The sequence below is a fragment of the Cynocephalus volans genome, chromosome 3 (genome assembly GCF_027409185.1).
Source record: "Cynocephalus volans isolate mCynVol1 chromosome 3, mCynVol1.pri, whole genome shotgun sequence".
Lineage (NCBI taxonomy): Eukaryota > Metazoa > Chordata > Mammalia > Dermoptera > Cynocephalidae > Cynocephalus > Cynocephalus volans.
This window is the reverse complement of record NC_084462.1, coordinates 7,871,860-7,943,948: the sequence shown is the minus strand read 5'-3', so window position 1 is coordinate 7,943,948 and position 72,089 is coordinate 7,871,860. Positions and strand designations below refer to the sequence as shown.

Sequence of the window (72,089 nt, the reverse complement as noted above, 5' to 3'; positions counted from 1 at the left end):
TGAATGTTGGGAAGCCCAGAGACACCAGGGAAGAGATATTTATCAGCCAAGGGATTGGGTTTTGAATCTGGGTTATCCAAAATGATAAACTGCCAGATAGAGCATGAAAGGAGACAAACATGCTCACCAGGATCAAGATAATGCATGTGGCTCTAGTTTCATAATTAGCTCTGGGTGAGAGCCTGCTGCTGTGAATGTGTTGGACCCTCTGCTTGTGTCTGTACAGAAAAAGGACCATGAAGCTGCTAGTCCAGACCACGAGGCCCCAAAACATAACATCAGTGAACAAGTAAACTACTGCAGTTACTGAGAATACCAGTCTCCCTAAAATGGGTGAGGAACAATATCTGTACATTTTTTCCATGCTCATGTTTTTGTTATTTGTTGGGCCAGTTACATCCCTTACAATAGCAATATTTACCACAAAATGCAAGACCCAGCAGAGGAAACAGCAGAAAACAATGCTCTTTGGGGATATAAGTGGGAGTTTCTTCCACCCATAGGTCCTTAGGCAAAGTTTCGTGGCCTGAAAGCCACTGAGGAGGCAGGTGGTGCTGAGAGTCACCCCTCTGGCTACTCTGTGTAAATAGAAGATAACTTTACATCCAGCCTCTTCCAGGAAAGATTTCAATCCAAAAGCTGCCATTGTCTGAGGGATTCCTTTAGAGAGAATAACCAAGTTGTTAGCTAAGACCAGCTGGTTGAGAATCAGGTCTATGGGTCTCAAGTTCTGTGCAGTGAGAAAAATGAAATTCTAAAGGCAAAGGAGTAAAGAATTTCCAAGGATTCCAGCACCAGTCTGAATGAATAAGGTAATACCCCAATTTAAGTTAATATAAACCAATCCATCCATTTAGATGAGATGTCCGAGTTTGATTTTATTCCAATAAGAGATATATGAAGACTAGAAATGAAATATTGGACTAATTTTATTGCACCTAGAATTTTTCTTCACAACACTCATTATTCCAAGTGAACATAAACATTAAAAACAGATCTTTTGTAAGTACAAAGCTATTTCTTGCAGAATTATTATTTGTAACACCACAATGACTGGAGTACACCCAACCTCAGTCAAAGAGAGACTGAATAAATCCTGGTGCATCCCAATAGTGAAGCACCAGACAGTGGTGGTTGTGATGGGGAAGTTCTCTTGATGGCTGGTCTTTCAGTCCATGCAGTTATGTGTGAAGCAGGGAAAAGAGAAAAGAAAGACTCAGAACATCATGTTCAATTAGTTTTACTTTAGTAGAACCAGAGAGAAATGGTATATTGGTACACGCTGATGTGCATGTGTGTGCCTTTATTTTCATACCTATAAAATGAGAGAATAAATCAAAACCTTTAAAAGTGGGTACTCATGAGGGACAGAGGAAAAGTTCAGAGGAGTCAGAATAAAGTTAGGTAATCTGTATCTTTTTTGTTTTTTCAGCTTAGAAATACATACATATTTTCTTGAATATATATATATCAAGAATATATTTACATTAATTCATAAACATAAAGATGAAATTTTAAAAAAAGAAATGAGCCTAACTTTATACCAAATTAGGGGCTTAACCAAGCAAAGAGGAGTTATTTCCACTGAATTTTAAACAAAATTATTTGTCTATAGGTTTTATAAATAATTTATACTATATTATATATTATAAATTTATAAATTATTATAATAAAGTTTTATAACATAAATTATTTATATCATGATAAATAATTTGCCTCTATAGTAAAAATATATGTATAATATATAATCAAATTTGTTGAATATTAATACATACATAAACATAGTCAAAATTATTTAAGTTCTTCCTGAAGAAATAGCTGAATGTACATTAGGGTAGGAAATACAGGAGATTAGCTCAGAACTTTTTATGGTTCAAGAAAACAAAGGAGCCATCAAATACCATCAGATTAATGTGACCAAAACAAAAGAATTATCATGAAGGATTCCAAATGGTGCAAACTTATAGCCTCAAATAATATTTGTAATGGATTCAAACAAATAAATATACACAAATCCTATATGTTCATACTGCTAAAAACAAAATAAAACAACCAAAAAAAACCACACCTGGGGTATGGTTGAAATAAAGGGAAAGGATCGACGTCTCTATTCTATGGGAAACTTTCTCTTCTCTATTGTTTTCTACCTAACAGTGGAAAAGGGCAGACTGACTTAGATAGTCTGAGAGCACAAGTGACAAACATCAATGGCTGACAAAACTCTTAGGTGGTATCTGAAGAACAGAATAACAGAATTGAAAAACTCAATATAGAGCTTCAACAGCAGACTTAATCAAGCAGAAGAAAAATCAGCGAACTCAAAGACAGGTTGTTTGAAATAAACTAGTCAGAAGAGAAAAAGGAAAAAATAATAAAAAGGAATAAAAATATCTTATTGGGTAAAGAATACACAATGGGGAAAGATAGTCCCTTCAATAAATTATGTTGGGGAAACTGGATATCCACATGTAAAATAATGTAATTGGACCTTACTCGTACACAAAAATTGCTCAAAATAAATAAGATTTAAACATAAGACTTCAAACCATGAAACTCCTCAGAGAAAACATATGGGAAAGACTCCTTGATATTGGTCTTGGCAACAATTTTTTTTTTTTTGATATAACACTGAAAGCACAGGCAACAAAAGTTAATAGAAATGAGAGGGACTACATCAACCTTAAAAGATGCACAGCAAGGAAACAATCAACAAGCGGCTTCCATACGGAGCACAGAGACATCCAGCAAGGGAGTTAGAAGCTCCATAGAGTCCACACACCCTGTGGGGGGGCCACCTCTGCAACTCGGCTAAAACCCAAGCCCAGCCTAGTGCGCACAGGGCAAGGAGACATCCTGCAGGGGAAGGGGAAGCTCCGCAGAGATCACATACTCTGCGGTACCTCAGAGCAACCCACCAGCCTGGGCCACAGTGCACGGAACAGGGAGAAGTTCACCATGGGAGGTGGAAGCTCAGCAGAGAACACACACCCTGCGGTACCGCCCTGTGATCCAGAAGCCCGGCAGACTCCAAGCTGACCAGAGAGGTGGCTCCCCGGAGAGGCCCAAGATCGGAGGCACACACACATGCAAGGAACTAGTGGCCAACAGAGGAGACATTGAGGTAGCCATACCAAATTGGCAACCACAGCAACATCTTAGTCAGTGAATAATGTCAAAACTGTGGACTGTGAAACCCGCTGCCACAATGAATAAACATCAAAGAAAAGATACCAGAAATACGAAAAATCAAGAAAGTACACCACTGTAGGATAATAACTCTCAAGCTCAAGGTCCTATAGAACACGAAGCCCTTGAAATGACAGACAAGGAATTTCCAGTGATAAATCTGAGGAAACTGAAGGAGATACAAGAAAACTCAGTTAGACATCATGAGGAAATGAGGAAAAGTATACAGGGCCTGAAAGAAGAAATGTACAAAGAAATCAATGTCCTGAAAAAAAATGTAGCAGAACTTGCCGAACTGAAGAAGTTATTCAGAGAAATAAAAAACACAATGGAGAGATTAACCAGCAGGCTTGTGGAAGTTGAAGAGAGAACCTCTGAACTTGAACATGGGCTGTTTGAAGTAACACAAGCAGACAAAAAAAAAAAAGGAACAAAGAATCAAAGGCATTGAGAAAAATCTGAGACAGATATCAGACAACCTTAAGTGCTCAAAGATCTGAGTCATGGGTATTCCAGAAATGGAGGAAAAAGGAGATTGCATTGAAAATATATTCAACAAAATAGTGGCAGAAAACTTCCCAGGTATAGGAAAAATCATAGATATTCAGATCCAGGAAGCTCAATGATCTCCAAATGTATTCAACCCAAAAAGGTCTTCTCCAAGATATGTTGTAGTCAAATTGGCAAAACTCAAAGACAAAGAGAGAATCTTAAAAGCTGCAAGAGAGAAGCATCAAATCACCTATAAGGGAGCCCCAATCAGGCTAACATCAGACTTTTCATCACAAACCATAAAAGCTAGAAAGGAATGGGATGATACATTCAAAATACTAAAAGAAAGAGATTGCCAGCCAAGAATACTATACACTGCAAGGCTATCCTTCCGAAATGAAGGGCAAATAGTATATTTCTCAGACAAACAAAAACTGTGGGAGTTCACCACCACACAACCACCCTTACAAGAAATTGTCATGGAGTACTGGGTTTGGTTCTTGAAAAATAACTACCACTGCCATAAAAAACCCCAGAAAAATAAATAACCCACTAGTATAACAAAAATGGCATTCATGAAGAGAAAACAAACAAACAAAAATGCTATCTACAACCTGAGGAACTAACAAACACAGATAACAAACAGTAAATCAGAAAGCAAGGAAAAAAAGGCACCTAAGACAACCAAGCAATAATCAATAAAATGCTGGGAATAAATCAACACCTTTCAATAACAACTCTTAATGTAAAAGGCTTAAATTCCCCAATCAAAAGACACAGACTGGCTGACTGGATTAAAAAGGAGGACCCAACTATATGCTGCCTTCCAGAGACCCACCTCACCCATAAAGACTCACATAGACTAAGAGTGAAAGGATGGAAAAAGATTTACCACGCAAACAGAAAAGAAAAACGAGCTGGAGTAGCTAGAAAAATAGACTTTAAACTAAAAACCATAAAAGGAGACAATGAGGGACACTACATAATGATAAAAGGACTGATCCATCAAGAAGACATAACAATCATAAATATGTACACACCCAATATTGGAGTAGACAGATTTGTAAAACAAACTCTATTGGACCTAAAGAACGAAATAAACACTAACACCATAACAGCAGGGGGACTGAACACCCCACTGTCAATATTGGACAGATCATCTAGACAAAGAATCAGTAGAGAAACACAAGATCTAAACAAGACTCTAGACCAATTGGAATTGGCAGATATCTACAGAACATTCCACCCAACAATCTCAGAATATTAATTCTTCTCATCAGCACATGGATCATTCTCCAGGATAGATCACATATTAGGTCACAAATCAAGTCTCAATAAATTCAAAAAAATTGGAATGATCTCATGTATTTTCTCAGACCAAAATGGATTAAAACTAGATATCAATAACAAATGAAATTCTGTAATCTATACAAACACATGGAAATTAAACAGCGTTCAAATTCTGTAATCTATACAAACACATAGAAATTAAACAGCACTCAACTTAATTACATATGGATCCAAGAAGAAATCAAGCAGGAAATCACAAAATTTCTTGAAACTAATGAAAAGAATGATACATCATACCAAAACCTGTGGCATACTGCAAAAGCAGCAGTAAGGGAGAAACTTATTGCATTAAATGCTCACCTCAGAAGAATGGAAAAATGGCAAGTGAATAACCTAACACTTCACCTTAAAGAACTAGAAATACAAGAACAATCCACACCTAAAGTTAGCAGACAGAAAGAAATCATTAAGATCAGAGCAGAACTGAATGAAATTGAAACCCAAAGAAAACAATACAAAAGATCAATGAATCAAAAAGTTGGTTTATTGAAAAGATAAATATAATTGACAAACCATTAGCATGGCTAACAAAAAAAAAGAAGAGAGAAGATTCAGATAACAAAAATTAGAAATGAAAAAGGTGATATTACAACTGATTCATCTGAAATACAATGAAACATTCAAGACTACTCTAAACAACTATACGCCAACAAATTTGAAAATCTGGAGGAAATGGATACATTTCTGTACACACACAAGCTCCCAAAACTGAGCCATGAAGACGTAGAAAATCTGAACAGACCAATAACAATAAAGGAGATTGAAGCTGTTATCAGAAGGCTCCCAACAAACAAAAGTCCAGGACCAGATGGATTCAGAACAGAATTTTACCAAACATTCAAAGAGGAATCGACACCGATTCTTTACAAACTATTCCAAAAGATTGAAATGGACGCAAATCTCCCAAACTTATTCTATGAAGCAAACATCATCCTGATACCAAAACCAGGTAAAGATATAACCAAAAAAGAAAACTACAGGCCGATATCCTTGATGAATATAGATGCAAAAATCCTCACTAAAATACTATCAAACAGTATACTGCGACACATACATAAAATTTTTCATCACGATCAAATGGGATTCATCCCAGGGATGCAAGTTTGGTTCAACATACGCAAATCAACAAATGTGATACATCATATTAATAAAATCAAACACAAGGACCATATGATCATCTCTATAGATGCTGAAAAAGCATTTGATAAAATTCAACATTCATTCATGGTAAAGACTCCCTATAAGTTAGGTATAGATGGAAAGTATCTCAACATAATTAAATCCAGATACGATAAACACACTGCCAATATCATCCTGATGGGGAAAAGCTGAAAGCTTTTCCTTTAAGAATAGGTACTAGACAAGGATGCCCACTCTCACCACTCTTATTCAACATAGTTTTGGAATTACTAGCCAGGGCAATCAGAGAAGTGAAGGAAATAAAGGGCATCCAGATTGGAAAAGATGAAGTCAAACTGTCCCTGTTTGCAGATGACAAGATCCTGTATATCGAATAGCCTAATGCCTCTACAAAAAAACTCTTGCAGTTGATAAAGGATTTCAGCAAAGTGGCAGGATACAAAATCAACAGAAAAAAATTAACAGAATTTCTATTCTCCAATACTGAACATGCAGAAATAGAAATCAAGAAAGCCTGCCCATTTACAATAGCCAAAATAGATAAAATCCTTAGGAATAGAGTTAACCAAGGAGGTGAAAAATCTCTATAATGAGAACTACAATCCACTGCTGAGAGAAATTAGAGAGGATACAAGAAGATGGAAAGATATCCCATGCTCTTGGTTTGGAAGAATCAACATAGTGAAAATGTCCAAAGTGATATACAAATTTAATGCAATCCCCATCAAAATTCCAAAGACATTTTTCTCAGAAATGGAAAGAACTATCCAGACATTTATATGGAATAACAAAAGACCAGGCATAGCCAAAGCAACGCTGAGCAAAAAAATAAAGCTGGAGGCATAACACTACCTGACTTTAACTATACTACAAAGCTATAATAACCAAAACCCTATGGTACTGGCATAAAAACAGACACACTGATCAATGGAATAGAATAGAGAACCCAGACATCAAGCCACACACCTACAGCCATCTGATGTTTGACAAAGGCTCCAAGCCTATACATTGGGGAAGAGACTGCCTCTTTAGCAAATGGTGCTGGGAGAACTGGGTATCTATATGCAGGAGAATGAAACTAGACCCTTACCTTTCACCATACACTAAAGTCAACTCAAAATGGACTAAAGAATTAAATATACACCCTGAAACAATAAAACTTCTTAAAGAAAACATAGGAGAGACACTTCAGGAAGTAGGACTGGAAACAGACTTCATGAATATGACCCCAAAAGCATGGGCAACAAAAGGAAAAATAAAGAAATGGGATTATATCAAACTAAAGAGCTTCTGCACAGCAAAAGAAGCAATTGACAGAGTTAGAAGACAACCAACATAGTAGGAGAAAATATTTGCAAAATATACATCTGACAAAGGATTAATATCCTGAATATATAAGGAACTCAAAGAAATTCACTAGAAAAAAGCAAGCAACCTTACTAAAAAATGGGCAAAGGAGCTAAGGAGGCATTTCTCTAAGGAAGATATACAAATGGCCAACAGACAAATGAAAAAATGCTCCACATCACTCAGCATCCGGGAAATGCAAATCAAAACTACACTGAGATACAATCTCACCCCAGTTAGGATGGCTAATATCCAAAAGACTCTGAATGATAAATGCTGCCGAGGTTGCAGAGAAAAAGGAACTCTCATACATTGTTGGTGGGACTGCAAAATGGTGCAGCCTCTATGGAAAATGGTATGGAGGTTCCTCAAACAATCGCACATAGATCTGCCATATGATCCAGCTATCCCACTGCTGGGAATATACCCAGAGGAATGGAAATTATCAAGTTGTTTTTTTTTTTTTTTAATTTTTTTAAAATTATTTTATTTTTTATTTATTTATTTATTTATTTATTTATTTTTTCAATTTTCTTTTGTCGATATACATTGTAGCTGATTAATGATCCCCATCACCAAAACCTCACTCCCTTCTCCCTCCCCCCTCCCCCCCAACAATGTCCGTTCTGTTTGTTTGTTGTATCAACTTCAAATAATTGTGGTTGTTATATCTTCTCCCCCCACCCCGGTTTGTGTGTGTGTGTGTGTGTATGTGTGTGTGTGAATTTATATATTAATTTTTAGCTCCCTCCAATAAGTGAGAACATGTGGTATTTCTCTTTCTGTGCCTGACTTGTTTCACTTAATATAATTCTCTCAAGGTCCATCCATGTTGTTGCAAATGGCAATATTTCATTCGTTTTTATAGCTGAGTAGTATTCCATTGTGTAGATGTACCACATTTTCCGTATCCACTCATCTGATGATGGACATTTGGGCTGGTTCCAACTCTTGTCTATTGTAAAGAGTGCTGCGATAAACATTGGGGAACAGGTATACCTTAGACTTGATGATTTCCATTCCTCTGGGTATATTCCCAACAGTGGGATAGCTGGGTTGTATGGTAGATCTATCTGCAATTGTTTGAGGAACCTCCATACCATTTTCCATAGAGGCTGCACCATTTTGCAGTCCCACAAACAATGTATGAGAGTTCCTTTTTCTCCGCAGCCTCGCCAGCATTTATCGTTCATAGTCTTTTGGATTTTAGCCATCCTAACTGGGGTTAGATGGTATCTCAATGTGGTTTTGATTTGCATTTCCCGGATGCTGAGTGATGTTGAGCATTTTTTCATATGTCTGTTGGCCATTTCGGTATGTTCCTTAGAGAAATGCCTACTTAGCTATTTTGCCCATTTTTTAATTGGGTTGCTTGTTTTCTTCTTGTAAAGTTGTTTGAGTTCCTTATATATTCTGGATATTAATCCTTTGTCAGATGTATATTTTGCAAATATTTTCTCCCACTCTGTTGGTTGTCTTTTAACTCTTTTAATTGTTTCTTTTGCTGTGCAGAAGCTTTTTAGTTTGATATAATCCCATTTGTTTATTTTTCCTTTGGTTGCCCGTGCTTTTGGGGTCGTATTCATGAAGTCTGTGCCCAGTCCTATTTCCTGAAGTGTTTCCCCTATGTTTTCTTTAAGGAGTTTTATTGTCTCAGGGTGTATATTTAAATCCTTAATCCATTTTGAGTTGATTTTAGTATACGGTGAGAGGTATGGATCTAGTTTCATTCTCCTGCATATCGATATCAAGTTATCCCAGCACCACTTGCTGAAGAGGCAATCCCTTCCCCAGTGAATAGGCTTGGTGCCTTTGTCAAAGATCAGCTGGCAGTAAGTGTGTGGGTTGATTTCTGGATTCTCTATTCTATTCCATTGATCAGTGTGTCTGTTTTTATGCCAGTACCATACTGTTTTGGTTATTATAGCTTTGTAGTATAGCTTAAAGTCAGGTAGTGTTATGCCTCCAGCTTTATTTTTTTTGCTGAGCATTGCTTTGGCTATTCGTGGTCTTTTATTGTTCCATATAAATGTCTGAATAGTTTTTTCCATTTCTGAGAAAAATGTCTTTGGAATTTTGATGGGGATTGCATTGAATTTGTATATCACTTTGGGTAGTATGGACATTTTCACTATGTTGATTCTTCCAATCCAAGAGCGTGGAATATCTTTCCATCTTCTTTTATCCTCTCTAATATCTCTCAGCAGTGGTTTGTAGTTCTCATTATAGAGATTTTTCACCTCCTTGGTTAACTCAATTCCTAAGTATTTTATTTTTTTGGTGGCTATTGTAAATGGGCAGGCTTTCTTGATTTCTCCTTCTGCATGTTCACTATTGGAGAAAAGAAATGCTACTGATTTTTGTGTGTTGATTTTGTATCCTGCTACTGTGCTGAAATCATTTATCAATTCCAACAGTTTTTTTGTAGAGGTTTTAGGCTGTTCGATATATAGGATCATGTCATCTGCAAACAGGGACAGTTTGACTTCATCTTTTCCAATCTGGATGCCCTTTATTTCCTTCTCTTCTCTGATTGCTCTGGCTAGTACTTCCAACACTATGTTGAATAGGAGTGGTGAGAGTGGGCATCCTTGTCTAGTGCCTGTTCTTAAAGGAAAAGCTTTCAGCTTTTCCCCATTCAGAATGATATTGGCAGTGGGTTTGTCATATATGTCTTTAATTATGTTGAGATACTTTCCCTCTATACCTAACTTATAGAGGGTCTTTGTCATGAATGAGTGCTGAAGTTTATCAAATGCTTTTTCAGCATCTATAGAGATGATCATATGGTCCTTGTGTTTGAGTTTATTAATATGGTGAATCACATTTATTGATTTGCGTATGTTGAACCAACCTTGCATCCCTGGGATGAATCCCACTTGATCGTGATGAATAATTTTTCGTATGTGTTGCTGTATTCTGTTTGCTAGTATTTTAGTGAGGATTTTTGCATCTATATTCATCAAGGATATCGGCCTGTAGTTTTCTTTTTTGGTTATATCTTTACCTGGTTTTGGTATCAGGATGATGTTTGCTCCAGAGAATGAGTTTGGGAGATTTGCGTCCGTTTCAATCTTTTGGAATAGTTTGTAAAGAATCGGTGTCAATTCCTCTTTGAATGTTTGGTAAAATTCTGTTGTGAATCCATCTGGTCCTGGGCTTTTCTTTGTTGGGAGCCTTCTGATAACAGCTTCAATCTCCTTTATTGTTATTGGTCTGTTGAAATTTTCTACGTCTTCACGGTTCAGTTTTGGGAGGCTGTGTGTGTCCAGAAATTTATCCATTTCCTCCAGATTTTCAAATTTGTTGGCGTATAGTTGTTTATAGTAGTCTCGAATGATTCCTTGTATTTCAGATGAATCAGTTGTAATATCGCCTTTTTCATTTCTAATTTTTGTTATTTGAGTCTTCTCTCTTCTTTTTTTTGTTAGCCATGCTAATGGTTTGTCAATTTTATTTATCTTTTCAGAAAACCAACTTTTTGATTCGTTGATCTTTTGAATTGTTTTTTGGTGTTCAATTTCATTCAGTTCTGCTCTGATCTTAATGATTTCTTTCCGTCTGCTAACTTTAGGATTGGATTGTTCTTGTTTTTCTAGTTCTTTTAGGTGAAGTGTTAGGTTGTTCACTTGCCATCTTTCCATTCTTCTGAAGTGAGCATTTAATGCAATAAATTTTCCCCTCAATACTGCTTTTGCAGTATCCCACAGGTTTTGGTATGATGTATCATTGTTTTCATTAGTTTCAATAAACTTTTTGATTTCCTGCTTGATTTCTTCTTGGACCCATATGTCATTAAGTAGAATGCTGTTTAATTTCCATGTGTTTGTATAGTTTCCAGAGTTTGGTTTGTTATTAATTTCTAGTTTTAATCCATTGTGGTCTGAGAAGATACATGGGATAATTGCAATTTTTTTGAATTTATTGAGACTTGATTTGTGACCTAATATGTGATCTATCCTGGAGAATGATCCATGTGCTGATGAGAAGAATGAATATTCTGAGGTTATTGGGTGGAATGTTCTGTAGATATCTGCCAATTCCAATTGGTCTAGAGTCTTGTTTAGATCTTGTGTTTCTCTACTGATTCTTTGCCTAGATGATCTGTCTAATATTGACAGTGGAGTGTTCAGGTCCCCTGCTATTATGGTATTAGTGTCTATTTCCTTCTTTAGGTCTAATAGAGTTTGTTTTATAAATCTGGCTGCTCCAACATTGGGTGCGTACATATTTATGATTGTTATGTCTTCTTGATGGATCAGTCCTTTTATCATTAAGTAGTGTCCCTCATTGTCTCTTTTTATGGTTTTTAGTTTAAAGTTTATTTTGTCAGATATAAGAATAGCCACTCCAGCTCGTTTTTCTTTTCTGTTTGCATGGTAAATCTTTTTCCATCCTTTCACTCTTATTCTATGTGAATCTTTATGGGTGAGGTGGGTCTCTTGTAGGCAGCATATAGTTGGGTCCTGCTTTTTAATCCAGTCAGCCAGTCTGTTTCTTTTAATTGGGGAATTTAAGCCTTTAACATTAAGAGTTGTTATTGAAAGGTGTTGATTTATTCCTAGCATTTTATTGGTTGTTTTGTTGTCTTAGGTGTCTTTTGTTCCTTGCTTTCTGATTTACTGTTTGGTTTCTTTGTTTGTTGGTTCCTTACGTTGTAGATAGTGTTTTTGTTAGCTTGTTTTGTCTTCATGAATGCCATTTTTATTGTACTAGTGGGTTGAGATTTTTTTTAGGTTTTTATGGCAGTGTTAGTTATTTTTCATGAACCAAACCCAGTACTCCCTTGAGGATTTCTCGTAAGGGTGGTCTTGTGGTAGTGAACTCCCGCAGTTTTTGTTTGTGTGAGAAATATACTATTTGCCCCTCATTTCGGACGGATAGCCTTGCAGGGTAGAGTATTCTTGGCTGGCAATCTTTGTCTTTTAGTATTTTGAAAATATCATCCCATTCCTTTCTAACTTTTAGGGTTTGTGATGAAAAGTCTGATGTTAACCTGATTGGGGCTCCCTTATAGGTGATTTGACGCTTCTCTCTTGCAGCTTTTAAGATTCTCTCTTTGTCTCTGAGTTTTGCCAATTTGACTATGACATGTCTTGGACAAGGTCTTTTTGGGTTGAATACGTTTGGAGATCGTTGAGCTTCCTGGATCTGAAGATCTGTGATTTTTCCTATACCTGGGAAGTTTTCTGCCACTATTTTGTTGAATATGTTTTCAATGGAATCTCCATTTTCCTCCCCTTCTGGAATACCCATGACCCGGATTTTTGAGCGCTTGAAGTTGTCTGATATCTCTCTCAGATTTTCTTCCATGTCCTTGATTCTTTTTTCTTTCTTTTTGTCTGCTTGTGTTATTTCAAACAGCCCATCTTCAAGTTCAGAGGTTCTCTCTTCAACTTCGACAAGCCTGCTGGTTAAACTCTCCGTTGTGTTTTTTATTTCGCTGAATAACTTCTTCAGTTCAGCAAGTTCTGCTACATTTTTTTTCAGGACATTGATTTCCTTGTATATTTCCTCTTTCAGATCCTGTATACTTTTCCTCATTTCATCATGATGTCTAGCTGAGTTTTCTTGTATCTCATTCAGTTTCCTTAGAATTATCACTCGAAATTCCTTGTCAGTTATTTCAAGGGCTTCTTGTTCTATAGGATCTAGATTATGAGATTTATTAACTTTTGGTGGTGTACTTTCTTGATTTTTTGTATTTCTGGTGTGTTTTTTTTGGTGTTTATTCATTGTGGCAGGGGGTTTCACAGTCCACCGGTTTGAGACTAATGACTAACTAGGATGTTGCTGTGGTTGCCAATTTGGTGTGGCTCCCGCCGTGGCTGCTTAGTTGGCCTCTAGTGTCTTGTGTGTGTGGTTGCCTCGGGTCTTGGGCTTCTCCGAGGATCCACCTTTCTGGTCAGCTTGTACTCTGCTGGGCTGGTGGATCACGTACCACAGGGTGTGTGATCTCTGTTGAGCTTTCACTTTCTGTACAGGACTTCTCCCCGTTCCGTGTGCTCTGGCCCAGGCTGTTAGATCGTGCAGTGGCGACCCCACCGGGTGTGTGGTTTCTTTCGAGTCTCCGCCTCCCTGGCCGCACGTCTCCCCCCTCTGTGCACACTGTGCTGGGCTGGGGCGTGTCTTCTGCACCCCTCGTCTATCAGCTGGTCCTTCAAGACCCTGCTCTGCCCCGCCTTGCCCAGGAAGTCTACCAGGTTTCTGCTAGGCACAGACGACCGGTCTCTCTGGGTGCCTTTGTAGCACTGTGTAGATCTTTCTCGGGTCTTGTTCACCTTTGTATCCCCCCGGTATAAACAGAGTCTAGTGCCCGCCTGCAGCCTGCTCTCCGGCAGGTTCAAGCGGACCTGGGAACTCTCCTACCACACTATTCCCAACCAGAAATTCGTTAGGCTTTTTTCCAAACTGGTGGTCGCAGAGATGGTATCTGCCTCCCAGTAACAGGAAGTTTACCGGGGCGGAGTCCAGGGTGTGGTGGGGTGACAGTCGGCCCGCCGTACTTCCTAGCCCTCCCAACACTAGTCGGGATGCCCCACACCCAAAGCCCCGCCAGAGAACCTCGGAGGGAGTGGGAGAGGAGGCCGGCCCGCAGGGTCCGGAAAGCCCCGCGCCAGGCCAAGCAAATGGGCTCAGTGATGGCCAAGCCGGGCGGAGCTGACCGCACCTGGGAAAATGGAGTCAGCACCGGGGCAGTGAGTAGCCTGGTGGTGCAGGCGGGAGCCGCGTGGGCATCCACCCCCCGAACAGAGCTGTGCCAGGGATCACTCACAGTGCTGTGCCAGGTCGGGCGCTCGCTCTGTCTCTGGTTTGTTGCCTTCCGTGTTCTCGGCGCTGCTGCCTCGGGCTGTTCAGTCGCAGCGCCGCTCGGGCACTCCCAGGAATCTTCTTTAATGCTGGCCTGAAACCTCGAATCCTGAATAGGGCAGCTTGCCGCCTTCAGTGCGGCCCCAGCCTCCGGGATCCTGGCTGCATCCACAGCAGCCCTGGCGCCGTGTTCCCTGTTTCAAGACTCGCTTTTGCAGCTAAGAATCAGTTCTTTTCCTGCTCCACACTTCAAAGCTGTTGCCTGTAAATGAGGCAGCCACTCCTGCCGGGGGCAAAGTGGCGTTGAGCCCCCACGACCGGCCAGCAGCAGCAGTCCTCCCTTAAGAGATGGCCAGAGGAAGGTCCACAAGTTTCCCGGCTGCCTGAGGCCCAGTGGCCACCTTTTCCACCTCAGCTACTCTGTGCCAGCCGCCGCAGCCGCCACCATCTTGAAACTCCCCGAAATCATCAAGTTGAAGGTATACCTGTTCCCCAATGTTCATCGCAGCACTCTTTACAATAGCCAAGAGTTGGAACCAGCCCAAATGTCCATCATCGGATGAGTGGATACGGAAAATGTGGTACATCTACACAATGGAAAACTACTCAGCTATAAAAACGAATGAAATACTGCCATTTGAAACAATATGGATGACCCTGGAGAGAATTATATTAAGTGAAACAAGTCAGGCACAGAAAGAGAAATACCACATGTTCTCACTTATTGGTGTAAGCTAAAAATAAATAAATAAACTCACACACACACACACACACACACACAAACAACAAAAAAAAACCGACGGTAGGGGGAGAAGACATAACAACTACAGTTCCTTGAAGTTGATACGACAAGCAAACAGAAAGGACATTTTTGGGTGGGAGGGAGGAGAGGGAGGAGAGAGGGAGGTTTTGGTACTGGACCACAATAATCAACCACATTATATATCGACAAAATAAAATTATTTGAAAAAAAATTAATTTAAAAACATCAACAAAATTACAAGGCAACCTATGATAGAAGGAAACGTCTGCAGACCTGGTTAATAGTCAAAATATAAAGAACTCCTACAACTCAATAGGAAGGAAGGAAGGAAGGAAGGAAGGAAGGAAGGAAGGAAGGAAGGAAGGAAGAAAGGAGGGAAGGAAGGAAGGAAGGAAGGAAAGAAAGAGAGCAGGGAGGGAGGGAGGGAGGGAGTGAGGGAGGGAGGAAAAAACACCCAATTTAAAAATCGGCAAAGGATCTAAATAGACATTTTTCCAAACAAGACATACAAAATGGCCGCACGTTTATGAAAAGATGTTCAACATCACTAATTAGTAGAGAAATGCATATTAAAACCAGAATGAGAGATCACCTAAATCCTGTTAGAATGGCTATTATTAAAAAAGCAAAAAATGACAAGTGTTGGGGAAGGTGTGAAAGAAAAGATAATCCTGGTACATTGGTGGTGGAACTATAGATCGGTGAAGCCACTATGGAAAACAATATGGAAGTTCCTCAAAAAATTAAAAATAATGTCTGTGATTACTGTTTTGACTCTTCCTCTATTCATTCACTTAAAAACGTGAAACTATTAAAATATGCACGTATCGAGTGCACAAGTGCTGTTATATACACTGAGTATACAAGATATATCCCTGTCCTGAGGAGCAAGTTCCTCCATCTGTATTCTTCTCTGAATCCTTGGATACAACTGTGGGGCATAGATCTCTGTATTTGTAATGCAATACACTTTTATCTTCCTTCCTTCCTCCAGACCGTCCAATATGGTATCTACCAGCTACATGAATCACTTGATATGTTCTTAGTTCAAATTGAGAAGTACGGTAAGTGTAATATACACACCAAATTTTAAAGACTTGAAATGCAAACACAAAATATACAAATTATTAATAATATATATTAAAATGATATAATATAGTGATAGTATTTGGAAATCTGGGATAAATAAAATAAATTATTAAAATTTTTAGAAATGGAAAAATAAATAGAACGATACATAACCTGGCAGTCCTACTTCTGCATACTTACCCAAAAGAATTAAAATTAGAATCTCAAAAAGATATCTGAACTCCTCTATTCATTGCATCATTACTCACAATAGCCAAGATATAGAAACAATATAAATATTCAACAATGGATAAATGAATAAAGAGAATATGGTATATACATACTTTGATATACTTCTCAGTCATTAAAAAGATAGAAATCATGTCATTTGCAATAACATAAATGGTCCCAGAGGATATCATGGTAAGTGAAATGAGCCAGACATGAAAAGATGAAAAACATATGATTTCATACAAAAGTGAAATCTAAAATAGTCTAACTTATTGAAGCAGTGATTAAAATGGTGGTTACCAGGGGCTGAGGGTAGGGGGAATTAGAAAATGTTAATAAAGGAGTACAAGGTTTCAATTTTCCAAGATGAATAAATTCTGGAGCTCCAATGTATAGCAGGGTGACTACAGGCAAAAATAGTGTACTGTGTACTTGAATTGACTAACAGAGTAGATCCTGTGTTCCCACTACACATACAAAAAATGGTAACTATGTGAGGTGGTGAATTGCCTTAATTGTGCTTATTATTTCAGAATGTATGCACATATCAAATTATCAAGGTCTACGTCTACATTTTTAAAAAGTACGCAAAGCAGACACACAAAATGTGTCTATTGTTTAAGTGAGAGTTATAGACCTCCACTCCTGAACTCAGTAATGCATACAACTATGGTGTATTAATGGGATACTAACTCTTGTACTATTTTTATCATTTCCCAGTACTAAAGGGAACCCTTTTTACTATTACAGTGGTTATAATTATTTTTCAATTTATTTTTATTGGTAGAGCGATAACTAGCAGCACATGAAAATTGTTTAGGAATAAGACCACAATGCTGGAATCCACCATTTTATTTAAATTCAATGTATCTCTAGTAAATAGAATCAAGAAGGCAAAAAAGAGTATAACTATAAATTTATATCTTGGCCATCACAAAATAACCTTTTTATTATTTGGAAATAATCCAGTTGCAAGGTTGCTAAATAAATTGCTAAATAGAATAAAGTAAATTTTTATGAATGAGTTTTGAGAAGAAACGAATGCTAGATAAAACAATAATACACTGATTTTTTTAATTTTTAGAAACCGTTATATTTATAATTGTGATAAACATTATTTAAAAATGCATAACTTTATAAATTAATCATACAAGTAAGTGATGTTGAAGGTAATACAAGATATGGATGCAAAATAAGACCTGAAGAAATTCAGAGAAACTGCCCCAATATCTTACATAATTTTACCAAAAAATATGTGTGCACGAGCAACGTATTTTATAACCAGCTAACATTCCCAAATGTCCTGTAGTGCTAAAAAAGAAGATGGAGAAAAGAAATTGAGCATAATAGAAATAATAGTTTTGCCAAATATTTTTAAAAATTATAAATACAAATTGGTTATAGTGAATCGAAGAAATAGAACAGACAATCTAGGAAGTAATGCGAAGCATGTGATAGGTAGATAGGAAAATCAATAGATGCAGAGATAGGACGTTTGTTAGATCTATGAACTTTAATTATAGAGAGCTAGAGACTTATAGATATGAAAAATATTTGAAACTAAGTGTATGAGTAAAAATGAGTTCAAATTTAGCTTGAAAACGTTTATTAATTTAAATGTTGACATTTAGATGGAAAAATAGAGCAAAATTCTACTGAATGTCATTTAGACAAATAAACATATTTATGTACTGGCATATAAACACACAGACTAATATCCAGTAGATTAAGCACATAGGAACATACATTTTTTTTAAAACCTGAGTTGAGAAAAATAGAAAGCGAAAAAAGAAAAAGAAGCCATAAAATAATTTAAGGAAATTATGGTATGTAAAATAGTAAAACTTGTGTAAGACTAAAGACACAAAAAATTATTAAACTCAGAATATTAAAAAATATTTCATACACCAACAACAAAAAAAGGAGGCCGTCAAGATTTTAAGCGCCTGTTATAAAAGTTCAATGAAAGAGCGTGTGTTTTCTAAGCAGGTAAATTATTTAAACAAGCATTCCTTGAGAGGAAACAAAACAGAAATAGAATAGGTTTTTCTCAGGAATTATGTAAATGCAAAATAAATTTTAAAAGAGATTTAAAAATACTTTTCTTTGTCTGATATTTAGGGTTATAGCTTCACGTTGCATAATGATCCTTCTTATTGGAGCTTTGCAGTTTTATGTGTAGTGAAAAATAATATTAATTAACTATAATTCTCAGTTTGACCTTATTTAAACTAGGATGAGAATGGAATCCTTCTACATTTTCTGTCATATTCAAATTGACAAAATTTTATAATCACCTAAACTTTAGATGTTTTTTAAAGAATTCAAATTGCAATTCACCAATACAAAAACTGTATTTTTGTAATAATATTTTATTCATTTACTTTAATAATTAAAAAGTTATTGAATTACAAGTGATTTAACTGGTATTAAAATTTGAGAAATATTAGAATCATGATAAAGTACAGCTTAGTTCAGAGAAATAGATGCTTTAGAAAATCAAAACCATTTCTGGAGGGCTATATAATTATCAGTCACAGTTTGACCACAGTGTTACAGAGGATAGAAAGAATAGTGAGAGAGTGAGAAAAGGGAAAATTATATTTTGCATATGTACACAGTCCTGTTTAAAATTTCCTTGGGAAGAAAATGTTTTATGACAACAAACAGAAAAACATTTAGCAAATTTATAGTAGAGATGGATCAACAAATCCAGATGAAAGAAAGAGGGAAGAGGCCCGAGAAATCATCCTGATAAATTTAACTTATACTAAATTAAGTCCATTGAGCAGGAGTGAGAACAACGAAAGTATGGTAAATAATGGAGACAAGAAAATATCGGTGAATCCTACACCAACTATGGTTATGGGTCTCGTGTGCCCTTTAAGACCTACAATTATTTGTGAGACAATAAAGACCCTTCTTGTTTCTTTTCTCAATAATTTTTACGGAAGCACAATTAGGGACTAAATGAGGGACGTCTTGCTTTCTGGGATAGTGACAGGAAAATCCCCACCTCACAGTTCTTCTGGCTTGGATCTCAGCAATCAGAACCCAGCAAGTTTTCACTGCTTGAAGACTGAATGGAACAACAGCTTTAGCTTTAGATCCCAATGGATTGGAGCAGGTGCAAGTGTTTGGGGACCATCGAAGCAGCTATAAATCTGGTTAAGTGTCAGTGTTGCATTTAGAACTTCAAACGTTGACAGTACCCAATTATTCCTGCTTCCTAAACCTTGAAAACACTTAGTCACTTTTGGTAATAAGGAGATTTCTATTTCTGTAAATGGGAGTTGAAGTTTTACCTTCTTCACACTCATCTCAGAAAGTTTCCAAAGACATTAAATTATTGGTGCAATAAAGTGCATCCTGATCCCCAGCACACATAAGAAAAGAGATGGAGGTGGACAGTTGCACTGATCACAGGAAGTTGTCAGAGACATTCTGTCACAGCCAACCGTATAGGAACGCTACAACTACAGATTGTTTAAAAATAACGTTCTAAGCAGCAGCTGACATAAGTATAAGTGCACATAATGTACAAGTACATAATGTATAAGTGTCAGCCAAGAGCTAAACATGGTCTTAACCCTTTTACAAGCAGGAGAGCAAAGGCTGTGAAATTCAGTGTATTCATCCAGAGAGAATTTCAGACAAGGTACTGACAGAGAAGGTGGACATGAGATGTCAGGGACCCTGGGACAGAAAGTTTGAGATGATTCTATGTCTCTGATACCCTCAGAAATAATCCCTGCCTCACATGTTTTTCTATGTTCAATTTTGACCCTAAAGGGAAAAGAAAAATTGTATGTCATTCTAGGTTCCAATATGTCCACATCATATTTTTTATGAAAAACATACTATTTCTCTAAAAATATGGCTCTGTATCTAATAAGTTCCACTTACCAAACGCCATTTCTTGCTGGGCCAACGGCTGCCATTGTCATAGCCTAAGCTTATGTGCAAAAGGGTGCATTTTATCCTTGAGATAAAGGTTTCAGACACCATGAGGTCATTTCCTTGCTGGAAAGTGATTATCATTTCATCCAGAAGTATAGTGACAGTGTTTGCATGGGGATTTGAGACGATATCAGAAAAACACTTGTGAAATGTTCAAATTACTGAAAGCTATTAGTAGCTATTAGCTGTAAATAATCAATTGAGAGAGATCAAAAAGAGAGCAAGAGAGAGAAAGAGAGACAGAGAGATAGAAACAAAGACAGAAAGAAATATAGAGAGAGTTAGAGAGAGACACAAGCAGGGTAAGAGAGAGCAGATGCTTGAAATAGATCAGGTGGAAATGGCATATGAAATGAGAACCCTGAGGTCTATGCAGTGAGAGAAAGAAGTTGAAAATAAGACCGGGCTGTGTTTCTTGCCAACTTTAGAGTTTTGCTACAAAATATTATTTTTTTAATTCTGAAAATTTTACCCAAAAGACAGATTTAAAGGGAGAAGAGGAGAATCAAGTAGAAACAAATAGCCTTGGTGTTTGAAAAGAATTCAGAGAAAGTGGAGAAACTTTTATTTAGTGCTTTCACAGGCACACACAAGAACCTAATGCATGTCAGACATGAAACTTGGTTTATGACATGTTTCAGGGAAAAAGAAAGAAAGACTGCCTAATAACCTGCCTGCACTGAATCAATATTGTAGCCAAAAAAAGATGTATGTTAGGCAACAAATAATAATAAATAAAATATGCAATGTGTTATAGGACGATAAGTGCTGAGTGGGGAAAAAAATAATAATAAAGAGCTGGTGATCTTTCCTGACCAAGACAGAATCCTGCCAGCAGATTGCCATTGGACTGGAACTGCCACTTTTTCCCAAGTCTCCAGCTTGCTGGTCTACCCCATCAAAGCCCCCACCGTAGTGTAAGCCAGTTCCTTAATGATGATAGATAGACAGACAGACAGACAGACACAGACACATCCACTGGTTCTGTTTTCCTGGAGAAACCTCACTAAACTGATTTTGGTTCTGGTAATGATTCCAGAGGAACAGAATCTTAAGTAAGAGTTTTTAAAATTGGTTCTCGAGTTTCTGAAATTGACTCTGTAATTCAATTATATTTAAAGACACTAGTAACTTTATTTCTCGTAGGAAAGAGTGCACTGATAGGTTATGATGTGATGTGTGATTGGGATAAACAAAATGCTCCCACTGGCTACTTCTAATCAAATGCTTACAAGAAGCAAGGACTGCATGACCATGTATAGACCTCTGAACATTTCTGTCAAACTAACGAGTATGATAACGTTGGCTGGTTATCACCAAACAATGTGCGGAAAGAAAAGCATGAGTGCAGAGATTCAAGTTCCCACTTCAAGCAGGACGTAAATGTCCTAAGGCTTATATGTCTGCCCTGAAGGCGATTCTTACTTTCTGTAGCTGCAGGGCTGAGATTTCTGAAAACTGGACCCCAAATCTCATCTTTAAGTGGCTGAATTACAATGTGAATTGAATTCCCAGCCTTGCAGGGTGTCCACTGTTCAAGTGAGGGCACTGATTAGAAATGAGTGGGATTCTTAAAGTTGGATGGGATTGTGTGGAAAGATCCTGATGAGGCTGAGGACATCAAGGTCCTACATTCTGATTAGTCTTTCTTTGCCAATAGAAGCAGGCGCTCCCAGCCCATCTGAGGAGATCAACCCTGCATTTTCTCAGGAAACTATAACAGCCTCCCATAAGACAATTGCCCTGCAAGATAATGCTGATTATCCTCATGACCCACCCCCACTACACCTCTTTGCTTTTAGATCCATGACTAGCTTCAAATCCCAGCAGGAAACAAAAGATGAGGTGCTAAGTGTGACTCCAGAGGAGGTGTGCCACCCTCCAAAGTAATTACTTAATTAAAAAATAATTCACACCCAGAAAAAGACAGGGAATGTATGTTAAAAATGGATATTAAAGATGTTAGATAATGGTGGAAGAAACTTGTTGAGTTAGGCCCAGCTTATTGACAGGGGCACACCAAGCAGAGATTCTGAATTTAATATTGCAGTTCCAGAAGCTAAAAAATTACTCTATCAGTTTGTCTAGTTGGTTGGCTAAAACACAGAGGAAAAGGAGGTCCATAGTAAGCAAACTCAGAATGCCAGACCTGCCTTGGTTTATTGTAGAGGAAGAGATTCAAAGGCCTTAAAAGAGTTGAATGTGAGAGTGGACTTATCACTTAAGACCTAGTTGCTCACGCTGGAATAGTCCAGAAGATATATTTTTACTAAAATTGTGAGAAATAAATGTGTGAGGCAAGCCCTAGAATTGCTGAAGAGCTCTGTGATTGCTCTTCTCTGTAGTCCAAATCTTATAGTGGGATTTGCTACCACTGAATTGGAAAACCAAATGTAATTGATGTAAATGGATCCCAGAGTTGCAGGGGGCAAGTAGGAACACTCAAGCATGAAAGCAAGGTGGACGTGGTTACCATAATGGACAGAAGAGTCAAAGCAGCAATCAGAATGGTCTAACTCATGAACTCATGCAGGTCTATGGTGTTGGCTAGTTGATTATGGTGTTACAAAAAGTAAAACAGGAGACCTGCTAAATTCTTACCTGATCTGTATAAGCAGAAAATCTTGAAGTAAAGTGAACAGATATCTAAACTGAATCATAAAAACTGAGAGTCACAGTCCCTCAATCTGTACGCTTGAGCCAGTTTATAGACCCAGAATCCTTGAATTACAGAGTTCCTTTGTGGAAGGACCTGGGTAAACTGTGAAAATTTTATACTGTTAATCTTCTTCCCAGCCTTCCTCAAAGGGACCTGTGGCTTTTTAGCAGGGTAAGTATGCATTAAGGAAAAGAAAATAACCAGATATATTAGAGAATTCTGGACACTCTGAATTGACACCAATTTCAGGAGACAATGCCCTGACCCTCTAGTCCGCGTAGGGGCTTATGGAGGTCCACTGATCAATGAAGAGTTGACTCAGGTTTACCTCATACTGAGTCCAGTGGGTTTCCAGCCCTATCCTGCAGTTACGTATCCAGTTCTAGAACAGACATACTCAATGACTAGGAGAATCTCCATGTTGGTTCCCTGACCTGCGGAGTAAGGGCTGTTATGGTGAAAAAGGCTAATTTGAAGCCACTCTAACTGCCTCTAGCTCAAAAAATTGTAAAGATTTGTGCCATCATCAAGCACTTGAAAGATGCAGAGGTGGTGATTCCCACCACTTCCCTATTTAACTCACCTGCTTGGCCTTTATATAAGTGAGATGGATCTTGGAGAACAACAGTAGATCATTGTAAACTTAACCATGTTGTGGCTCCAATTGCACCAGTTGTACCAGATGTGGTTTTATTGCTTAAGGAAATAAATACATCCCATCATACACAGAATGCAGCTACTTATCTGCCAAATATTTTTCTTTAGTGCTCTTAATTAATATCACCTGTATGGATTGAATTATTTCCCCACAAACTCCCTGATGCTTGAATTGTGTTACCCAAGTTTTATGTATTAGAAATTTAGCACCCACTGTGAGTGTTAAGAGGGTGGGAGATCCTATTATGGTAATTGAAAGGTGGAGCATTGAAGAGGTGATTGGACTATAGGATCATGCAATATGGAATGGGCTAAAAATGGTGGTCAAGGGCTTTATTTTTTATTTTTATTTATGTATTTTTTAGAGGGCTGGTCATTTAGCTAACTTGATTAGAGTGTGGTTATTTTATTTTATTTTATTTTATTTTATTTTATTTTATATGTTTTAGTCTATATACAATGTGGTTGATTATTGTGGCCAATTACTGAAACCTCCCTCCCACCTCCCTCTGCCCACTCCCTCTCAACAATGTCCTTTCTGTTTGCTTGTCATATCAACTTCAAGTAATTGTAATTGTTATGTTTTCTTCCCCTACCCCCCGGATTTTGTGTGTGTGTGTGTGTGTGAAATTACTTATTTATTTTTAGCTGCCACCAATAAGTGAGAACATGTGGCATTTCTCTTTCTGTGCCTGACTTGTTTCACTTAATATAATTCTCTCAAGGTCCATCATGTGGTTGCAAATGGCATTATTTCATTCTTTTTATAGCTGAGTAGTATTCCATTGGGTACATATACCACATTTTCCGTATCCACTCATTCGATGATGGACATTTGGGCTGGTTCCAACTCTTAGCTATTGTAAAGAGTGCTGCAATGAACATTGGGGAACAGGTATCCCTTCGACTTGATGATTTCCATTCCTCTGCGTATATTCCCAGCAGTGGGATAGCTGGGTCCTATGGTAGATCTACCTGCAATTGTTTGAGGAACCTCCATACCATTTTCCATAGAGGCTGCACCATTTTGCAGTCTCACCAACAATGTATGAGAGTTCATTTTTCTCTGCAACCTCACCAGCCTTTATCGTTCAGAGTCTTTTGGATATTAGCCATCCTAAATGGCGTGAGATGGTATCACAGTGTGGTTTTGATTTGCATTTCCCGAATGTTGAGTGATGTTGAGCATTTTTTCATATGTCTGTTGGCCATTTGTATATCTTCCTTTGAGAAATGCCTGCTTAGCTCTTTTGCCCATTTTTAAATTGGATTGCTTGTTTTTTTCTTGTAAAGTTGTTTGAGTTCCTTGTATATTCTGGATATCAATCCTTTGTCTGATGTATATTTTGCAATATTTTCTCCCACTCTGTTGGTTGTCTTTTAACTCTGTTAATTGTTTGTTTAGCTGTGCAGAAGCTTTTGAGTTTGATGTGATCCGACTTGTTTATTTTTCATTTGGTTGCCCGTGGTTTGGGGGTCATATTCATGAAGTCTGTGTCCAGTCCTACTTCCTGAAGTGTTTCTCCTATGTTTTCTTTAAGAAGTTTTATTGTTTCAGGGTGTATATTTAATTCTTTAATCCATTTTGAGTTGTACCATGCTGTTTTGGTTATTATAGCTTTGTAGTATAGTTTCAAGTCAGGTAGTGTTATGCCTCCATCTTTATTTATTTATTTTTTTTGCTCAGAATTGCTTTGCCTATGCATGGTCTTTTGTTATTCCATATAAATGTCTGGATACTTCTTTCCATTTCTGAGAAAAATGTCATTGGAATTTTGATGGGGATTGCATTACATTTGTATATAACTTTGGGTAATATGGACATTTTCACAATGTTGGTTCTTCCAATCCAAGGGCATAGGATCTCTTTCCATCTTCTTGTGTCCTCTTTAATTACTCCCAACAGTGGTTTGTGGTTCTCTTCATAGAGATTTTTCACATATTGGTCAGCTTTATTCCTAAATGTTTTATTTTTTTGGTGGCTATTATTAATGGGCAGGCTTTCTTGATTTCTATTTCTGCATGTTCACTGTTGGAGTATGTAAATGCTCCTGATTTTGGTGTGTTGATTTTGTACCCTACAGTTTTGCTGAAACCGTTTATGACGTCTAGGAGGTTTTTTTTATAGCAGCTTCAGGCTGTTCAATATATAGGATCATGTCATCTGCAAAAAGGGACAGCTTGACTTCATCCTTTGCAATCTGGATGCCCTTTATTTCCTTCCCTTTTCTCATTGCTCAGGCTAGTACTTCCAACACTATGTCGAATAGGAGTAATGAGACTGCGTATCCTTGTCTACTTCCTGTTTTTAATATCATCCATTTTGGATGATATTGTCAGTGGGCTTATCGTATATGGCTTTAATTATGTTGAGAAACTTTCCATCTACGCCAATGTTGTACAGGGTCTTTATCATGAAAGCTGTTGAATTTTGTCAAATGATTTTTCAGCTTCAGTAGAGATGATCATGTGGTTTTTGTCTTTGTTTTTTTAACGTGGTGTATCACATTTATTGATTTGCATATGCTGAATCAACCTTGTATCCCTGGGATGAGTCCCCCTTGATCATGGTATATAATTTTCTATACGTGTTGCTGTATTCTGTTAGCTAGTTTATTATTGAAGATTTTTGTATCTGTATTGATCAAGGATATTGGCCTGTAGTTTTCTATTTTTGATGCATCTTTGTCTTTTTTTGGAATCGGGGTGATATTTGCCTCATAGAATAATTTTGGGAAAATGGCCTCTGTTTCAATCTTTTGGAACAGTTTGTAGAGAATTGGATCAGTTCCTCTTTGAGGATCTGGTAGAACTCTGCAGTGAATCTCTCAGTCCTTGGATTTTCTTTGTTGGGAGCCTTCTGATAACAGCTTCAATCTCTTTTATTGTTATTGGTCTCTTCAGATTTTCTATATCTTCTTGCTCAGTTTTGGTAGCTTGTGTGCATCCAGTAATTTATCCATTTCCTCCAGATGTTCAAATTTGTTGGCATATAGTTGTGTATAGTAGTCTGTAATGATTTCTTGTATTTCTGAGGTATCAGTTGTAATTTCACCTTTATTTCTAGTTTTTGTTATTTAGGTCTTCTCTTGTCTTAGACTTGCTAAACGTTTCTCAATTTTATTAATCTTTTTATAGAACCAACTTTTTGTTTCATTGATCTTTTGTATTGTTTTTTGTGTTTCTATTTCATTTAGTTCTGCTCTGATCTTAATTATTTCTTTCCATCTACTAACTTTAGGTTGGGACTATTCTTGTTTTTCTAGATCTTTAAGGTGACATGTTATCCATTCTTCTGAATTAAGCATTTAATGCAATAAATTTCCCCCTTAAAACAGCTTTTACCGTATCCCACAGGTTTCGGTGTAATGTGTCATTATTTTAATCCGTTTCAAGAAATTTTTTAATTTCCTGTTTAATTTCTTTTTGGACCCACATGTCATTACGTGGAATGTTGTTTAATTTCCATGCATTTGTACAGTTTTCAGAGTGCCATTTATTATCGATTTCTAATTTTAATCCATTGTGGTCAGAAAAATTACATGGCATAACTCCAATTTTTTTGAATTTGTTAAGACTTGCTTTGTGACCTAACACGTGGTCTATTCTGGAGAATGTTCCATGTGCTGATGAGAAGAATGAACATTCTTAAGTTGTTGGGTGGAATGTTCTGTAGATATCTGCCGAATCCAATTCGTCTAAAGTGTTGTTTAGATCTTCTGTTTCTCTGTTGATTTTTTGCCTAGATGATCTGTCCAATGATGAGAGAGGGGTGTTCAGGTCCCCCACTCATATTGTGGTAGTGTCTATTTCTTTTTTTAGATCTAAAAGTGTTTGCTTTGTAAATCTGGCTGCTCCAACATTAGGTGCATATATATTTATGATTGTTATGTTGTCTTGGTGGATAGACCCTTTTATCATTATATATCAGACATCTTTATCTCTTTTAATGGTTTTTGCTTTAAAGTCAATTTTATCTGATATAAGAATAGCTACTCCAGCTCATTTTTCATTTCTACTTGCATGATATATCTTATTCCATCCTTTCACTCTTAGTCTATGTGTGTCTTTACAGGTCAAGTAGGTCTCTTGGAGACAGTGTATTGTTGGGTCCATCTTTTTAACCCAGTCAGTCAGTCTGTTTCTTTGGAATGGGGAATTTAGTCCCTTGTTTCTTGGGGTGATAAATAAACTGTTTTTTCTCTCTTTTGTTAACATTTTTTTTTGCTTGTAGGTATTTTTCTCTTGTGGGTATTCATGGTAGTGATGGTTGTTTTTGTGGTATCAAACCCAGTACTTCCTTGAGAATTTCTTGTAGGGCTGGTTGTGTCGTAGCGAACTCCCACAGTTTTTGTTTGTTTGAGAAAGATACTATTTGTCCTTCATTTCGAAAGGATAGCCTTGCTGGGTAAAGTATTCTTGGCTGGCAATTTTTATCCTTTGGTGTTTTGAGTATATCATCCCATTCTTTTCTGGCTTTTACAGTTTCTCATGAAAAGTATGAGGTTATTCTGACTGGGGCTCCCTTATAAATGACTTGCCCCTGCTCTCTTACAGCTTTTAAGATTCTCTCTTTGTCTTTGTTTTTTGTCAGTTTGATTATCACACGTCCTCGAAAGGAACTTTTTGGTTTGAATGGGTTTGTTGGTCTTTGGGCTTCCTGAATCTGGGGATCTGTGACTTTCCCTATACCTTGGAAGTTTTCTGCTATTATCTCAGTTAGCATGTTTTCAATGCCATTTCCTTTTTCCTTCCCATCTGGAATGCCCATGATTCAGATATTTGAGCACTTAACTTTTTCAGTTGTCTCTCAAATTTTCTTAAACTTTTTGATTCTTTTTTCTGGTCTGCTTGTGATAATTCAAACAGCCTGTCTTTGAGGTCAGAAATTCTCTCTTCTGCTTGTTCATATCTGTTGGTTAAACTTTCTGTTGTATTTTTTACTTCATTGAGTGAATCCTTCAGCTCCACAAGTTCAGCTACATTCTTTTTCAAGGCATTGATTTCTTTGTACTTTTCTTCTTTCAGATCCTGTATGTTTTTTCTCATTTCATTGCGTTGTTTCACTGAGTTTTCTTGTATGTCATTTAGTTTTCATAGAATAGTTACTCTAAATTTTTGTCATTTCAAAGACCTCCTGTTCTATAGGATCTATCACTTTTAAGTTATTAATTTCCATTGGTGGCAATGTACTTTCTTGATTTTTCATATTTCTGGTTTCTTTCCTTTGGTGTTTTGTCATTGTGGCTGCGGTCTCATAGTTCGCTCATTTCACTCTGATGTATGGCTTGGATCATGAAGGGTCTGCTGCTTCCAGACAACAAAAAGTAGACTGGATGGGAAGTCAGTTCAAAGAGATTTTGATCTTCTTTTTTATCCATGATATATCACACTGGTACATTATATCAATGACATTATGCTTATTGGACCTACTGAGTAAGAAGTAGAAACCATTCTAGATTTATAGATAAGATATTTGCATGACAGAAGGTGAGAAATAAATTTGACAAAATTTCCAGGGTTTACTACCTCAGTGAAATTCTATGGGTCCAAGGTGTTGGACATTTTGAGACACCCATTACAACATGAAAGATAAGTTGTTGCATTAGCCTATCCTACACCTAAAAGATAAAGAAAATGCCTAGTGAGCCACTTTGGATTTTGGAGGCAAAATATTGTTCATTTGGGTGTGCTGCTTCAGCCAATTTACCAAGTGAACTGAAAAGATAATAGTTTTGAGTAGGGCCCAGAACTGGGGAAGACTCTTCAAGGGGTCCAAGCTGCTATGTAACCTGCTCTGCCACTTGGAAAAAATCTGATGGTCCTTGAAGTTTCTATTGAGGGTAGAAATGCTGTTAGGAGAATGTTGCAGGATTGTATGGGTAATTTGTGGCATATGCTCTTAGGATTTTGGATCAAAACCTTATCATACCACACAGATAACAAGTCTCCTTGTGAAAAATGCTCTTGGTCTTACTGAGCCTTAGTAAAAATTGAACACTTAACCATGGGTCACCAAGTTATCATGTAGCATGAACTGGGTGTTACATGACCCACACTAAGCCATAAAGTTGGGCATGCACAGCAATGCTCCATCAACAAGTGAAATGGTATGTATGAGATCGTTTTCAAGCAGGCCCTAAAAGCAAAAGAAGTGATGTGAAGCAGGTACCTGAATAACCAGGGTGCCTGTTTCTGCTACACTGCCTTCACTTTCCAACCTCACACCAGTGGCCTCCTGGGGTGCTCCTTATATCAGCAAAGAAAGGAAGAGAAGACTCAAGCTTGGTTTATACGTGGTTCTGAATGATACGCAGGCACTAAACAGAGGTAAAGAACTACAGCATTATAGCCCACTTCTGGAATATTCCTGAAAGTCAGTGGTGAAGGGAAATCCACCCTGTGGGCAGATATTTGAGCATTGCCCCTGGTTGTATATTTTGCTTGAAAAAAGAAATGTCTAGACATGTGATTATATACCAATTCATGGGCTGTGGCCAATAGTTTGGCTTGATGGTCAGGTACTTGGAAGAAACATGAATAAAAAATTGGAGACAAGAAAGCCTGAAGAAGAGGTATGAAAATAAACTTCTCTAAATGAACATATAAATGTAAAGATATTTGTGTCCTTTGTAAATGTGTAGCAAGGAATGACATTAGTAGAGAAGCATTTTAATAGTAAAGTGAATAAGGTAACACTGTTACCAATGAGTTTCTTTCCCTAGCTTCCTCCATCATCTCTCAATGGGCTCATAAAGAAAGTGGCCATGGTGTTAGAGATGGAAATTATGCTTGGGCTCAGCAACATAAGCTTTCACTCATGATAGTCAACCTGGTTACAACCACCACTGAGTGCTCAATCTGCTATCAGTAGAGACCAATCCTAAGCCCTCTGTATGCAACTACATTTTCTGGTAATCAGCAAGCTATCTGGTAGCAGGCTAATTACATTGGGCCACTTCCATCATGGAAGGGGTAATGCTTTATTCTTACTGAAATTGATACTTACTCTGAATACAATTTTGCCTTCTCTGCAGGCAACGCTTCTGTGATATCTACCATTCATAGACTTACAGAGAGACTTATCCCCCACCATAGTATTCTACATAACATCGCTTCTGATCAAGGAACTCACTCCACAGCAAATAAATTGTGGTAATAGGTCCATTCTCATGAATTCACTGGTCTTACCATGTTCCCCCACCAGCCAGAAGAACCTTGTATGAGAGAACAGTGAAATGTCCTTTTGAAGAGTCAGTTACAGAGCCAGCTAGAAGGCTATACCTAGCAGGACTTTGGCAAGATTCTCCAGAAGGCTGTATACGGTCTGAATCAACCTCCAATATATGGTACTTTTTCTCCAATAGTAAGATTCACAAGATTTAAGGGTTAGTAATGAGAGTAACAAAACTCACTATTACCCCTAGTGAACCAGCAGCAAAATTTTTACTTCATGTTTTTTACAATTACATGCCCTGCTACCCTAGATGTTCTAGTTCCAAAGGGAGAGAGGCTCCACCAGGAGACAAAGCAGTGATTCCATGGAGCTGGAATTTAAGACTGTCACCCTCTAAATAAACAGGCAAAGAAGGGAGTTTGTGTATTGGCTGCAGTGTTGAATCCTGACTACCAAGGAGAAATTGGACTAGTTGTACACAACACAGTTTTTGTTGTTAGGCAGAAGTATGGCTCTCTTATTGTCTTTATAGAGATTAAGTGTGGCTTAAGGAAACGTGTTTTGAGTAACAAGTTGACAAGGGGTGAATTCATGATGGTTCATTTTATGTGTCAACCTGGCTGGTCCACAATGCCCATATATGTGGTCAAATATTAGTCTTTGTGTTTCTGTGACAATGTCCTTGGACGAAATTAACATTTAAATTAGTGGACTTTGAGTAAAGCAGTTTGCCCTCCATATTGTGGGTGAGCTCCAGTTAGCCAGTTGAGGGCCTAAATGAAACAAAACACTGACCTCTCCTGAGCAAGAAGAAATTCTGTCAGCAGACAGCCTCCAGATTTGAACTGCAACACTGACTTTTCCTTACATCTCCAGCCTGGCTCTTCCTGGAAAATTTGAACTTGCCAGTCTTTATAATCATGTGAGCCAATTACTGAAAAGGAATATTTCTCTACGTGAACACAATACACGTATGCACGTGCACACACACACATCTTATTGGTTCTGTTTCTCTGGAGAATCCTAATAAAATGGAGATGGGATTTTCTCTTACGGTTATAAAAGCCTCAGAAGTACATAGAGATGATGGTTTTATAAGTCTGTGAAGGTACTAAATGACACTGAATATTATTGCACTCCAACGTACATTCATAGAGCACCAAGAAAATACAACATTCTCTATGATCAAGCCAAGTCCCAAGTGCTTCCATTTTTGCTTTTTCTCTGCCTGCCATTTTTTTCTCTCTCAGTAGCAAAACAATTGCTTTATACAGATGGAATACTCCATGGTCCATCTGGACTTCATCTACATCTTGAGCTTCCCCACCTTCTGCCAAATTCTAGCTTCTTTTCTGGATGTCTTCACATGCCTGGCCCTGTATGTAGACACTCTCCCTAATTCCCTTATAAGGACCAAGCCCCCGGAGAGGGGCTTTGTGGTTGCTGTCCACATTACTGATTGGGAAGTTGCCATCTGACTCTAGTTTTAGCACCATGGTCAGAGTCTATGAGTCAGTACTGCTTTCACCATTTTCTTGTATCTCAGTTGATAAGTTTACATAAGCTAAGCCCCCATCTTTGGTCCTCCTAAATAGAGTCTCACTGCAGTAGTTTAATATATAATATTTAGTCAGAGAATTAAGGTAAATTTGAAAAAGTCAAGGGGATGCCAGTAGTTAATTTTAATTCAAACTCCCCTTTATACTCCATGGATTCTGAATAGAAATAGAATTCAGAAGCTCAGGATATTGGTCCCTCACTAAGGAGGACAATCACTAGAATGGCCCAGGTTGTCATCGAAGGACACCTTTTCCCAGGCCAGGTTCAAGAAAGAAGTTTCTGGATATTGACAAACAGACAACAGACTTGGGATCACACCAAACTGGTTTCAAAACATAGAGCTGCCTCCTGCTATTTCTGTGTCCTTGGGAAAGTCACTTCACCCTCTGAGGCTCACTTCACTTTTCTATAAAATGGCAATAATAATGCTGTCTGCTTCATAATGATGTTGAAAGATTGATGACCAGATAATATTACAGTCAGCCTTACATATACATGAGTTCAAAATCTGCTGATTCTTTTATTATAAGTAATCTAGAAATGATTTAAAGTATATAGGAGAGTATGCATTAGTTATACACAAATACTATGCCATTTTATATAAATGACTTGAGCATCCTCAGATTTAGGCATCCGCAAGGGATTCTGAGGGACAACTGTGTATTCTGCCTCTTATAGTAAGCAAGAAGTTTAGCCCAACGGAAAGGCTGTGGAGCCAGTCAGACTGGTATATGATCATAACTCTACTAAGTATGAGACAGAGGATGTTACCCACATGACTGTATTTGTCATCTATAAAATGAAAATAATATTAGTACCTACTTCTTAGGGTTTTGGTGGGAAACTACATGGTTAATACATGTTATGGGCATGTAATGAAATTCTAGCATGTAGGTAGCACTCGCTCAATAATGTGAGCTATTGCCACTATTATTGCCATTATCACTATGTGCCTATATGGAACCTGATAATAATAATAAATGAATAATAATAACTTTGCTGAATAATAATAGCAACCTATATGAATCATTGTTAGCATTTCTTTGAAGGTTCCTTGGATGTGTCCTCTGACACATTCTTTGGCTAACTCTCCAAAGTTCTGGACTTTCTATCTCACGTTTAGAGACTTTCTGTCAGCCTTGAGAGATGCAGGCATTTGTTTATTCATATATCAATTCAGCAAACATCTCCTCAGACACCGTTGTGCCACATCCTGCACAGAAAAACTGGTGATGAAGAAATTAATTAAACTCATCCCTGCCCTTAATAGACACTGACACAGAAAACTACAATGTCATGGTAGAACTATGCTACCAGAAGCTTAGATGCTTTTGGAACACAAGAAAGGCACCAAATTATTTTCTAAGGGGTGAGGGAAGGCTTCTTGGAAATGGAAACTTCTCAAGTGATCCCCGAAGAAGAAATAATTGACTCAGAGAAGGAGGAGGAAGAGGGGGAGGGTAAAGAGCATCCCTAAATGAGGAAAAACTCAGTCTATTCAAGAACATCAGGTAGTTGTGAGTGGCAGTAGCTTCAAACAAGAGGAATAATTGGGGAACACAGCTGGAGTGATCAGCTGAAGTTTATACATTAAATTAAGCATTTTATCATTTACCATGGAAAGGCTTAACACTGGGGCAATATGAGAGACATCTAAGAATGTTCAGAAAATGAATGTAATTCAATGAGGCTCAAAGAACCAGCCTTACACACAATCCATTAAGTGTTGAATACCTGTTGAATAAATAATTAGATCCTGAGGGCACTTGGATTTAAATATGTGTGAATAAGGGAGTTTTGGAAGAGTTCTGAGTAGAAGAGTAGATTGCTTTGTTCTGCTTACAGAAAATAATAAAAAAAACATCTGGAACTAATGATGTGTATGGGGTCTCTGAGAGATGCTGATGGAATGGTACAGGTGAGAGGAAATTAGGCCTCATTATGGTCAGGGGATATTGAGGAAGAGAGGAGGAAATGCATTTGGAGAGGGATCCCAGAGGTAGAAGGGGTGGTGCTTGATGACTGACTGTTTATGGGTGAAAACATGGGGAAAGAGACAAAAGTTACTCAGAAGTAAGCTCTGGATAACTGTGGTTATTGTGGTAAATCTATTTCCAGGTTGGGGTACCCAAGAAGCTGCCGATTTGGAGAGAGGAGAGAACGGATATTGACTTTCATTGTGGACGTTGTGTGTAGAGGGTTCCCATAGAATATTCTTCAAGGGAAGAGTCAAAATCAGTTGGACTGAACTGGAAATGCAGCCAAAAGCATAATCAAGAGGAAGGAAAGTATATGAGGGAAGGGGAAAAGAGAGAAAAAAGTGAGTCTCGGTAAGTCCAAGATAAATCTTACCCAAGCATTTGTGGTGGCCACGTACCTTGTCTGCTTTTTTTGGAGGGAGGGGGCACAAACGTTTTATTTTATTAATTTTTATTGGAACATAGTTCATTCTACATATCTCTTGCATACAGCATTGACTATTCAAACCTGTGTGTGATATGTAATATTCAAATCAGGATAATTAGCATATTCAGCATTGTACAATGCAATTGACTTTCATAGCCCTTTAACAATTCCTCCCTACCTCCTGCCCCTCCACATTTCCCACCTCTGGTTACCTCATTCCTGTTCTTTTCTTTTAAAAGTTCACTGTATTATTCTTGTACCTTTTCTTTTTTTCTCTCTCTCTGTAGAACTAGGGCTGGGTCGGGAGCTCACAGACCCCTCAAGCCCATTGTCCAGACTGGGTCACAAACCCTTCACATGCAAGTCTTTGAGCTACGTAACAGGAAAAAGGTCCTTGGAGCCTTGGTTGGAGTACTAATAGACTTATTCAGCACACACATGTCTAAGAGCTAGGCAGTCCGAAGAGAAACTGAGCAGCTGCGAGCAAAGTAAATGTGCTTTATTTTTATACAAGAGGTCTACCGAGCTGCTGCTTTACACTCTGAAGAACACATAAGAATAGCAGCAACCTAAAAGTATACAGGCAAAGTGGCATTAACTCTACTCCCAAACAACACAGAATGTGCTGCAACACACCCATCCGCACCCAAGGAGAGGGGCCCTGACTAAACTACTCCATTTTCCTCACAGTGTCTCTCTCTCTCTTTCTTTGCTCTCACTTTGAAGTGATGACATGCAGTATTTCTCTTTGTATTTTTGCCTTACTTCACTTAACATAATTTTCTCTAAGTTCATCCATGTTGCTACAAATAGCAATATTTCATTCTTTTTTATGGCAGAGTATTATTCCGTTGTGTAAATATGCCACATTTTTCTTTTCAAGTCGATGGACATTTAGGTTGGTTTCAACTCTTGCCTATTATAAATAGAGCTGTAATAAACATGAGAGTACAGGTATCCCTTTGACATGATGATTTCCATTCCTTTGGGTATGTACCCAGCACTGGGATTGGTGGATCACAGTCATAATAACAGTATGAGGAACCTCCATGCTGTTTTCCACAATGGCTGCCCAAATTTATAGTCCCAGCAAAAGTGTAGGAGCGTTCCCCTTTCTCTGCATTCTTGCCAGCATTTGTTATTCTCAGTCTTTTTAATACTGGCCAGTCTAATCAGGGTGAGATGATATTTCAATGTGATTTGATCTTCATTTCTTTGAAGACCAGTGATGTAGAGCATTTTTCCATATGCGTGTTGACCATTTGTATGTCTTCCTTTGAAAAATGTCTATGGAGCTCCTTTGCATACTTTTAGTCAGGTCATTTGTTTTTTACTGTTAAGTTGTTTGAGTTCTTTGTATATTCTGGATGTTAATCCTTTGTTGGATGTATAGCTTGCAAATATGTTCTCCCACTCTGTAGGTTGTCTTTTCACATTGTTAATTGTTTCTTTTGTTGTGCAGAACCTTTTTAGTTTGATATAATCCCATTTGTTTATTTTTCTTTTGTTGCCTGCTCTTTTGGGGTCATATTCATAAAGTCTTTGACCAGTCCTACTTCCTGAAGTGTTTCCACCATGTTTCCTTTTAGGAGTTTTGTAGTTTCGTTGTTTTATAGTTTTATGTGTAATTCTTTAATCCATTTTGAGTTAATTTTGTTATATGGTGAGAGGTATGGGTCTAGTTTTATTCTTCAACATATGGATGTTCAATTCTCCCAGCACCATTTATCAAAAAGGTAGTCTGTTCCCTAATGTATGTTCTTATTGCCTTTGCCAAAGATCAATTGGCCGTAAATATGGGGGTTTACTACTCAGTTCTCTATTCTTTCCAGTGACTGATGTGTCTGTTTTTATGCCAGAGCCATGCTGTTTTGGTTACTGTAACTTTACAGTATAATTTGAACTCAGGTAGTGTTACCCAGTTTAATTAATTAATTAATTGATTGATTGAATGATTGATTGTTTGACTGGTTGATTAATTTGGCCTAGGATTGCTTTGGTTATTTGGGGTCTTTTACTGTTTCATATGGATCTTAGGATTTTTTTTCTATTTCTCTGAGGAATGCCATTGGTATTTTGGTGGGGATTGCATTGAATGTGTAGATGGCTTTGGGTAGTATGGACATTTTCCCAGTGTTAATTCTTCCAATCCAAGTACATGGAATGGCTTTCCATCTTTTTCTGTCCTCTTTAATGTCTTCTAATAGTGATTTGTAGTTCACATTGTAGCGATCTTTCACATCCTTGTTTAACTTTATTCCCAAGGATTATATATATATTCCTAAGTATTATATATATATATATTCCTAAGTATTTTATATATATTTATATATATTTGGTGACTATTGTGCTAGCTGTCTTGATTTCTTTTTCTGCTTGTTCACTCTTGGAGTATAAAAATGCTACTGATTTTTGTGTGGTGATTTTGTATCCTGCCACTTTACTGAAATTGTTTATCAACTCTGAGAATTTTTTTGTACAGTCTTTAGGTTTTTTGTATATATAGGATCATGTCATCTGCAAATAGGAACAATTTGACTTTGTCTTTTCCAACCTGGTTGCTCTTTATCTCTTTCTCTTCCCTAATTGCTCTGACTCATACTTCCAATACTCTGTTAAATAGGAATGGTGAGAGTGGGCATTCTTGTCTTGTTCCCATTCTTAAGGGAAAAGATTTCAACTTTTCCTCATTCAGGATGATATTAGTGGTGGGTTTGTTGTATCTGCCTTTAATTGTGTTGAGATACTTTCCTTCCATATCTAATATTCTGAGAGTCTTTATCAAGAAGGGATGCCAAATTTTGTCAAATGCTTTTTCTGCATCTATTGAGATAATCACATGATTTTTGTTCTTGATTTTGTTGATGTGGTGTATCACAATTATTGACTTGCATATGTTGAATCATCCTTACATTCCTCGGATGAATCCCACTTGATTGTGTTGTATAATTTTTAATATGTTGCCATAATATATTTGCTAATATTTTACTGAGGATTTTTGCATGTATGTTCATTGGAGGTATTGGCATGTAGTTTTCTTTTTTGTTGTTTCTTTGTCTGTTTTTTTTTTTTAATCAGGGTGATAATCACCTCATAAAATGGGTATCGGAGAATGGAGTCTGTTTCAATTTTCTGAAATAGTATGAAGGGAGTTAGCATAAGTTTCTCTTTAAAGGTTTGGAAGAATTCAGCAGTAAAGCCATCCAGCAATGGGCTTTTCTTTGCTGGGAGACTGCTGATTACTGCTTCAATCTCATTGCTTTTTATTTTTCTGTCCACATTTTCTGTGTCTTCTTGGTTCAGTCTTGGTCATTTGTATATGTCCAGAAATTTGTCCATTACCTCCAGGTTATCAATTTTTTGGCATACTGTTGTTTGTAATAGTATCCAATGATTCTTTGTATTTGTGTGGTATCTTGGGGTCTTTTACTGTTTCATATGGATGTTAGGATTTTTTTTGTCTCCTTTTCCATTTATAATTTGTGTTGAGTCTTCTCTCTTCATTTTTTAGTTAGCCTTGCTAATGGCTTGTCTATTTTGTTTATCTTCTCAAAAAATCAACTTTTTGTTTCATTGATCTTTTGTATAGATTTTTGGGTTTCTATTTCATTTAGTTCTGCACTGGTCTTGATTATTTCTTTCTATCTACTACTTTGAGGGTTGTATCATTCTTGTTCTTCTAGTTCTTTGAAGTGTATCATTAGGTTGTTTATTTGAAATCTTTCTATTCTGTTGATGGAAGCATTTGTTGTGATAAACTTCTCTCTTAGTACTGCTTTTCCAGTATCCCACTGGTTTTAATATGATGTGTCTTTATTTTCATCTGTGTCAAGAAATTTTTTGTTTTCCTGTTTAATTTCTTCTTGGACCCATATGTCATTTAGGAGCATGTTGTTTAATTTCCATGTGTTTGTTTAGTTTCCAGAATTATGCTTGTTATTTATATCTAGTTTTAATCCATTGTGGTCTGAAAAGATATTTGAAATAGTTTCAATTTTTAAATATTTGTTAAGATTTGATTTGTAACCTAACATGTAGTCTGTCCTGGAGAACATTCTATGTGCTGATGAGAAGAATGTATATTCTGTGGTTGTTGGAGGAAACATTCTATAGATATCTGCCAAGTCCAATTGTTCCGAAGTGTGGTTTAAATCCTGTGTTTCTCTGTTGATTTTTTCCTAGATGACCTGTCCAGGATTGAGAGAGGTGTATTCAGATCCCCAATAGTTATGGCATTTGGGTCCATCTCTTCTTTAGGTCTAATAGTTTTTGCTTCATGTGTCTGGGTGCTCCAATGTTGGGTGCATATATATTTGTGACTGGTATGTCTTCTTGCTAAATAAATCAATTTAGCATTACATAGTGGCCTTCTTTCTCCCTTTGTATGGTTTTTCATTTAAAATCTATTTTATTGATATAAGAATAGCTATTCTTGCCTGTTTTTGGTTTCCATATGCATGGTGTATCTTTCTCCAACCTTTCACTCTTAGTCTGTTTGTGTCTTTACAGGTGAGGTGAGTCTCTTAAAGACAGCATAAAGCTGGGTCTAGGTTTTTAATCCAATTGTCATTCTGTGTCTTTTGAGTGGTGGATTTAATCCATTTACACTTAGGGTTATTATTAAAAGGTGTTGATGTACTCCAGGCATTCTATTGATTTTTGTTTGGATGTTTTAAATATCTTTTGTTCCTTCCTTTTCCTTTTATTGTTTTCCATGTTTATTGTATTGTTGAGGTGGATAGGTAAAGTTTCTTTCTCTTTGTCATTTGCATTTTTGTTCTACTAGTGGGTTTTGTTCCCTGTTGTGTACTCGTGATAGTTATTTTTGGTTTTTTGGATTCTCGATGCAGTACTCCCTTAAGGATTTCTTGTAGGGCTAGTCATGTGGTGGTGAACTACAACAGTTTCGGTTTGTCTGGGAAATATAGCATTTCTCCCTCATTTCTAAAGATAGCCTTGCTGGGTATATAATTTTTGGCTGGCAATTTTTTCCTTTTAGTATTTTGAATATATCATTCCTTGGTCTTCTGGTCTTAGGGTTTCTGTTCAGAAGTCAGTTATTAATCTATTGGGGGCTCCCTTATAGTTGACTTGATGCTATTTCCTTGCTGCTTTTAGAATTCTCTCTTTCTCTTTGATGTTTGCCAATTTGACTATAATGTGTGTCAGAGAGGACTTTTTAGGTTAAATGTGTTTGGGGATCTTTGAGCCTCCTGGATATGAAAGTCTGTATCTCTCCCTATACTTGGGAAGTTTTCTGGTATTATTTCATTGAATATGTTGCCAATGTCTTTTTCTTTCTCCTCCCCTTCTGGAACACCCATGATCCAAATATTTGTATGCTTCAGGTTGTCTGCTAGCTCTTTTAGATTTTCTTTGGTTTTTAAATTCTTTTCTCTTTCTTTCTTGTTCTTGTTCTTATTCTGATTTTTTTTTTCTTCTGGTCTTCCTGGGGTATTTCAAACATCTACCTCTTCTTATCTTTACTTTTGGCCATCCAACGCCTATGAAAACTTTAACATTTCTGTGAAAGATTACACCTCTTGAGTCTACACCATTTAAGGTGTATGTGGAAGCTCAGTTTTTTAGCCTCCCTTCTAGAAAAATTGTGGCCAGGTGACCTAGACTTTGCCAATCAAAATACACGCATGTGAGATATCAATCTGCAATTTAGTGTCTGCCAACAAAGGAATGAATAAAGAAAATGTGGTATATATAAACAATGAAATACTATTCAGCTGTAAAATAATAATATCTGATTTGCAACAACACAAGTGAATCTCAAGGTCATTACATTAAGTGAAATAATACAGAAAGACAAATGGCAGATGATCTCACTCATATGAGGAATCTAAAAATGTTTATCATATAGAAGGAGTGAGTGGAATAGTGGTTACTAGAAGCTTGGATGGTGGGAAGGAGTGGGGCTGAGATATTTGTTAAAGGATACATAAAATAAGTTAGGAGGAATAAGCTCAAGAGATCTATTGGGCAGCATGGTTAGTCTGGTTAAGGACAATATATTGTATTCTTGAAAAATGCTAAGAGAGAAAATGTTAAGTGTTCTCACCATAAAAATGAAACCTATGTGAGGTAACACATTTGTTAATTATCTAGATTTAACTATTCCTCAGTGTATATATACTTCAAGAATACAGCCAGGTGGTAGATTCCTCTGGGATAAGTGTGTCCTTTGAGATCTTAGCAGGAAACAGAGAGCCCATTCAGAACTGTAATTAAGCTTTTAACACAAAGTATTTATATGGGTGTGGATGGAACTAAGGTATCAAACAAATGGTGATGAAGCACCCCAGGATGCCATTGCCACCCCTAGAACTGAAAGGTCAAGGGGAGAAGAGAGTTGTAGCTAGGGGGTAGGCGCTGCCTAGAGAAGCTGATACCGTGGGTAGACGGGCACAGTCACTGACAAGCTACAGCCTGGCAGGGCATATGTGTCCAATCAAATTCCCTGGCCTTACTCTCCCCACACCTTCTGATTTCCTGACAGGGACTGCCATGGGCTGAGCTCAACCAGGTGGTAAAGAAAGGAAGACGCTGGTTATGCAATCCACAGAATCAGCCTCCAGGATATAGAAAAGGTGAGAGAGGATGAAGAATAAATGCTGTGTGGCCTTTGGACAAAAGCCCATATAGTAATCCCTTGGTATCCACAGGGGATTGGTTCCAGGAAAGCTGTGGAAACCAAAATTCCCAGATGCTCAGGTTCCTTTTGTAACATGTTATAATATTTGTACATATCCATCGCACATCCTTCCCTATACTTTAAATCATCTCTACAGTGGCTATAATATTTGATACTATGTAAATGCTAGACAAATAGTTGTTATACTGTATTTTAAATTTGTATCATTTATTGTTGTATTGTTTACTTTTTATGTATTGTTAGTTTTTACTGTCTCTTTTTTAAATATTTTGATCCACAGTTGATTGAATTCCAAGGATGCAGAACCCATGGGAACAGAGGGTCGACTTTACTACTTTGTGGAATACAGAGTGTGAAGGGAGAGACTGATGGCTGAAAATTTCATCTGAGGAGGAGGAGGATGCAAATCACATGCAAAGAGAAAAAGAAAAAAAAACCTGGGCCAGGGTCCATGGAAATAGAGAGAAGAGGGCAAACATGAACATTTCTAAGAAGGTAGAATGCATAACAGGAGCTAATTTCTCCTGGAAGTGGGGTAAGAGAGAGAAAAGTGATGTTGATTTCGATGGTTGTGTCTCAGCTAATGGCAGATTTTAGTTCAATCATTTTGTTTTGTGTTTTCAGCACTTTCTTTTTAAATTATATTTAAAAACAAATGACATAGAATTTAATGTCTTAAGTATTTTTATGTGTACAGTTAAGTACTGTTAAATATATTCACATTATTTTACAACCATCACCACCATCCATCTCTGTAATTATTTTTAATCTTTCCGAATTGAAACTCTATCCCCGTTATGTATGAACTCCCCGTTTCCCTTTTCACCAGACCCTGGTAGCTACTGTTTTGCTTTCTGCCTCTATGAGTTTGACTATTCTAGGTATCTCAGATAAGTAGCATCATATATTTGTCCTTTGGTGACTGGCTTATTTCACATAGCATAACATCTTCCTGGTCCATCCATGATGTGGCTTGTATCAGTCACAATGTCCTTCATTCTTAACAGTAGTAATATTCCATTGGATATATACACATGAGTGGAATTGCTGTATTATTTGGTAGTTATGAGATACGAGGTGCTCAGTTTCCATCGGTTCAGGTTTGATGACACACACCTGGGTTTCAAGCCATTCATCAGGGTCTCAGTCACCTTCTCCATGCTCTCTCTTGGAGGATTGTTACTCTTGCTTATTGGACCTATTTTTGGCACCAACAGGGAGAAATTGGGACCTCAAAAGGCAGACCTATGCAAATCCAGTGGCTGGACATGCTCTGTAGAAAGGGGTTGTATAACCCTAGTAGGTAAGCATGCTCAGTAAAGTGGAATCTATCCTTTAAATGACTTTCCACTAGAGATGTTAAAGAGCACAGAATATTCTTGAACATATTCAGTGCATGTGATAGAATTTAACCAATGAACATGCCCTAAAAGGAGACCAATTGAGTGGTGCAAGAATATGTTACATAACTGGGAACTGCCCCTTATTGAATATTCCTTAGATAGCATGAAAATGTAGTAGATGGCAAAACTATGCAAGTGGAGTCCTGGTAGAAGGCAGTGCTGCTGCTCACTATCCTAGAGCCAGCCCACAATTAGCCTGAGGTGTGTATTTCTTTCTTTTTATATCAAACTCACCTTTTTCAGGCTGATGTTCACTCTAGAGCCAGCCTGCACTTTGTCTGTGAATGTGTGTTTCTTACTTTTACATGGAACTTGATTTGGGCCCTGTTCAGTCCCTGGAGCTATATCCCAATCTCTGTGAAATCTTTCTCTTATTTGTTAAGTTAAATTTGTTCTCACTTTCTACTGAGACTCTGCTCTTGAATTCTTTCTTTTGGTGGAGTGAAGAATGTGGAAAGATTGAGAAATAAAATAAAATTAAAAAAAATAAATAAACAAATAAATAAAGAATAGTAAAAAAAGAATGTGGATAGAGGACAGGGCAGGTGAAGGCCGGCCATCAGGCCTCCTCAGACCCTCTCCGTAAGTGTCAATTCTAAGTTTAAATTTTTGAGGAACCACCATACACTTGGGTAATTTTCCACATCAAGTTTATTTTCTGACAATGTAAAGAGCAATGTAATATTATGTTATTATCGTGTTTATTCAATATTGAATCCCAAATCCTTCCACATTAACTGACATAGTTTATGATCCTATAAATACTGGGAGAACAGGTGATTAAATAAATGATGCAATGTTCTGGAGGAAACTTAGTGTCCAGAGACCATATCTGGAGCATTTGTCTTCCTTGTCCAGCAAGCAGAGTAGAACTGTGAGACTCGGGTATCACTAAAAATAAACACCAAGGGGCTAAATGTTGAGAAGCCCAAAGACACCAGGGAAGAGATGTTTATCAACCAAGGGATAGGATTTTGAATCTGGGTTACCCAAAATGATAAAGTGCTAGATAGAGAATGAAAAGAGATAAACATGCTCACCAGGATCAGGATAATACATGTGGCTCTAGTTTCATAATTAGCTCTGGGTGAGAGCCTGCTGCTGTGAATGTGTTGGACCCGCTGCTTGTGTCTGTACAGAAAAAGGACCATGAAGCTGCTAGTCCAGACCATGAGGCCCCAAATCATAACATCAGTGAACAAGAAAATGACTGCAGTTACTGAGAATACCAGTCTCCCTAAATCGGGTGAGGAGCAGTATCTGTACATTTTTTCCATGCTCATGTTTTTGGTATTTGTTGGGCCAGTTACATGTTGTACAACAGAAATATTTAACACAAAATGCAAGATCCAGCAAAGAAAACAGCAGAAAACAATGCACTTTGGAGATTTAATTCTGAGTTCCATCCACCCAGAGATACTGGGGCAAAGTTTCGCAGCCTGAAAGCCACTGAGGAGGCAGGTGGTGCTGAGAGTAACCCCTCTGGCCACTCTGTGTAAATAGAAGACAACTTTACATCCAGCCTCATCCAGGAAAGATTTCAATCCCAAAGCTGCCATTGTCTGAGGGATCCCTTTAGAGAGAATAACCAAGTTGTTAGCTAAGACCAGCTGGTTGAGAATCAAGTCTGTGGGTCTCAATCTCTGTGCAGCAATAAAAGTAAAGTTATAAAGGCAAAGGAGTGAAGAATTTCCAAGGATTCCAGCACCAGTCTGAATGAATAAGGTAATACCCCAATTTAAGTTAATATACACCAATCTATCCATGTGGAAAAGATGTTGAAGTTTGAATTTATTTAAATCAGAAGAATCTGGAGACTGAAAAAGAAAATTGGGTTATTTTCATCACATCTGGAAAATGGTTTATCTCAGAAAACCCATTATCCCAAGTGAATATGAACATTAAGAACAGATCATTTGTAAGTAAAAAGATATTTTTTTGCAGAATTATTATTTGTAACAACACAATGACTGGAGTCTACCCAACCTCAATCAAAGAGAACTTGAATAAACCCCAGTGCATCCCCACAGTGAAGCTTGGGGCAGCTGTGTACGTTATAAGGATGTTCTCTTGGCAGCTGACCCTTCAGGAAACACAGTTTTATGGAGGGGGCAGGGATAAAAGAAAAATAAAAGTCAAAACATCTTGTGCAATTACCTTTACTATAACCGAAGATACATAGTATCTTGGTACACTTTTGAGTGTGTCTGTGTCTATAATTTTATATTTATAACATGAAAGAATAAATCAAATCCTTTAAAGGTGGTTATTTGTGAGGGAGAGAGGAAACTGCAGAGAAGACAGGATGAAGTTAGACTAATGTGATTGTGTCTTTCTTGTTTTGGTTTAGAAGGACATAATTTTTTGAATATATAAATAGCAAAATATATTAAGTATAATCCGCAAACCTTAAAATGACCCCCCCAAAAAAACATAATTTCATGAATTTAGGACTTAACCAAGCAAAGAAATTATTTCCACTAAATTTTAAGGAAAATTATTTCTCTATAGTTTAGTAAATAACTTATATTATGTTATATATAAAATATGATGATTTTATGATAAATTTGACCATTGTAAAATAAGATATGTGTAAAATAGTCAATATTATTTAATATTAATTAACATATAAATATGTATAGTCAAAATTACTTAATTTTTCCCTGAGGAAATAGCTGAATCCAGTTAGGACAGTACATAAAGATTAGTTCAGACACTTTTATTATACAAGAAAGCAAAGGAGCTACCAAATGCCATCAGTTTCATATGAGTAGACCAGAAAAGACTATCATGAAGGATTCCCAATAGAAAAGGATGGGAATTTGCCGTAGCAATAAACATTTTAAATATGTTGTAAACATTTATTTATTTTATTTTTTATGTACTGGAACATAATTGATTGTACAGATCTGTGGGGTAAAGCATTGAATATCAATAGCTGTGTGCAATACGTGATGCTCAAATCAGGATAATTAGTATAGTTAACATTATACAATGTAATAGCTTTTTGTGGTCCTTTACCAATTTCTCCCTAATCCCAACTCCCCTATCCCTTTCCCACCTCTGGTGGCCTCAGTTCTGTTTTCTCATTTTAAACATTCAACAAATTACTGTGATTGTTGCATCTTTCAGTTATTATTTATTTATTTATTGGCCCACTATGAGTGAGGACACGTGGAATTTCTCTTTCTATGTCTAGCTTATTTCACTTAATTTTCATTAAGTTCATCCATGTTGCTGCAAATGGCAGAATTTCACTCTTCTTTATAGCAGAGTCGTATTCTCTTGTGTATATATACCACATTTTCCTTATCCAGTCATCTGTCGATGGACATTTAGGTTGGTTCCAACTCTTGGCTATTTTTAAAACAGCCGTGAAAATCATGGGAGTGCAGGTATCCCTTCGACATGTTGATTTCCATTCCTTTGGTTAAATACTCATCAGTGGAACTGCTTAATCTCATGACACTTCTAACCATAGTCATTTAAGTAAACTCCATACTGTTTTCCACAATAGCTACACTAATTTACAGTCCTGCCTACAGTGTGGGAAGTTCTCCTATCTCTGAATCCTCACCAGCATTTGTTATTCTGTCTTTTCGATAATGGCCTGTCTGACTAGGGTGAGATGATATCTCAAGGTGGTTTTTGACTCGCATTTCCCTGATGCTTAGTGATGTTGAGCATTTCTTCATGTGTCTGTTTGTCACTTATGTATCTTCCTTTGAGAAATGCCTATTTAGCTCCTCTTGCCATTTTTTCAAATTGGGTACATTTTTTCTTCTCTTAAGGTGTTCGAGTTCCTTGTATTCTGGATATTAATCCTTTGTGGGATGCAAAGTTTGCAAATATTTCCCCCCACTCTGTAGGTTGTCTTTTCACTCTGCTAATTGTTTCTTTACCTGTGCAGCAGAAACTTTTTAGCTTTAGTTAATCCCATTTGTTTATTTTTTCTTCTGTTGTCTGTGCTTTTGGGGACTTATTCATAAATTCTTTGCCCAGTCCTACATCCTGAAGTGTTTCCTCTATGTTTCTTTTAAGAGTTTTATAGTTTCAGGGTTTCTAATTAAGTCTTTATTCCATTTTGAGTTGAATTTGAAACATTGGAAGTGGTACGGGTCTAATTTCATTCTTCTACAATATGGATGTCCATTTTCTCCAGCACCATTTATTGGAGAAGCAATCTTTTCCTCAATGTATATTCTTGTTGCCTTTATCAAAGATTAATTGGTTGTTAAGTTTGTGGGTTGATTTCTGGGTACTCTATTCTGCTCCATTAGTCTGAGTGTCTGTTTTTATGCCAGAACCAAACTGTTTTGGTTATTATAGCTTCATAGTATAATTTAAAGTCAGGTAGTGTTATATATACCTCTGGATTTACTTATTTATTTTTTGCTCAGGATTCCTTTTGCTGTTTGCCATCTTTTGTTGTTTCATATAAATATTAGCATTGTTTTTTTTCTATTTCTGTGAGTAATGTCATTGGTATTTTGTTGGAAATTGCATTTGATCTTTAGAATGCTTTCTGTAGTTTAAGCATTTTTACAATGTTAATTCTTCTAGTCCAAGAACCTAGAATATCTTTTCATCTTTTTGTTCCTCTATTTTTAGCAGTGATTTGTTATTCTTGCTGTAGAGATCTCTCTTCTCCTTGATATTCTTTCTTTGGTGACTATTTTAAGTAGGATTAATTTCTTGATTTCTTTTTTTGCTAGTTCACTCCTGGAGTACAAAAGTGCTACTAACTTTTGTGTGTTGATTTTGTATGCTACAAGTTTACAGCATTTATTTATCAGATCTAAGAGTTTCTTCGTAGAGTCTTTAGTCTTTTCTATATACAGGATCAAGTCCTCAGCAAACAGGGACAGTTTGACTTTGTCTGGATGCATTTTATTTCTTTCTCTTGCCTGATTGCTCTGGCTAGTACTTACAATACTATGTTAAAAGGGGCAGTGAGAGTGAGCATCCTTGTCTTGTTCCCATTCTTAATGGAAAAGCTATCAGCTTTTCCACATTCTGGATGATATAGTTGGTGTGCTTGTCATAAATGGCTTTTATTGTATTGAGATACTTTCCTTCTAAACCTAATTTGCTGAGAGTCTTTATCATGAAGGGATGTTGAATTTTGTCAAATGACTTTTCTGCATCTATCAATTTTTGATCGTGATCATGTAATTTTTGTACTTAATTTTGCTGAAATGATGTTCCACATTTATTGACTTGCATATGTTGAAGCATCCTTGCATCCCTGGAATGAATCCCACTTGATCATGTTCTATAATTCTCTTGATGTGTTGCTGTTCTGTTTGCTCATATACATGTTTATCAGAGATAAGGGTCTGTAGTTTTCTTTTTGTAGTATCTTTGTCTGGTTTTTATATCAGGGTGATGCTGGCTTCATAGAATGAGATTGGGAGAATGGCCTCTATTTCAACTCCTTGGAAAAGTTTGAGTAGAATTGGTAATAATTCCTCTTTAAAAATTTGGTAGAATTCATCAGTAAATCCATCTGGTCCTGGAATTTTTTTAGTTGGGTTACTACTGATTAGTTATTCAATCTTGTTACTTGTTATTGGTCTCTTTGGCTTTTCTATTTCTTCTAGATTCTGTCTTGATAGTTTGCACGCATCCAGAAATTTAGTCATTTCTTCCAATTTTTCAAATTTGTTCGTGTATATTTGTTTATAATAGTCTCTAATGATTCTTTCTATTTCTGTGATATCAGTTGTAATGTCCATTTTATTTCTGTGTTTTCTTATTTTTGTCCTCTCATAATTTTTTAGTTAGTCTAGCTAATGGCTTGTCTGTTTTGTTTATCTTCTTGAAAAACCAACTTTTTGTTTCACTGTTCTTTTATATCATTTTGGGGCCTGTATTTCTATTTATTTATTTATTTATTATTTATTTATTTAATTTTTTAATTGTTATGAACATTCATGAGATACATAGCTGATTGTCACCCCTGTGCCCAACACGTGAAGGCCAGATTCATACTGGCAGCATGCCCTTTACCACAAATTGCATTTGTACCCCTTGTCCCTCACCCAGTTATCCCCATCCTCCCTCACCCTCCCTCGAGCTCCCCTCTCCACTTTGTAGCCCAAGGTATGTTCTCTCCCTGTGCAAGTCCAACGCACCACTTTGGTCTTTCTTTCCTTCTTTCTTTTTCTCTTCGCTCCCACTATTTCATTTACTTCAGCTCTGATCTTAATTATTTCTTTCCTCCTAATAATTTTGGGTTTATATTGTTCTTGTTTTTCTAGTTCTTTTTGTTTTGTATTAGGTTATTTGAAATCTTTCTATTCTTTTGATGTGATTATTTGAATATACTTCCCTCTTTGGAAAGCTTTTGTAGTATCCCACAAGTTTTGTTTTTTCATTTTTTTCAAGTGAAACATACTTGTTCAAACATATTTATAGGGTGGAGAGTTGACTATCAATATTTGTGTACAGTATCTGATGATCAAATCTATATTATTAGCATGTTCATCATTACAAGTTTTAATTATCCTTTGTGTCCCTTACCCATTTACTCCCAAACTCCCCTTGCCCTCCCCCTTTCCCACGTCTGCTAACTACAGGTCTGATCTCTCCTATTGAAAGTTAAATGTTTTATTGTGGCCTTTCTTTCTTTCTTTCTTCCTTTCTCTTTCTTTCTTAGCTCCCACTTACTAGTGAAGACATGTGGTATTTCTCTTTCTATGCCTGGCATATTTCATTTAACGTAATTTTCTTCAAGGTCACCCATATTGCTGCAAATGGCAGAATTTCTTTTTTTTATGGCTAAGTAGTATTTCATTGTGTGTATATACCACATTTTCTTTATCTAGTCATCCACTGATGGGCATTTAGTTTAGTTCCACATCATGGCTATTGTAAGTAGAGTTGTGATTTACATGGGAATGCAGGTATCCCTTCAGCATGATTATTTCCATTATTTTGAGTATCCCACATGTTTTAGGAAGGGTTGTCTTTATTTTCATTAGTTTGAAGAAATTTTATTCCTATCATTCCTATTAATTACTTCTTGGACCCATAAGTTGTTCATGAGCATGTTGTTGAATTTCCATGTACATGTGTACTTTCCAGAGTTTTGTTTGTTGCTGTTTCTAGTTTTAATCCATTGTGGTCTGAAAAGATACTTGAAATGATTTCAATTTTAAAAAAATTGTTGAGACATTCTTTGTGACCTACCATGTGGTCTAACCTGGAGACTGTTCTGCGTGCTGATGAGAAGAATGTATATTCTATGGTTGCTGGATGAAATGTTCCATAGATATTTCGTTCATTTACATTTAGGATAATTATTGAAATGTGTTGTTTTATTCCAGGCATTTCATTGATTTTCATTTGGATGTTTGAAATATCATTTATTCCTTTCTTCCCCATGATTGTTTGTCTTTGGTGTTTGTTGGTCACTTTTTTTTTTTTGAGGAGACAGGATACAGGTTCTCTCTTTTTTCTTTGCATTTTTGTTCTACCAGTGCTTTTGTTCTTTCTTGTTTATTCATGGTACTGATTATCAATTTGTGGGTTCCAGATGCAGCTCTCCTTTGAGGATTTCTTATACCACTGGTCATTTTGTAGGTAATTCCCATTTTTTGTTTGTCTGTAAAATGCACTATTTCTCCATTATTTCTTCCGGATAGCCTTGCTGGGTATAGTATTCTTTGCTGGAATTTATTTATTTATTTTTTGAGAATTTTGAATATATCATCCCATTCTTTCTGGCATGTAGAGTTTCCGTTGAAAAGTCTCCTTTAGTCTGACGGGGACTCCCTTACAGGTGACTTGAAACTATTGTCTTACTGTTCTTAAGATTCTCTTTGTTTTTGAATTTTGCCAGTTTGACTATAATGTGTGTCATTGAGGAGCTTTTTGGATTGAATCTGTTTGGGGATCTTTGTATCTGAGGGTCCACCTCTCTCCCTGTACCTTGGATGTTTTCTGGTATTATTTCACTGAATAAGTTTTTGATGCCTTTTCCTTTTTCTTTCCCTTCGGGAACGCCCATGATTCAGATGTTTATTCACTTGAGGTTATCTGCTAGCTTGCTTATAGCTTGCTTTAAATCTTCATTAAAATTTTTTTTCCTTTGTTTTGACGCCATGGGTTATTTTGAAGACCTTTTTCAAGATCAGAAATTCTTTTTTCTTCTTGCTCATACCTGCTGTTTAAGCTTTCAGTTGTGCTGTTTATTTCATTGAATGATCTTCCAGTTTTGTGAGTTCTGCTACATTCCTTTTTAAGATATTGATCTCATTGTAAATTTCCTCCTTCATAACTTAGATACTTTTTCTCATTTGATTTTATTGAATAACTGAGTCTTCTTGTATCTCATTGAGTTTCCTTAAGATTTTTGCTTGGAATTCCTTTGCATTCATTTCAGTGGTTTCCTGCTCTATGGGATCTGGTACTTGAGAATTCCTGTATTCCTTTGGTAATGTCATATTTTCTTTTTCTTTTTTCCCCTGTATTTCTAGTATATCTCTGTTGGTTGTTGGTTATTTGGTAGAGCTCTTCTTCTATTACTCTGGAGGGTACTTAAAGGAGAGAGATGTGTGTCCTCCTGTAGATGTGTTTTATATTGACTGTTAAGTATGGGGTTTCAGTATTGATTCCAGGTAGATGCACTAGTGTAGTCTCCATGGGGTACTTCTCCTCTCTTAAGTGTTGAAGTCGCATGTGAGTATTTCCACGTCCTACATACTGGGGCATATAATGATTCCTTGCTGAAATTAGTGACACTGTGTTGGTTTGTTGAGGATGTGGGCAAGCTCTTGATTTCTTGGAAGAAGTGTATGTGTGCCCTGTTGCTCTCTGGCTGGGGTGATTTTACTGGGAAGCCTTGTTAGTACCTTAACTAGCATCCCATAGCCTTGATATGTGTACTGGGGCATACTGGAGCTCTCCAGTTGAAATGGATAACCCTGGGTAGGGACTCTTTTTTCTCTTTCCTACAGGCAGAGGCTCCTCCTCAGTCCTTGCTTTCCCCAATTGGGGGATAGTTTGGTGGCAACTGGGAATATTCTTCCTTACTCTATTTAGGTGTCCTGTGTTTCTGCAGTCTCTGCAGGGATCTGCATGTGTCTCCACTAGATCAAGGCCATTGTGTGGGCTGTGCAAGTACCTCACAACCTCAGATGTGCTACTCCATGTGGCAGTGTAATTTCCCCTGTTAGTTGGGACACTGAGTCATGGGTCTGCACTCACTCACCTCTTTCCCCAGGTTCTGCTGGTGACTCACCTTCTATCAAAGTAGTTGAGTGGTCAGTGTGCCACCTGCACAGTGGCATTGGCTGCTGCAGTGGCTATGTCTGTGGCAGATCACCCACACGGTAGCAGTATCTGGCCCTGGCATGGGATGCGCTTGGCTCCTGAGGTTTCTCACACTCTTGCCGTCTGTCTTCTGGGGCTGATCGCAGCTGCTGAAGATTCCATGAGCTTCTGCCATCAGCTGGGCAGGGGCTCCCCGCTGTTACTGAAATCTCCATGTGTGCTCCTGCCATCTGTTCACATTTGTCATAGATTAAAACAAATAAATATTTGCAAACCCTCTATGTTTAATACTGATAAAATCAAAATAAAACAAAAACACCTCACATTTGGGTTATGGTAAATACCTAACTCACCAGACTGAAAAATTAGAAATCAGGTAAAGGATCAACATGACTTTTTTATATGCACTATTCCCAAAGAAATTTTCTCTTCTCTTCTAGAAGTTTTCTATCTAATAATGGCAAAGGATGGACAGACTTGAATAATCAGTACACTTAGTGCACAAGCAGTAAACATGAATGACTGCCAAACTCTGGTTGGTCAATGATGAATATAATAATGGGTAGATCCAGATGATGATAAAGCCATAGGGGAAGACCTGCAAGTGTCAAATTCAAGACCGAAGCAAATGAGTCATTCTGTCTTAGCTGTGATTTTAAAAAAAAAGTTTGCATTACCATGCTGATAGAATTTGGACGTGTCATCCCCGCCAAAACTCATGTGGAGATCTGATCCCCAAATTGGCAGTTGATCCCCAATGTGGCAGTTGGAAGCTGATTCATGGGGGCAGATCTGTCATGAACGGATTAATGCTTTCCCTTGGGGGCAGAGTCCTGAGTAAGATCTCGCTCAATTAGTTTCTGTGAGAGCTGGTTTTTTAAAATACCCCAGCACCTCCCCCCCCTTGCTTCCTCTCACCATGTGATCTGCTTGAACCTGCCACTTTCACCATTAGTAGATGCAGCCTGAGGCCCATGCCAGATGCTGCTGTCCCAGAATTGTAAGTCAAATAAACCTCTGTTTTTTATAAATTACCCAGTCTCAGGTATTTCTGTTATAGCAACACAAAATGTACTAATACAAAAAATTGGTACCGAGGAGTAGGGTGTTGTTATATAGTCACCTAAAAATGTGGAGGCAGCTTTGGAACTGGGTAATAGGCAAAGTCTTGAGAAGTTTGGAGGACAGTTTAGAAGACAAAAAGGTGAGAGAATGTTTGGAACATTTTAGAGTGAAATGGTTAAATGGTTGTGACCAGAATGTTGAAAGAAACGTGGACAGTAAAGACCATGCAGATGATGAGGTCTCAGATAGAAATGAGGAACCTCATGGGAATTGGACAAAAGACAACCCTTGCTACACCATAGCAGGGAACTTGGCTGCATTGTGTCCATGCCCTAGGACTTTGTGGAAGGTGGGATAGGACTTGTGAAACAGAATGTTTGGCAGAGAAAATTTCCAAGCAGCAAAGCATTAAGGAAGATGCTTGGTTACTTTTAACAGCCTACTCTGAGATATGGCACAAAAGGCTTGATGTAAAGCCAGGATTTAAAAAGGAAGCAGAATGTAAAGATTTGTAAAATTTGTAGTGTGGCCATGTGGTAGAAAAGTAGGGACTAGGAGAAAAGTGCAAGGGTGAAGCAGATAAATTGGTTGCTAAAGACCTTATCTTGGTGGTGAGGCAGCCAGATGCTAATAGCCAAGACAGTGGGAGAAAGACCCTGACAGCATGAATCCTCTCTCAAGTCTGGAATTTCAGGCCCTTTCCATCACAGATCCTGAAGCCTAGAAGGACTGAGTTGTCTGGGAGGATAGACCTGGGGTGCACTGCTCCCTGCATCCCACCTGCTCTGGATGGAGCAAACCTGCCTCAAGTGGCCACAAGTGTGGTTCATGTAGCAGCTGTGGAGAACACAAGCTGGAAGCCTTGGCAGCGTCCATTTGGTGTTAAGTCCGCAGGCCAGCAGAATGAGAGCAGTGGAGGTGTGGCAGGTCCACCCAGATTTCAGAGGATATATGGAACAGCCTGTGGCCCAGGCAAAGAGTTGCCTCAGGGGTAGAGCCACTGCAGAGGCCATCTATGAGAGCAATGCTGAGCAGGAATGTGAGGTTGGAGCCTCCAAAGAGATCCGCTACCAGTGAAATGTCTAGGAGAGCCACGGTGGTGGGGCTGCTGCCAGGACCCCAGAACTGTAGGGCCACTGTCAATTTGAAGCCCAGGGCTGGAAAAGCGGCAGGCTCCAGAGCAGCCCAGTGGGCCGTGCCTGGCAGAGCTGTGGAAGTGAAGCTGCCTGAGGCTTTGGGGGCCCAGATGCCCAATTGTGCCCAGGATGGAGGTCTTGGAATCAAGGAAGATCAGTTGGGAGCTTCAGGACATAATGTCTGCCCTGCTGGGTTTTGGACTTGTTAGGGACATGTTTCTCCTTTCTTCTGGTCTATTCCTCCCCTTTGGAATGGGAATGTGTACCCAATGTCTGTTCTGCCATTGTATCTTAGCAGTTGATAAATTGGTTTTGATTTTTACAGGTTCACAGCTGGAAGGAGTTTTGGCTTTTTCTCAGAGGAAACTTTGAACTTTTAAGTAGGTACTGGAATGAGCTAAGCCTTTTGGGACTGTGGGCATGGAATGACTGTATTTTGTATGTGAGAATGACATGAGTTTTGGGAGTCCAGGGGCAGAATGATAGATTTTGGATGTGTTGTGCCTGCCAAAACTCATGTGGAAATCTGATCCCCAATGTGACAGTGTTGGAAGCTGGTTCATGAGGGTGGATCCTCATGAATGGATTAATGCTCTCACTAGGGGGCGGGTGCCTAAGTGAGATCTTACTCCATTATTTTCCCTGAGAGAGCTGGTTGTTTAAAAGACCCTGGAACCTCCCCTCTCAGTCTCTCTCTTTCATCATATTGCCGTGTCATCTGCTTGTACGCCCGGTTGCTGCCACTTTGTGCCAAGAGTAGAAGCAGCCTGAAGCCTGTGCCAGAGGCAGCTGTCTCTGAGTCGTAAGTAAAATAAACCTCTGTACTTTATAAATTACACAGTTTCATGTATTCTGTTATAGCAACACAAAATGGACTAATACACATGCCATCAAATTTAGATCAGTTTTGAAAATGTTTTAAATCTTTCCTAATAAAAAAATTTACAATTAAAACCCCAAGCAGGAGGAGGGATGCCATCAGGATGGTGGAATAGGTGAAACTGGCCTTCATACTCTCACAGAAGCTTAAGTCCTAACCACCATCTATGAACGGAAATACACCGTGAGAATCCAAACATCCAGGGAGGAGACGTCAGCACCCATTCAAGGAAAACACTAGACTGTAAATAATTGAAGATGGTAGAAGTAACAGATTGAATTTACTCCCTTCAACCCTCTCTCAAGTCAGCACTGCTTAGTGCCAGGAGAGCCCCCAAAGCCTTCAGTTTCTCTCAGAGAAGAAAGTGCAACAGGAGTGAGCCCTAGCCTTCCCAGCGCAGGGTATACTGCCCCAAAGGTCCACTTTAACCTCTTCCTACTCAGATCACTGAGGGCATCTGCACAGCTGAATAGTTTGGGAGGGACCCAGAAGAAGGGAAAAATGAAGGAGCTCATGGCAACCACCACACAGAACTCAAAACCAGGCTGTGTATCTACTGATTGACCCATAGAATGCACCAAGAGACCCATTCATGAACCCATTGGATACCTCACTTGCAGTATCATGACTGGCTGATGTGTGTCCCCAGCAGCCTGCACACACCTTCAGGACAGCAAGCATGAGCCAACACAGAAGGCACTTGCAAACCCCTCAGACTGAATGTGAATATCAGAAACCAGCTTAATTCTGTGGGACTGGAAGAGGGCACACAACCGTGAATATTTTGTTGGATCACTCTAGGGGGAAAAAATCCAGGAGGCTCTCAAAACCTGACCTGGCTTTGCAGGTTAAGATAAGGGACACCATCCTAAGACATCCCCATACACAAATGGAACAAGAGGAATGGGGCAGAGTATCCCCAGGAAACCCCTGAGATGCACCCCAGATTCCTAGCTGGGCTGACTGGTGAAGGTCTTTCTCTCCTTAAGTCAGTGATTAAAACCTGAAGGAGGAGATGGCTTCTTCAAATGTGAAGGCAGAAATACAAGACTTCACGGACATGAAGGATTAAGGAAACATAACATGCAGCAAAATAAATAAGTAAGTAACATTTTAGTTGCTGACCCCAAAGAAATGGAGATTTATGTATTTCCAAAGATTTCAAAATAACTGTCTTAAAGAAGATTGGTGAGCTACAAGAGAAAGCGGATAACTCAATGAAATCAAAACAATAATTTATAAACAAAATTTTAAATTTGAGTAAGATATAGAAACCATAAACAAGAAACAGACAGAAATTCTGGAGGTGAAGATCGTAACTGAACTGAAAATGTTAAGAGAGAGCCTCAACACCAGACTTGAGCAAGCTGAAAAACGTATCAGTGAACATGAAGACAGGCTATTTGAAATTACTCAGTAAGAAGACCAAAAAAAAAAAAAAAAAAAAAAAAGAATGAAAAGACGTTTTAAAAAGGTTATAGGATCAAGAATACAGAAGTTGAAAAAAGGAGTCACTTTAATTAATGGTGTTGGGGAAACTGGATATTCACATGTAAAGAATGAACTTGGACTCTTATCTTACATCATATACCAAGCAAACAAACAACAACAACAACAAAAAAAACCCCACTCAAAATAAAATCAACTTAAAAATAAGACTTGAAACTATAAAACTTCTAGAAAAAAACACAGGAAAGAGCTTCTTGACATTAGTCATGAATACAATTTTTTAGATATAACACTAAAAGCACAGGAAAAAACAGTAAAAATAAACAAGTGGAGCTACATCAAACTAAAAAATTTTCACAGCAAAGAAAACAGTTACAAAATGTGATGGTAACCTACAAAATGGGAGAAAATACTTGCAAACTGTATATCTAATAAAAACTTGATATTAAAGTATATAAAATCCTGCACAACTACATAGAAAAAATAAAAAAATGCATAAAACACTGATTTACAAATGGGCAATAGATATGAATAGACATTTTTCCAAAGAAGACATACGAATGGCCAACAATTTTATGAAAAGGTGTTCAACATCATTAGAGAAATATATATTATTACAACAAAGTTATAACATCTAAATTTGTTATGATAGCTCTTATTAAATGCAATTTGCTTCACCTAATTGCTTGATAAATTTTATTGAGAAAGTTCTCGTGTAGATAGTATTATTTTCCTGGAAATGATTCTCAAGGAACTTTCTTATATTGCTTTCACCTAATAAAAAACACATATAATTGAAAATTAAATTGTATTATTCTTGAATATTAATACAGGCTTTTGTAAAAACTTTAAAAAATAATAAATAAACCTACAAAACCAAAAAAAAAAGAAAAAGAAAAAGAAAAAAAGCAGCTCACTCACTCAGCTCGTTCTTACCTCAACACTCTGTGGCTGTGGAGAGTCAACACAAGAACAAGGTACTTGTCAAATGTCTTCCCTAGATTTTGGACTTCCAAGCCTCTGGAACAATTCCAAGTTCCCAAATGTATCCTCAGCCTGAAGGAGAGAGGGGCTATGTTCCTGATTTTGACCTCTCCTGCCTTTGTTGGGAGAAAATAATTTTTGACCACATGTTGTTTACACAGAAAAGAAATGGAACAAATACCAGACAGCTAAATATCTGTGGAATCATTGGTGGGAGACTGTGGGGGGACAACAAGAGACCAATGAGATTGATGTGGAGACCAATAACACAGGAGGGAAACAGAGAAGAGAGAGAGGCACATGGTCTAAGCTGCCATGTCTCTAATACCTGGATTGAAGCAGGAAGAATTTTCCTATCAGTGGAAAGGTAGGCAGAGAGCCTGCATCAATCTCCACACTCACCACATACATTCACGGATCCTTTGTAAGGATAAGTCCATTCACAAGTGTGGACAGCACATAAAAAGAAGCTCCTTAGAACATTAGTATGAACAGTGCGCTCCCCACAGCCCACTCTTAGGACCCAAACAAATACAGATGGGCACCATTTTGAAACCAGAGCTGTTACATGAGCACAACCTGCCCTGTGGCCAGTAGCCACAGTGGTTCCCAAGCCCTCAGGCTCCACAGTCTACCCAGTGCACTCCTGGGACAGGCTGCAAAATGCCCTGATCCTGGCAGCTGGAAGCCTAGGCTCACAGTGGATAGGACTCTGTTCTTCAGTCTGGGAAATCAACTCTAGTCCTGTTGAATGGATGTACCCCCACATTCCTGGCCAGAGAACTGCAGGCAGATCCTCCTCAGGTGGATCACACCTGGTTTCCTCCCCCAGCCCTAGCAGCTGACTGAGTTGTGTGCACCTGATCCCCCACATCAGAAAATCAGCTCATGGGTCTTGACAATTAATACATGAGATAGAACAAAACCCACTGATAGAAAAACAAAAGTATGGTAAATAATGAAGACAAGAAAAGATATGTAAATCCTAGATCAGCTGTGAATATGGGTTCCATGTGCCCTTTAAGAACTACAAATATTCATGAATAATAAACACATTTCATCTTTCTTTTATGAAAGTTATTTTTATGAAGACATAATTAGGGACTAAATGAGAAGCTTCTCATGTCCAGAGACGGTGACACGAAGATCTCCTCCCTACAACTCTTTTGGCAGAAATCTCAGCAGTTACAACCATAACAAGCTTTCATTGCTTAATGTCTGAGTGGAATGAGAGCTTTAGAAAGCTTTAGCAGTAGATCCCAGTGGATCTGGAGCACGTGCAAAAGTTTGGGGACTATCAAAGCACTTTAAAACCTAGTTAGCTGTTGCATTTAGAAATTAGCATATTTATAGTCCCTGATTCTTCCTCCTCCCTAAGCCTTGAAAACTCTTAGTCACTCTTTGTAAAATGGCAACTTCTATTTCTCTAACTGGGAGTTAGAGTTTACCTTCTTCACACTGATCCGAGAAGTTTCTACAGACATTAAATTATTGGTGCAATAAACTGCATCCTGCTCCCCAAAACCCATAAGAAAAGAGACTGAGGTGTATGGTTTTGCACTATATCAAAGAAAGTTTTCAGAGACATTCTATCATAGCCAGTCAAAGCCAAAAATACTAACACCACAGATTTTTAAAAAAATATTCTAAGCAGCTGCTGCCATTAGAGAACAGATGTGGGTCAGCCAAGAGCTAAACATGCTCTTAACCCTCTTACAAGTCGGAGAGCAAAGACTGTCAAGTTTAGTGTATTCATTCAGAGAGAAAATTTCAGCCAGGACTATGACAGAGAAGGTGAACAAGGGATATCAGGCACCCTGGGAAAAGAAGTTCGGGGTAATTTTATGTTTCAGATACCCTCATAAAATATTTGTTTCATGTTTGTCTGGTAGATGTGTTTTTCTGTGTTCAGTTTTACATCTAGTGGGGGAAAAGGAATTCTATGTCCATACAAATATTTATGATAAATAGACTACTTCTCTATGAATAAGGCTCTCTACCGAATAAGAACATACACTTACCAAATGCCATTTCTTCTTGGAGCAGTAGCTGCCATGGTCACAGTCTGAGCATATGTGCAAAAGAGAGCATCTTATCCCTGAGATAAAGATTTGCTACACCATGAGGTCATCTTTTGCTGGGAAGTGATTATCATTTCATCCTCAAGCACAGTGACAGTGTTTGCATGGGGATTTGAGATGATCTCAGCAAAACACTTGTGAAATGTTCAAATTACGGAAAGTGATTGGTAGCTATTAGTTGTAATTAATCAATTGAGAAAGAAAGAAAGAGAGCGAGAGTGAGAGATGGAGAAAGAGACATAGAAAGAGAAACAAGCAGTGGAGATCATGTATGAGATGCCTAAAAAATACCAGTTGAAAGTGGCATGTTAGGTGAGAACTCTGAAGATTAAGTAGTTGGGGAAAGGTGAGAAAAAGGCTGGGCTGTGTTTCCTGTCAACTTTATGGTCTTGCCTCTCAAATACTATTCTTCAATTCTGAGAACTTTGCACAAAAGGCAGCTTAGAAGTGACAAAAAAATGGAATCAAGCAGAAATGAATTGCCGCAATGTTTGATACAGTTAGAGGAAGCAGAGAAACTTTTATTCACTGCCTTCATAATAACATGTTAATGATGTAATAAGTGTCAGACATGATTCTTGGTGAATGAGATATATCAAAAAAAAAAAGAAAAGAAAAATGAAAGAAAGATATAGTATCAAAGCATCTGCCTGTATTGAGTTGATATTACAGTCAAAAAGATGAGCACCAGACAACAATAACAAAAAATGCAATATGTTATATAATAAGTTCCGAGAGAGAGAGAGAGAGAGAGAGAGAGAGAGAGAGAACGAGAGCGCTAGTGATCTTTCGTGATCTTTCCTGAGCAAGAAGAATCTCTGCCAGCAGATTGTCTTTGGACTGAACTGGAACTCTTTTCTGAGTCTCTAGCCTGCTGGTCTATCCTAGTGGATTTTTGGATTCACCAAGCCCCCACAGTCATGTAAGCCAATTCCTTAGTGATAACAGATAGACAGATAGATGATGGAAAGGTACATTCATACATACAAACATACACACACAGATAGATACATAGATTGACATACAGACACATGCACACACATCCTATTGGTTGTTTCTCTGGAGTAACTTGATTAATACAAACTTTGGTCCTGGCAATTCTTTTAAAGGAGTAAAATCTTAAGCATGAGTTTTCAGAATTTTTTCTGGAGTTTCTGGAATTGATTCTGTAATTCAATTAGATTTAAAGTCACTAATGGCTTTATTTCCAGGAACAAAGAGAGCACTGATACTTAATATTATGATGAGCAATAGGAATACCCAATATATTATCATTGGATACTGTGAAGGTTAATTCTAGATGTCAAGTTGGTTAGATGAAGGAATGCTGAAAAACCTGGTAACACTATCTTTTTAGGTGTGTCCATGAGGGTGTTTCCAGCAGAGATTAGTATGAGAGTCTGAGTGACCTGGGTGGGAAAGACCCACCTCAATGTGGGTGGGAACCATCCAATCCACTGGGGATCTGGAGAGAACAAAAGACAGAGGAAAGAGGTGAAGTTCTCTCCATCCACTGGAGCTGGGATACACTCTTCTCTCCTGTGCATAGATATCAGAGCTCAAGACCCTTCAGCTTTTGGGTTCCAGGACTTACATCAAGGACACCATCAGCTCTCCTGGTTTTGAGGCCTTTTCACTTGGACTGAGCCACGCTACCAGGATCAAGTTTATAGATGGCCTATTGTGGAAGTTTTCTTCATAGTCACGTGACTTAATTCCCCTAATAAATCCCTTTTGTATAATTATAACATATCCTATTGATTCTGTCTCTCTGGAGAATCCTGACTAATACAGATTTTGGTACCAGGAGTGATTCTAGAGAAACAGAATCATAAAGATGAATTTCTTCAATTGGTTTCAGGGTGTTAGGTCTACAAATGCTAACAGCTCAAATTCTAATGATATGGAGAGCCTTGATAGTCCTTGGCATGAACTGTTTAAAGAGATATGCAAGATAATTCCATTTGATGGTCCTGATTCACTGCTTGTAAAAGGCAAGGGATTCACTGACTCTGCACATAACACTCTTGAGTATTTGTGGACATCCAAGGACTATAACAACATTGGCTGGTTGCTCCTCACAACACTGGATAAACTGAAGAAAGAAAAGGGGGAGCTCAGTGAAGCAATTTCTCAGCTCAAGCACCACATAGATGACCTAGAAGTTCCTAAGTGTGGTCTATGCCAGAATCTTCTCTCCAGAACCCACAGGGCAGAAATTGCTGAAAATCAGAGAGAAGACCTTATCATAAGATTGGCTGAACTACAGTGGCAGGTGAATTATCAGCCTCACAGGGTATCTACTGCTAAAGTGAGAACATTAGTTGCGATAGAATGGGATCCTGCAAGCTGGGATGGGGATGTGTGGGAAGACCCTGATGAAGCTGGGGAAGTGGAATCCCTAAACTGCATTGGGTCTTATTCACCAGAAATAAACTCCCAACACTCATCCCCACAGACAGTGGCTTTTCCACCTCTGCCTGTGGGGACTAACTCTGCATTGTCAAGGGAAACAGTAATGGCTTCCCCTGAGGCAGATACTGAGGAGGACAATGCTGAATCTCCTCAGGACCCACCTCCACCACCCATCTTTAATTCCAGGCGTATAAGTAGACTCAAGGCCCAGCAGACCCCTAAACACGAGGTACAAATGTGACCCATGAGGAGGTGCATCACACTCCAAAAGAACTAAATGAACTTTCTGCTTCATACAAGCAGAAACTGGGAGAATATGTATGGGAAAGGATATTAACAGAGTGGGATAATGGTGGAAGGAAGATAAAATTGGATCAGGCTGAATTTATTGATGTGGGCCCACTAAGCAGAGATTCTGCATTTTAGGTTGTAGCTCAGGAATTTAAGAAAGGTACTAATAGTTCATTTGATGGTTGGCTGAAGTATGGACCAAAAAATGGCCCACTGTGAGTGAGTTAGAGATGCTTGATCTCCCTTGGTTAACTGTAGATGAAGAGATTTAAAGGTTTAGGGAGATTGGAACGCTAGAGTGGGTTTGTCATGTAAAACCTACCCACCCACACTGGGAGGCTCCAGAAGACACAACTTTTACTGATACTTTGAGAAATCGATTTGTGAGGGGATCCCCAGCATCCCTGAAGAGCCCTGTTATTGCCCTTCTCTGTAGAGCAGACCTTACAGTGGGAACTGCAGTCAAACAATGGGAACACTTAAATGCAATGGGACTAATTGGATCCCAGAGTGGCAGGGGCCAAGTGGCAGCACTCAACTGACAAAGGCAAGGTGGGCACAGTTACCATACTGGACCACAGAGGCAAAGCAATAATCAGAATCCTCTGACTCATATAGATCTATGGCATTGGTTACTTAATCATAGTGTTCCTGTAAGTCAAATAGACAGAAAGCCTACTAAATTCTTACTTGATCTGCACATGCAGAAAACTTCTAGGTCAAGTGAACAAAAGTCTAATTTGAATCATAAAAACAGAGAGTCACGGCCCCTCAATCAATTCCCAGACTTGAGCCAGTTTACAGGCCCAGAAACCCTGGAATGAAGGGGTGGCCAGGTCTCCTTGAGGAAAGACCCTGGTATACTACCAAAAATTTACTCTATTAATCTTTCTCCCATCCTTCTCCAAGGAGACCTGTGGCCTTTTACCCAGAGTAACTGTACATTGGGGAAAGGGAAATAATCAGACCTTTTGGGGACTATTAGACACTGGATCTGAATTGACATTGATTCCAGGAGAACCAACACATCACAGTGGTCCTCTAGTTAGAATATGAGCTTAAGGGAGCCAAGTGATTAATAAAGTCTTAGCCCAGGTCTGACTTCCTGTGGGTCCTGTGGGTCACTGAACCCATCCTGTGGTTATTTCCCCAGTTCCAGAATGAATAATTGGAATAGACATACTTAGCAGCTGGCCGAATCCCCACATTGGTTCCCTGACCTGTGGAATGAGGGCAATTATGGTGGGTAGGACCAAATGGAAGTAATTAGAGCTTCCCCTACCCAGGAAAATAGTAAAACAAAAACAATAGTGCATCCCTGGAGGTATTGCAGAGATTAGTGCTACTATCAAGGACTTGAAAGAGGCAGGGGTGGTGATTCCCAGCATATCCCCATTAAACTCTATTATTTGGCCCATAAAGAAGACAGATGGATCTTGGTGGATGACAGTGGATTATTGTAAGCTTAATCAAGTGGTGACTCCAATTGCAGCTGCTGTACCAGATGTGGTTTCATTGCTTGAACAAATCAACCCATCTCCGAGTACCTGGTATGCAGCTATTGATTTGGAAAATGCCTTTTTCTACATTTCTGTCAGTAAGGCCCACCAGAAGCAGTTTGCTTTCAGCTGGCAAAGTACAATTTTGCTTTACTGTACTACCTCAGGGGTATATCAACTCTCCAGCCCTATGTCACAATTTAGTTCTCACAGATCTTGATCACCTTTCCCTTCCACAGACATTATGCTGGTCCATTACATTGATGAAGTTATGCTGACTGAACCTAGTGAGCATGAAGTAGCAACTGCTCTGGACTTACTGGTAAGACATTTGCATGTCAAAGGATGGGAAATACATCCAGCTAAAATTCAGGGGCCTTCTACCTCAGTTAAATTTCCTGTGGTCCATTGGTGTGGGGCATGTCAAGATATCCCTTCTAAGATGAAGGATAAGTTGTTACATCTGGCCCCTCTTGCAACCAAGAAAGAGGCAGAGTGCCTAGTGGGCCTATTTGGATTTTGGAGGCAACACATTCCTCACTTGGGTGTGTTGTTCTGGACCATCTACAGAGTGACACCAAAGGCTGCAAGTTTTCAGGTGGGACCCAGAGCAGGAGAAGGCTCTGCAACATGTCCAGGCTGCTGTGCAAGCTGCTCTTCCTCTTGGTCCATATGATCCAGCAGACCAAATTATCCTTGAAGTGTCAGTTGCAGATAGGGATGCAGTATGGAGCCTTTGGCAGGCCCCTATAGATGAATCACAGTGGAGACCATTAGGATTTTGGAGCAAGGCCCTGCCTTCATCCACAGATAACTACTCTCCTTTTGAGAAACAGCTCTTAGCCTGCTATTGAGCCTTAGTAGAAACTGAATGCTTGACTATGGGCCTCCAAGTTACCATCCAGCTTGAGCTGCCCATCATGAACTGGGTGTTACCTGACCCAGCAAGTCATAAGGTTCGGCATGTACAGCAGCACTCGATCATCAAATGGAAATGATATATACATGATCAGGCCCAAGCCGGTCCTGAAAGCTCAAGTAAGTTCCAAGAAGAAGTGTCCCAAATGCCCATGGTTCCTACTCCTGATACTCTGCATTCTCTTCCTCAGCTGCACCTATGGCCACATGGAGAGTTCCCTATGATCAGTTGACAGAGGAAGAAAAGTCTAGAGCCTGGTTTACAAATGGTTCCACACGATATGCAGGCACCACCTGAAAGTGGACAGCTGGCGGCACTGCACCCCTTTTGTGGGACACCCTGAAGGAGAGTGGTGATGGGGAATCTTCTCAATGGGTAGGACTTTGGGCAGTGCACTTGGATGTGCACTTGCCTGGAAGGAGAACTGGCCAGATGTGTGATTATATACTGATTCATGGGCAATAGCCAATGGTTTAACTGGATGGTCAAGGACATGGAAGGAACAAGATTGGAAAATTGGTATGAAAGAAATTTGGTGAAGAAGTGGTGCAGTCTATGCCATGGCAGAGTCCTGAAAGGAATAGCTTTGGCTGACCTCTCCAAGTTGTCAAGGCCGCCGGAGGGAGAGCTGCTGAAAAGACCACAGCTACAAGCACTTGCTTTAATTGTAAGGATATCTGCCTTGGCATAGTGGTACTGCTTTTACTTTCTCTTTTTATGTTTTGGTCAGTGTGGCAGTTTCCTGAGTTTCCAAAAGATGCAGAAAATGACACACAAACAGTTGTTGTCATAAAATTAGATAGTCCCACCAAAGATCCGGGAAAATTGAACAATTCCAAATTGTCCCTTTTTTTTTTTTTTGTCTTTTTCGTGACTGACACTCAGCCAGTGTGTGCACCAGCCATTCCCATATAGGATCTGAACCCATGGCGGGAGTGTTGCCGCGCTCCCAGAGCCGCACTCTCCCGAGGGCGCCACCGGCTCGGCCACCAAATTGTCCCTTTTAAGTCAATTAATTATGTCAATGGATGTTTCAGAAACATTGGTCATGATTAATCATGAGCAATTGCCTTTACCAGAGAAATTAATAAATAAAAGAAGTCCTTATCCTCTTCCCACCATGTGGGCATATGGTTACATGGGATATAAAATGATAAAATGAAAAATTTGGTACACTCCCAGGGGATGTACAAAGTATGATGTAAGTTGGCAAACATCATTTACTGGAGATTATGTGAATGGCAAGAGAATGGTTAGTATTAATGGGAAATTATATGATTGGAATAAATTAAGTATATGGGAATGAATCCATAGAATTCCCTTTACTTGGTGGTTTCCACTTTTAAATAAATCATTAAGAATTAGGAGTTGGGATAAAAATATATGCTGCAAAATTATTAAACCTGCAAAATTAGATCTTAGAAGAATAAAAGAGTACACCTAGTTTTGTGAGGTATGGTGCTGTGCACAAGGACACTTTAACATTTAGATCAAGATTACAGGGCCACAGCCAATGCATAACCTTAAAATGTGCATGATAATGCTGCTCAAATATCCACTGCTTTTTTACCAGATGAATAGTAGGTTCATTCCATTAGAACATAAAATCATTAGACCCCCATTAGAATTTAAATGGTAACATTTTTCCTTTTAGCAAAGTTGTATTTAACCAAAATAACTGCCACCCTGTTAATAGGGTGGATATTAACCACAGCTTGCTAACAGAAAAAGGTCACAAGATAACTTCAAGGAAATGAAGGGATGGCCGATCTGATAACCTGATTCCAGGAAAAGGAAGCACGAGTTGATCTCCTGAGACATGCTGACAAAAAGGACTAGTTGACCTCTAAAAAAGCTTCCTCCCTGCTTTTTGGACTATGGATTTAAGCTTGCTGATACAATAAAAATAGTACCCAAACCCCCCCTGCAGATAAAAATCTAAATAAAAGGCATTGTCTCATGGTCTACTCGGCTCCAGCTGCAACACGCTGACAGCCCACAGAGAGAGAACGTGCATATTGATGCATTGAGGTTTCTGTCTTTTTTTCTTATTTTCTGGGACCCTCTCTCTCCCTTTTCGGGTACCCAAACCTCGCTGAAGCTGAACTTCTGCAAAGAGGTATGTGGATGGACCTCTCAGAGTCGGCAAAGGATGTGAAGATATTTGTTTCCCAGGTGAATGCCCATCAAAAGGTGACCTCAACAGAAGAGAACTTTAATGATCAGGTGGATAGGATGACCTGTTCTGTGGATACTGTTCAGGCTCTTTCTCCGGCCACCCCTGTCATTGCTCAGTGGGCTCATGAACAAAGTGGCCATGGTGGCAGGGATGGAGGTTATGCATGGGCTCAGCAACATGGACTTCCATTCACCAAGGCCAATCTGGCTACAGCAACTGCTGAGTGTCCAGTCTGCCACCATCAGAGACCAACACTGAGCCCCCAATATGGCACCATTCCCTAGGTGATCAGCCAGCCACCTGGTGGCAGGTTGATTACATTGGACCACTTCCACCATGGAAGGGACATTGTTTTGTTTTTACTGGAATAGACACTTACTCTGGATATGGATTTGCCTTCCCAGCACAAATTGCTTAGGCCAAAACTACCATCCGTGGACTCACAGAATGACTTATTCACCATCATGGCATTCTACACAGCATTGCTCCTGACCAAGGAACTCACTGTACAGATAAAGAAGTGCAGCAATGGACTCATGCTCATGGAATTCAGTGGTTTTATCATGTTGCACATCATCCTGAAGCAGCCAGACTGATAGAACAGTGGAATGGCCTTTTGAAGTCACAGTTTCAGTGCCAGCTGGGTGACAATACCTTGCAGGGCTGGGGCAAAGTTATCCAGAAGGCTGTATATGCTCTAAATCTGTGGGCAATATATGGTCCTGTTTCTCCCATAGCCAGGATTCACAGGTCCAGGAATCAAGGGATGGAAACAGAAGTGGCACCATTCACCCTTACCCCTAGGGACCCATTAGCAAAATCTTTACTTCCTGTCTGCACAACTTTATTCTCTGCTGGTCCAGTGGTCTTGGTTCCAGAGGGAGGAATGTTTCCATCAGGAAACACAAAAATGATAACATTGAAGTGGAAGTTAAGGCTGCCACCTGGCCACTTTAGGCTCCTCATGCCTCTGAGTCAAGAGGCTAAGAAAGGCATTACTGTGTTGGCTGGGGTGATTGACACAGGCTACCAAGTTGGACTACTACTTCACAATCAAGTAAGGAAGATTATATCTAGAATACAGGAGATTCCTTCGGATGTCTCTTAGTACTACCATGCCCTATGATTAAGGTCAATGAAAAATTAAAACAACAAAATCGAGGCAATACTATGAATGTCCCTGACTCTTCAGGGATGAAGATTTGGGTGACTCCACCAAGTAAAGAACCACGACCTGCTGAGGTGCTCACTGAAGGCAAAGGGAATACAGAGTGTGGGTAGGAGAAGCGTAGATATAAATACCAGCTTCAACCACGTGACCAGTTACAGAAATGAGGATTGTAATTGTTCTCCCTATTGTGTTAAGAATATGTCTCTATGTATATATACTGCACACATATTAAGCAATTATCTTCATTTTTGTTCCTCTTGTTCTCTATCATGTATCATGAGACCTACTGACTTTATACCAGCATTTAAATGTTGTTAACCTTACTTCATAGTATTTGCAATTTTAAGGTTTGGGATATTAGAAGAAGAGTAAATATCATCTATGGACTTCACCTTTTTCTTCTTGGGAAAGGATTAATGCATTTCCAGTTGTACACAGTGTAGCATATCATGCTAGGCAAAACTATTATGTTATTGTATCATTGGAAAATTAAGTGTGATTTAAGGAGATAGCATGGACACCAAGTTGACAAGGGGTGGACGTGTGAAGGTTAATTCTAGATGTCAACTTGGTTAGATGAAGGAATGTTGAGAAACCTGGTAAAGTTATCTTTTTAGGTGTGTCCATGAGGGTGTTTCCAGCAGAGATTAAGTATGAGAGTCTGAGTGGCCTGGGTGGGAAAGACACACTCTCACTGTGGGTAGGAATCATCCAATCCACTAGGGGTCTAGAGAGAACAAAAGACAGGAAAGAGGTGAAGATCTCTTGATCCACTGGAGGTGGGATACACTCTTCTCTCCTGTCCATGGATATCAGAGCTCGAGACGCTTTTGGGTTCCAGGACTGACATCAAGGACACCATCGGCTTCCCTTCTTTTGAGGCCTTCAGACTTGGAGTGAGCCATGCTACCCGCACCGAGTTTATAGACAGCCTATCTTGGAACTTTTCTTCATAGTGCTGTGAGCTAATTCCCCTAATAAATCCCTCTCATATAATTATAACATATCCTATTGATTCTGTCTCTCTGGAGAACCTTAAATAATAAAGATAATTTTGATAAAAAGCTTATAAGAGGCAAGAATCTGCATGATCATGTATATATGACTTCTGAAGATTTCTTTCAAACTCATGAGTGTAATGAGATTGGCTGCTTTCTCACTGGACAAAGTGGGAAAATAAAAGGATGAGTAAAATGGTGCAAATTCCCACTTTAAGCACCACATATTGAACCTGAGGCTTCTATGTCTGCCCTGAAAAAGATTCTTATCTTCTGTTGCCTCAGGACTGGGAATGTGGAAAACCAACCCCCAAATTTTATTCTTCAGTGGCTAAATTACAATGCAAATTTAATTCCCAGACTTACAGGGTCTTGACTTTTCAAGTCAAACATTGCTTGTGAAGAAGGAAGATCCTGAAAATTGGAATGAAGAATTGTGCAAATTCCCCGGTGATGCTGAGAACACAGAGCTCCTAAATTCTGACTAGTCTTCTCTGTCAAAAGAAGCAGCCTCTCTCCCACCATCTGAGAAGATTAACCTTGTATTGTCTGACAAAACTATAATGAACTCCCATAAGACAACAGCCATGCAACATAATGTTTATTATCCTCAGGACCCAGACCCACCATCCCTTGTTGCTTCTAGATCTACAACTAAATTCAAGGATCAGCAGGATCTTAAAGAAGACATAACAAGTGTGACTCATGAGAAGGTATGCTAAACTCCAAAGTAACTAATTAATTTTTCTAGAAATCTAGGGAATGCCTGTGGGGATAAATATTAAAGGAGTGAGAAACTGGTGAAAAAGTATAAAGTAAATTCTAGCGAACATTATTAATATGGGCCACTAAGCAGATATTCTATATTTAATGTTGAGTTCTGGGAGCTAAAAACAGTTCTAACAGTTTTTCTGGTTGATTGCCTAAAATATGCAGCAAAAGATGGATCACATAAATGAACTCAAAATGCCAGGCCTGCCTTGGTTTACTGTAGTGGATGGAATTCAAATGCTTAAAAAGATTGGAATATAGAGTGAATTTATCATTTAAGACCTACTCAGCGATAACTGAAGAGTCCACAAAAGATACTTTATATTAATACTGTGAGAAATAAATTTGTGAGGAGAGCCCTGGCACCCTTGAGCAGTTCTGGAATTACTCTTCTCTTTAGGCCAGAACTTAACAATGAGAACTGTTGCCACTCGTTGGGAAAATCTAAATATGATGGGAGAAATTGGATTATAGAGTGCCAGGAGCCAAGTGGTGGCACTCAATTACCAATGCAAGGCTGAAAAGGTTACTGCACAGCAGACTCAGAGCAGCAATCAGAGTAGTCCAACTCACATAGGCCTACAGTGTTGGCCGGTTGAATATGAGTTCCAAGAAGTAAAATAGAAGACCTACTAAATTCTTACTTGATTTGTATAAGCAGAAAATTTTGAGGTCAAGGGAACAAAAGTCTATCCTGAATCATATAAACAGAGAGTCATATTTTCTCAATCAATTTCCAGATTTGTCCCAGTTTACAAACCCAGAACCCCTTAAATTAAAGGGCAGGAGGGATCCCCTTGAGGAAGGACCCTGGTACACTGCCAAAAATTTATATTGTTAATCTTTCTCCCAGCTTTCTTTCTTTATTTTTATATTTTTATTTTTTTACTTTTTAAGATGACCGGTAAGGGGATCTCAACCCTTGGCCTGGTGTTGTCAGCACCACGCTCAGCCAGCGAGCAAACTGGCAATCTCTATATAGGATCCAAACCCGTGGCCTTGGTGTTATCAGCACCGCACTCTACCGAGTGAGCCACGGGCCGGCCTCCAGCTTTCTTTAAATGAGACCTTTTACCAGAGTTACTGTTCATTGTTAAAAAGAAAATAATCAGACATTTGGGGGACTACCAGAAACTAACTCTGAACTGACACTAACTCACAGAAGTTCCAAACCATCACTGTGACCATCCAGTCAGAGTAGGGGCTTATGGATGTCCTGTCCTCAATGGAGTTTGGCTCAGGTGTGTCTTATAATGGATCCAGTGTATTCCCAACCTCATCCTGTGGTTATATCCCAGTTCCAACGTGCATAATTGGAATAGACATACTCAACATCTTGCAGAATCCTGACATTGGTTCCCGGACCTTTGGAGTGAGGAGTATTATAATGAAAAAGGATAAGTGGAAGCCACTAAAACTGCCTCTACTTAGAAAAATAGTAAACCAAAATCAATACCACATTCCTGGAGGAGCTGAAAAGATTAGTGCAATAATCGAAGACTTTCAGCAGATTGGACCTAGTGATCAAGAAGTAGAAACTTCTCTAGACTTGTTGGTCAGACATTTACATGTCAGAGGGTGAAAAATGCATCTGACCAAAATTCCAGGGCCTTCTACATTAATAAAATGTTGTTGGGCATGTCCAGAGATCCTTTCTAAAGTGAAAGATAAGTTGTTCTCTTTTTCTACAACCAAAAGAGAAATACAATGCCTAGTGAGACTTTTGGATTTTAGAGGCAATATTTCTCACTTGGGTGTGCTACTTCAGCCCATTTACCAAGTGACCTGAAGAGCTGCTAGCTTTGAGTGTGGCCCAGAAGAGGGCCATACTCTATAACAGGTCTAAGCTGCTGTGCAAGCTGCTCTGCCACTTGGGACATATTATGCAGCAGATCTGATAGTGCTTGAAGTGTCAAATAGTGGCAGATAGGGATGCTGTTAGGGGCATGCCAAAGGTAGAGATTCTATAGTTGGATTGCAGCATAGGCCCTTAGGATTTTGGATCAAAACTCTGTCATTTTTCACAGATAAGTAGTCTCCTTCTGCAAAACAGTTCTTGGTCTGCTATTGAGCCTTAGTAGAGAATAAATGATTAACCA

At 38.5% G+C, this 72,089-nt stretch overlaps 1 protein-coding gene and 1 pseudogene across 1 annotated transcript; both read right to left on the bottom strand.

Annotated features, from left to right (window-relative positions):
• Positions 1 to 853, bottom strand: part of LOC134372385 (vomeronasal type-1 receptor 1-like) — a 1,032-nt pseudogene extending 179 nt beyond the window's left edge.
• A 42,832-nt stretch (positions 854 to 43,685) lies between these two features.
• Positions 43,686 to 52,367, bottom strand: LOC134372383 (vomeronasal type-1 receptor 1-like). The gene is made up of 2 exons (XM_063089906.1): positions 52,209 to 52,367; positions 43,686 to 44,585 (listed from the first exon to the last, which is right to left on the bottom strand). The coding sequence occupies exons 1-2, from the start codon at positions 52,365 to 52,367 to the stop codon at positions 43,686 to 43,688; spliced, it is 1,059 nt and encodes a 352-aa protein (XP_062945976.1).
• Between the last annotated feature and the right edge of the window lie 19,722 nt (positions 52,368 to 72,089).

Bases quoted from the DNA above. Each gene is read 5' to 3' on its own strand.
- LOC134372383 (XM_063089906.1), bottom strand. From the start codon at position 52,367: ATGGAGATTTCAGTAACAGCGGGGAGCCCCTGCCCAGCTGATGGCAGA. The intron at 44,586-52,208 runs GTGGGTGATCTG...TTATTCATTCAG, and splicing joins GGGCCAGATACTGCTACCGT to ACTGGTGCTGGAATCCTTGG.